The sequence below is a fragment of the Hippopotamus amphibius genome, chromosome 11, assembly GCF_030028045.1.
Source record: "Hippopotamus amphibius kiboko isolate mHipAmp2 chromosome 11, mHipAmp2.hap2, whole genome shotgun sequence".
Classification (NCBI taxonomy): Eukaryota; Metazoa; Chordata; class Mammalia; order Artiodactyla; family Hippopotamidae; genus Hippopotamus; species Hippopotamus amphibius.
In genome coordinates, this window is record NC_080196.1 from 100,949,845 (window position 1) to 101,021,933 (window position 72,089).

General features: G+C 40.4%; 1 protein-coding gene across 1 annotated transcript; it reads left to right on the forward strand.

Moving 5' to 3' along the window:
* The first annotated feature begins 11,245 nt into the window (after positions 1–11,245).
* CDH20 (cadherin 20) lies at positions 11,246–59,541 on the forward strand. The gene is made up of 11 exons (XM_057699107.1): positions 11,246–11,491; positions 19,902–20,196; positions 20,743–20,862; positions 23,337–23,504; positions 27,747–27,934; positions 35,336–35,589; positions 42,457–42,593; positions 44,805–44,926; positions 49,358–49,475; positions 54,354–54,605; positions 58,854–59,541. The coding sequence occupies exons 1-11, from the start codon at positions 11,246–11,248 to the stop codon at positions 59,357–59,359; spliced, it is 2,406 nt and encodes an 801-aa protein (XP_057555090.1). The 3' UTR covers positions 59,360–59,541.
* The last annotated feature ends 12,548 nt before the right edge of the window (positions 59,542–72,089 follow it).

The following is a 72,089-nucleotide window of genomic DNA, read 5'->3' on the forward strand; positions in this document are numbered from 1 at the left end:
TTAGTCTTTTTAGCAGGTGAGTGGCCTGATAAGATAAGATCCCTCTTGCTGATAAGGGAACAGATTAGAATAGGGATACCAGTTATGAGGCTGCTGTAGTGGTGAAGATACGAAATTTAAAACACTAGAACTATGGCAAGGACAGCAGGAATGGAGAAGAAAGATGGGTTTGAGAAAGACTTAGAAGGTGGAATTACTAGAATTTGACAGGTCTAAGTAACCAGATATGGAGGGTTGGGGACAGCAGGAATCTGACTTCTGGATTTCTACTTGGATAGCTGGAAGTGCCATTCATTCTCAGGTTAGAAAAAAAAGCAAGAGACCCAACAAAGAAAAAAGTTAGGAGTCAAATTGGGAGGAAATGATATCTACAGTGACCCACCAATCTCATGTTTGTTCAATGAGTTCTCATTTCCAAATGTTACTAGATTTTATTGTATTCATCATTGCTCTGTTTATATTCTAATACCTCTCCAAAGGAGCCATGTGTCAAAAGCCAAGCCACAATCTTTATCACCATCATTTTCACCTGTTCTGCTTTGGTCAAATCTCAGCACTTAGCGACCATGACTTTAGATATCCCTAAAATTATGAATGAATATTAAACACTTGATACAGAACTTAGTCCTATATAATAGTACTTGTCATTGCACTAAAGTTCAAAATGATCCACTGATAACAATTCTCCAGTCACTCAGTACTGCACAGTCACAACCATGCCTTCTCATCTGTTACACCTGAGTAAGACTTTATCAAACGTTTTGTATATACAGCTCACATAGAGCTCCCTTCTTTAGATGCACCCATCTCTGTACAATATATTCCATTTCTAAATGGAAATTAGGTCATTTGGACAGAATTTGTTCTATATATGTTTTTTAAACCGTAGAATAGCTATCCCTCCCCACCCCCAATCCCCTTCTAAATACAAAAACTTGCCTTTGCTATTCTGAGATTACAAAAGTCCTTCCCCATTGAACTCAATGGCTCTGAATGGCCTGATTGACAATCCAGGAATAGTAGGCTGTATTTCGTAAAGATGGCTATAATAATAGCTCCCACAGGCTACCATCCTGCAGGCTCTTCTGGAGCTTTGCCACTCCCCCATTAAGAGGTGGAGTCTAATTCCCTTCCCTTTGCATGTGTGGACTTGCTAGTGGCTCGTAACCAACAGAATGTGGCAGAAGTGAAGCTGAGAGGATTCTGAGGCTGGGTCACAAAAGGGGAAGTGGTTTCTGCTTTGAGAACAGGAGCAGCAGCACCCATGTGGGAGCCCTGACCGTGCACACAGTCCAACTGCCCTCATGAAGCCACCATGCTGTGAGGAAGCCCAAAGCAGTCCATGTGGAAATCGCACATGAAGTACTACATGAAACCACATGCAGAGACAGAGATGCCCCAGCAGCCTCCAGCAGCACCAGATGCCTGCCATCCCAGTTTAGCACATGACTGCAAATGCCTGAGAAATGCCACGCCAGAACCACCCAGCCAACACACATCCAAATTCCTGACCCACAGAAACCTCAAAAACTAATAAAATGCTGTTTTAAGCTGCACCATTTTGAGGTGATTTGTGTCATAGCAATAGCTAGCCAGAAATTAGGAATTAGGGCCAAAATAATCCAGTACAAGGTCAAATGATGGAAGATCAGAGGATCTGCGTGAGGCATTTGTGCCTCTTGATCTGGGTCTGAGCCTCTCTGGTGACCTTGATGCCAAAACTAGACTGGATTCTGATGAGCCTGAAAGGGCTGAGAAGATCCTTGAGTGTTGGTCACTTCTGCATGACCCCACTTTGCTTGGAAGCACCTAATTTTAGACCAGTTGGTCTTGGGCCATTTGGGGATCTTTTTTTATACATCACTTATTAACATGGTAGAACTCTGTAAAATAGAATACAAACTTGGGTATATATTCAGCAATCCTAACAGAGGCTGATGGGACTAGACTTTTGGGAGGCAGGGGGACTCTGAGTCCAGAGTCCAAATGAAGACTACCTCACACACTTGCTTGAAAGGTGATTCCAGTTACTGAGCTACAGAACACTACTGAAGAACAATGAGGGAATAAAAACAGCCCAAAAAAATGAGGACATTTAACCGTTTCTGCCCCATGATTGTATAACTATTATATAGAGACAGGTTGCTGCTGGAACCTACAGAACAAATAACCACTCTTATCATATGTGTATGGCTGGCCATTGTCTGTTGGGGAGACCCAAGATATAAGCGGTATCAATGTGGAGAAGAAAATATTGAATCTCAGGCTTAGGGACAATGCTTTCCACAATTACCTTCTCAAAAGTTCATTGAGGGACTTCCCTGGTGGCACACTGATTAAGACTGCGCTCCCAATGCAGGGGGCCCGGGTTTGATCCCCGGTCAGGGAACTAGATCCCATGTGCATGCCGCAACTAAGAGTTCACATGTCACAACTAAGGAGCCCACGTGCTGCAACTAAGACCCAGCACAACTAACTAACTAAATAAATAAATAAAATTTTTTTTTTAAAAAGTTCATTGAGATCTATAGACAATGGACAACATCAGCCCAGGATCAGCTAATTCTAACATAACTTGACTCACTGTATTAGTTCATTTGAGGTATTTCTAGAGTAGATTTCTTGCTTTCTGGTAGAACTGTGAAGTGGCTATATTTTGTTTCTCCAATTGAAGGGTGTGTGGCAACATGTGTTAAGAATTTGATAATAAATGGTGTTTTTCAGGGCAGCTTTGAAACCAATTCTTGATCTTCTTTCAAAGGCAGAGTTACATAATATGGGTATATCAATTTTTTAAATCACCTATTGTTGGAAATCAAGATTAGTCTAGTTTTTGCTATGATAAAAATACTATACTAAATACAAATGCATTAAATTCAAATAAAATATATATCATAATTCTTTCCTTAGGAACAATTGCATATTCATTTTAAAGACATGACACTCAAAATAATACTATACTATACTCTTTTAAAAAAGAGTATAGTATAGTATTGTGCTTTCTAGTTAATTAACCTAGAAAGCATAATACTATCAAGCTGTTAAATACTTTTTATAGCTTAAAAATACATTGGCACTCAGTTAATATTTATTAAGCACCTAGTATGTGCCAAATATTACCCTGGGTATCAAGGATACATGGATAAAAGACACCATCTGGGTCTTGAAGGAGTTTACAGTATGGAGAAGAGAGAGACAAGTAAATAATTACAATACTGAACAATGAAAAGCCAAGGCAGGAAATGCACAGGGTGCTTTGAGGAAAAGATAGACAAAATGGGAAACACATAGGAAGTAAAATAAATAAAAACAGAACTTAATCTATAGCATTAGGTCGTGATAATCTGTGATAATCCTTTAAAGATTATCATCCTCATATCTGAGACTCAGAAAGGTTATAGAGACACCCGCTGTGTCACACATCGAATGGCAGAGCTGGAAATAGTCTTACCAAGGTGTCCTGATTCCAATTATGCATCATTCCTTCAAAGAGAGATTTTGTTTTGGAGAGCATGTACTAGAAGACAAAAGTTTCTCTTTTCCTTTAACAGAATAAATAACAAACACCAATGAGATTTTTGCTTCATTCCGTCTTATTTTCCAGGAGTTTTTCTGACAAGTCAAAAAATCCCTAGCTAAGCTGAAGTTCAAGTCAGCTACAGGAAGCCATTTACAGCAGGCCCAGCTCCAGGTCAGCGAGCCTGGAGTCAGTGTGTGCGCTAGGGGAGTGGTGAGAATTGCTCCAAGAGAGAGGAAGGAACTCACATTCTTTATGCCCAAAGCAGCTTTGAAGTTTTGGACTCAAAAGAGAAGGAAAGTTCTTGCCTCTTTAAATAATCAGGCATAGAAGAATGAATTTTTTATCCCTGAGTCTAAAATCAAATTTATTACCCTGCCTCTAACTAGTGCCTCCTCTCAACTCCTGCCGTCACCTAAGCATGGAAGTCTCCTTGTCGTTGTTTTCCTGCACCCACCTTCTTTCACATCTAGTCGGTTTGTGAGTGTTGGAGACTCTGTGTCCTCGGGAGTTTAGACATCTGACCACCCTTCTCCGCCCCCATCCCTGGCTGAAGGTCTCCGTACCAGCTTTCCCTGGACTCTCAACTGAGTCCCTCACCCCACCACACTCCCCTCCAGCAACAGAGCTAAACAGAGATTTGAACAAGTACATCTGCATGCTTAAAAGCCTTTAATTGCTCACCATGGACAATTAAATATATTCCAAACACTCCAGTCCAGCAATATCCAAAGCTCCTAGCTACTGGGTTTTGCCTGTATTTCCTGTCTTATCTCTCATTACCCTCCTGAATTGACCTCATTCTCCAAGCAAATTAAATTATTATTCTCCCCAAGACAGGCCCTTTCCTTCCTGCATCCGCACCTCTGCACTTGCATTTTCTTTCACTTGGATGCCCTCCTTTCTACCCTGCATGGCCTTGTTCATATGCCACCTTAAACATTTTCCTCCCTGACAGAAATCATTTCTCCCTCTTTCTCCCTGGTGGAGCATTTTGTCTTTCCGGGTCTTGGGGCCCTGATCACAAACAGGTCCATGTTACAGTCAGTCATGTACAGCGCACATGCTGCGGAGTCACTCCTGAGGAAGAATTCCAGGTCATCCCATTACTCACCATGTGGCATCTGCCAGTGGCTGTGGTGTAAATATTCACACCATGGTTGATTCCAAGGAGTTGGGAAGAGAAGTACAAATCGGCTTTTGTGATAGCTGGAAGGTATCAGCTATACCCCCAGCACACCAGTATTCATTTGTTTCTTTGTAAAATGGGAAAAGAATGCCTTTCCATGAAATTCTTATAAAGATTAAATGACAAAGAAAATGTATGTTGCTTAACACAGCCTGGCACGGAGTAAACATTCCCTCCTCGTGCTTCCGCTGTGACTGCTCCCGTTAGCCCCGCGGCTGCTCCGACACTGTCATCACTACTGCTAGTAATGGTGTTATGCCTGCGCCTCCTCCTCCTACTATTTCTACGGCTCGGATTTAATGTCCCATTCCCAAACTCCTTGAAGTAGGGAAGCACCTACTATTTTTCAAGTGCAAGGCTTTACCAAACACCGTGCTAAGAGCTTCATATATATTTTCTCCCTTAACTCTGACAATCATCCCATGAGGGTCTATAATCATCTCCAGTTTCTAGATGGCCAACTGAGACTGAGTTTAAGTCACTTGCTCAAGATTGCACAGATAAGAGGTGGTAGGGCTAAAACTGAAACTCAGTTTTGCTTGGCTTCACAAACCATTCTTTGATTAAACGTATTTGATGCTCAAGTATTTATCAAATTAATAAATTTCTTCATTTTAGACAGCAAACTTACTCTCCCCCCACCCCCAAACTCTTCCTCCTATGGATTAATCTTTACCATGCAGGGAAGAACTGGAGTCAAAGTTCTGTATGGAGTCAAAGGTAAAAGAAAAAACACTGAATAGTGTTTGTAACTTCTTATCAAAGAAGAACTTTAGCCAAAGAACTGCGTTTAAAACACATGCTTTTTTTCCCATGAACAGGCACACATTTAATGCAATTGTAAGTGTCGCATAAGACTAGAAATTAGCGAGCATGTGCGACAACTCTGAAAAATCAAAATTGTTCATTCTTGTCTAACTGTACTCAAAGAAAGTGCCCATGGACTGAACTGTAGTTTCATTAGCTTGATTAAAAGTGAAAAGTGGAGGAAGGGTAACGTAGATCAAAAACTTCCTGACTCCTTTAGGATGAAAACATTTACTAGATACTAAGTATGTGTGAAAGGATCAGTAAGAATCTATTTGCCATTCTTGGAGGATATGGAAAGAAAGACAGGACACCTCAACTGGAAAAACTGATTATAATGAGAATGAAACACAAAGCACTGGGCATGAACTCTAGCAGAAGGATTTCTGAGGTGGAAATTCCTTTATTTATGACCCAAGCATGGGAATTTATAGCTGGAGGGTCAGTGTATATACAGGATAGACAAAGCAGGGTTTATTATGGGACTGATCAGGTTTTTCAAAGCTAGCTCTTAATTACATAATTCAAGCTTTCTACCATTTTTGGCTACCTCTCGCCCACATGTGGAGACACACACACACATACACACAAACACACTCACACACCCCTAGCCTTACATAAAACCCTATGTTGTTCCTAAACTCTTCAGTTAAGCCACCCTCTACCTCCCCCTCAGCTACATCAACCCCACAGTTCCATTTCTGAACATCTTGCAACAGCACTCCCTCTCCTAAACTAGTTTGGTTGTGGGCAGGAGGAGAGCAGGAAGAACTAAGTGGTGAGAAGAGGGCTGGTCACAGCTTGAGTGACCACCATAAGAGCTGAACCTTTAGGCTCAGAGCTTCCACAGTTTTGGGAAACATGGAGAAACAGGACTGCATAGAAAAATAAATAATCAAAATTAGAATAAGCAAGAGAGATGACCACCTTTTCTAAGAACACCCTATGGAAATTAAGTATTCTGTTCTTCTGTTTGATTTTTTTTTCTTTTCAGAAAAGGTAATACCACAATTCTTCAATTCTAGACACACCACCAATTTATTAACAGCTTCTCTGAGGGATGGGAGAGGAAATATGACCACATTAAATCCACACACTGATTTTAAGATATATCCCATCTCGGAAATGTTGACTTTGGAATTAGGGGCAGTGTCACAAGGCAGGTGAGGTAGGGAGTAGGGGAATGGAAGTAAGAGCACAGCCCAAATCCAAGAAATCTGGTACCTGGACAACCTCTTCCAGTTCTGTTGAGAGCTGGTCACCTCCATAGATGGGTAGCTTTGGTAGACTGGTGAGTTGATGGCCACAAAAGAGGACTGGCGCTTCTACTCACTAAATGACTCCCCAGTTGAAAAGTGAGATGGAACATCTGTAATAAATGAAGAAGACTTCAGGTCAGGGAACTCTCTCATCTTCCAGCATACAAAACAGTACTATACACCATTTCCGAAACAGAGCCCCACTGGTAGACTTTCATCAGTAGCACAGACACACACATAGAGATGCAGGAATGTTGAAAGTTTGTTTACAGAAACACTGAAAATATTTTCTTTATGGGATTCCACAATAGGAATCTTGTTTGTGAACTGTACATTGTCAAAGACACCATCATCATAAAAATTTTTTACTACAATTTATACCCGGGACCACCTGTTCTCTGTGGATTCTGTACTCCAAACTGAAGGATTTGACTCAATTAAAATGTGTTTGTTCATATTTCTCAGAGAGACCCTTGATTGGGAGGTGAGATAATGCTGTGACATTGAGCTGTGCTCTGATTTAATGTTGACATACCTCATGGTACACTGTCATATTTCACTATAACATCTAGGATCTTCACAAAGTTTTGTCTTTCATTTTAAGTACATTTTTGAGGCTCTTTTTATAAGTAAACGTGATGGGTTAAGAAGTTTAGCTGCCTAAAACCACAGCACCACGGCCTCCATTTACCTCTGTGAAGGTATGAGTCCACAACAGAAAATTAAAACACCCCCTGTTCACAGGGAGAGTCACTAGCAGAGGTGACTGACTTTCTGCTTCTGTAGAGATGTCATTTGAGCTTTACAGAGTAGTATTGAATACTTCCATTAACCATGAAAAGCTCAGGAAAACTTGAATAATGAAGAAAGAAATCAGAGGGAGACCATAAAAGCCTAGTTCATTTCAAGGAGAAAGCAGTTACCATCCTTTCCCCCTACATTTTAAATATCACAACAAATTTAAGTAACGAAATAAACAATTCACTGAGAGCACATTTTATGTACAACTTTAATTTCTTCCTACTGTGTTCATTACCAAGCTGTTTACTTTCTTCAGGCAGGATGGGGGGAAAAACTTTTAAAAGACTCATTTAACACAGAAGTCAATTTCCACTAATGCAGTCTTCGTGTGGCATATGTGGTCTTCCAAAGCAGACCTATATGTACATATATACATATATACGTCTCTTCCTTAATAAGAACAACAGCACTTAGCCTACCTTCAAACACATCATTGCTATTCTTATCCCATGGGAAAAAAACATGAATATGAGAACCATTTTATTTATAACTGCAGACTGGTTAGTATTTCTGATAGAACTGATTTTCCCCTCATCTGTATAAACAGCTCTAATTGTGAAAAGAATAATGTAACTATTGGATAACCCAGATTTTACTTTCTGAAAAGTTAGGCAGGGAGTATTTTTCATGCATTCTGCTCTGAGAAAGCAGGAATAAAGTGCTTTCCAATCAACTGTAGCTATCAAGTTATTTAACACAGAAAGAGTTTACAGGCACTGCAGGCTTTGAAGTTTCAGGTGTGTCAGGGGCAACATGAGAGGGAAACATGGACCACCAGAGCTTTCACTGCATCACCAGGGGCTCCACACGCCACTCCTGTATGTACCCCATGAAAGGGAAGAACGTGAGGGCTTTGCACTGGTGTGTAGGAGGCCAAAGTGGGCAGGAAAGAGAGATGAAAGCTGAGGCAACTGAACGGCCTACAAAATATTCATCACAAGGATTCCACAGAACACCTTCTTTTTTCTTGAGCTCTTCAGATCACACTTATAGGTAAAGATGGGTGGTTTTAATTGGCAAGAATGCATGTCTAGTTTGTAAGAGATGGGAGAATATAAGGGACAGTCTTAAAATTCCTCGAAATTTCCTCAAATCTCATTCTGTCCAGAAAATTCAGTGGAAGCAGGAGAGGGGTTTTGCTTAGAATCCAAAAGTAAGATGCTAAAAGTAGCCAGAGAAAATCATCAGTCATCAAAAATGATGCTTAGACAAAATGTCCACATATGAAACACAGATATTAAAGGAAATATATTAGAGTATATCTTTTGAGTTCTATCTTTGATAAGTGTGACCCAAAAAGAGAATTTTCTCTACTCTACAGTTTTCTTTTTTTTTTTTTTTCTACTCTACAGTTTTCAAATAGACAGTCCTTCATTAATTTTCCTCATACCAAAATAAAAAAGGCCAAGCCATGTTTGGTTATTACAGCATTGGCTGGGCCAGAATTTACTACCCAATAGTACTTATCACAGATGCAGAGATCTGTAAAATTACACACACACACACACACACACGTATACAGCTTAGGCCCTTTCAGAATTTTGGTCCATAAAGTGCCCATGAGATATGTTTCAGGCTCGGGTTCATCATTTTTACACATGACCCAGGTAATTTCTTCTTACATGGCTGTTCAAATGTCAGTTGACACCTTAGTCATTTACAAAACACTTTCACCTACATCAGGTGGGGGAACTACAATTCACTGCTTAACAGGTGAGGAACAAAAGTTCATAGACGCAAACAAGTCAGAGGTAATGAAGACAGAACCAGGAGCCAAAGTGCATGACCCTTAGTCTAGTGAACTCTGGAAAAATCACAACATATGGAATATTCCCACTGTGGTTACCAATCCCAGTATTCATTCTGGCAGTAGCTTTTTTTTTTTTTTTTTTAGTAATGCCCTTGAGTCCATCTTCTAGGTCCCTAAAACAGCATAGCTGTTTCTCACCAATCGTTTTTGTTAATTCACCTCCAGGGTTAAGTTTCCTTCTTCCATGATGTCTCCCCTTAGACAGGGATCAGAGAAACATGAGCTGGGTTTCTGTCCATCAGTCTAAAGAGAAAGGGAACAGGTAATACTTGGAGACCCCCCCCACCCTGCCCCGTAGCAAACCATTGTTCTTTATTAAAAAACATGTCACCCCAAATAAGGCGCAATTAGCTTGCTTTTACTTGACAATCTGCCTTTAGAGCTAGAACTAAGAGGCACAGCCTCCCATTCCATTACAGAAATTCTGTAGTCTCCCCCAGCTTTCTCCTTTATCAGCTTTCATTGAAGTGATTTCTTATACAGGATTGAAATGGCATATTGTATGAAATGATTATATCTTTTTAATTCCTTTGTTCACGTCAACACCATTTGAGAGGAAGCTAAAATGAGTTCTGATGATGACAGGTGGAAGGTCATACTGAGTTAGCAGCAATGCACTCATTTTAAACCACCTGTAGAAATGGAACATTGCTTAGCTGCATAGGTCTGAAATCCCCAAATAGACACATCTGTCCTCAGCAGTTCTTCACATTAACAGTGAAAATATTAAGCCCACAGAAGACATTCTAATTGTTTTGACAGAGTGGCTTGAGTGCTATGCCACCTCATTAAATCCAACCAAAGGAAAGGAAGAAAAGGTTGATGAGGTCATAGCCCAGGAGTGAGGTCACTAGCTAATGTGACCTCTTAGCAACAAAAGAAGTTTGACTGATGAAAAGGTGTCCCCGGGGCAGAAGTCGGCATCCCTTTGCCTAAATGAGTCTTACAGCGCAGGAAAAAAAAAAATTGTTGGCTAGACTCTCTTGGCGTGCCCAGGGTAGCATGTGACTAATAGCACTTTAAAGTCTATTGTGAATGATATAATGATTAACTGACCTTTCAAATCCTAGAAAGGTTACATTAGCAGCCCCTATCAGTGCCTCAGAGCCAAAGCAGTAGAGTGTGAAACTCGAATTCTACCATGAGCCCAGAGAATGATTAAAGTCAGAAGTGACCCATGGCTGCTTATAAATGAAGTCCAAGAGTCCTAATATTATCAATAAGATGGAGTAGGCAAAATATAATTGTGGGCAAAAAATAATAGTTAGATTTTGCTTTTGGTTTTCTAATGAACCAAGAATAGCAGTTGGGATAATGAAAATATTAGTTATTAGCTGTAAATTTTGGAAGTGAATACTATTTTTAAGAATGTTGGAGGCTGTCATCATAAATATTTCAAAGAGCACACTATTAATTCAAGCCAATCAATAATACAGCATACCCCTCTAGTTACCAATAAGAAATTTATTCACTAGTTTTATTTCTTTTTGAAATCTATATTTAAAGGTTTGGGATTGATTATGTCAAGATAAGCTGTCTTCTTTTTATCAAAATATTATTTATTACTCAAACACTTCTAAAGCAGTAACATGTTATGACTCTAATTTGTTGAGTAGAAAAAACGAATATTTACTGACATTTCTTGGAAACTTGCTATAAGCCCACAGGAAAGAACTTGACATCATCACACTGTGTTTTTCTTAACTTGACAGGAAGTCAACTTCAAGCAGATTAACTTGAATCAGGACCTCATTTGGGAAACATAAGTGTTCAATAAACTGCATTATTTTTTTATTTGGAAAATACTCAAGTTCAGTGGCTTTATCATCCTGAACTTTACTTCCTGAAAACCTGGCAATCCCATGTGGACTTCTGGTAGAATGAGCAATGCAAAGAGCTGGCTTGGACTTGGCATGTCCTTATATTTCTGGGGACTGATGGACCTTACGACCACTGTTCTCTCGGGCACACCAACACCACCAGGCAAATTAGAAGCGCTCCTGTCAGACAAGCCACAGTCACATTCTCGGACAAAGAGGAGCTGGGTTTGGAACCAGTTTTTTGTTCTGGAAGAATACACTGGAACTGACCCTTTGTATGTCGGCAAGGTAAGAACTGCCAAAGAAAAGATAAATTATCAGAGTATCGGCTATTGAAATTGAATACGAATATGAGTTGACTATGAAAGCTCACGTAGTCTGAGGTCTGAGAACAATTTTAACTAGAAGTGTGCTACTTGACAGCTAGTTGAAATCTAATTTTTGCTTTGTCAGATACCAGTCAGAAAGGAAAGACTTCTCTCCTTGTTCTTGCCTCTGTTGTGAGTGGGAAAGACCTGGAATCAGATTTTTGGAGGAAAAGCCTTGGACCCTGCAAGAACCATTCAAGTCCTCACAGGGGCAGCAGCAGCCTCAGGAATAGCAGGATGGGGAAGAAATAAACTGGGAAATGCAAAGGGGGGAGTAGAGGGGTTTTTGGTTTTTTTTCCCCAAAGCATTTCCACGGGTATTGCCTGAGGCCCAAATGTAATGGAAAAAAAAAAAAAAAGAACAAAACATTCATTTCAGAAGGTCCTAGCTTGTGCTCTAGGACAGTTGGAGACGATCAATGAGTATATTTTTAAACTTTATACTTGAATTCCCTTGATGTATATCTATCGTCATTTCCTTTTTAATCTGGGCTTTTTCCCGTGTTTACTTTCCTTGGATGTTAATCAGAGACCATTTTGCGAAAGCAACCAAGTGAGAGAAAACGGGAAACAAGGAACTAATTAGAAAATAAATAATTCATTCACATAACTTAAACACTTGTTTAAGCATAGAGGCTAAGAGTGTGGGTTTCAGAGTCAAACACATGTGGGTTCAGAACCCAGTTCTGCCAATTGCTTCCCGAGCGACTTTGGACAGGTCACTACCCCCCGTTAGCCTCTGTTTCCTCAAATGTCGAAGGAGGATAAGAGAACCACAACTGCTCAAGAGTTGTCTACAGAAACTCTTTCCTCACCTTCACGCACTACTCAACCCAGTTCTCTGACTCTTGACCCCACTCTGCACTCTGTTGTGTTTTCAGTGCACCTGAAGACCCCTCCACCATCAAACCCAATGGTTTCATTTTATGGAAATGCCCAACAGCAGCCTTGGACACTGCTGCCCAGTCCCTCCTTCTCGACTCACAGTCTTCTCTTAGCTTCATGACCTTCACAATCCCCTGTTTCCTCCTTCCTTCTCAGCCTCTTTGCTGGTCCTCTCCCTCTCCCTGACCCCAACCGTGGGTGGTCTTGTGAGCTTTGCCCTGGGTCTCTTCCCTAACCACATTCATTCCCTGGGTGGATTCATCTTCCTGATGGTTTTAAACCCCATCCGTAAACCAATGAATTCAAAACCTCCATCTCTGGCTCAGAACACTTGTCTGAGCTTCAGACTTACAAACCCTACCGCTCCACATTTATGACTCAAAGGCCTCCCACGTGCAGCATACTCTGAGAAGAATTCTCATTTTCCCTCCCAAACTGAGTCTGCCCTCAGTCTTCCCGGTGTCAGCATTGCCACCACCCCCTTCCTAAAACCGGACACCTGGTGGGTGATCTTTTCCCCCTTCTCTTGCCGCCCCCCATCCCCACCCCACATTCATTCTCTCCACCTGCAAATTTCGTTAGTCCTGTGCCAAAATATTGATGTTATGGAAAAAAAAGATGTTATGGAAAAACCCAGATGAACTTTTTGGCCAATCCAATAAATCCCAAAGCCTTCATTTCTCTCATCTCCTCTTCCACTGTTATCTTTCACCTGTGTAAATACCTAGACTCCCAACCAGTCTCCTTGTTTCCACCCACACTTCCTTCCAATCCACTCTCCATACATGACCTTTTTTTTTTTTTTTTTTTTTTTGGCACACAGGCTTAGTTGCTCCGTGGCATGTGGGATCTTCCTGGAGCAGGGATCGAACCTGTGTCCCCTGCATTGGCAGGCAGATTCTTAACCACTGCGCCACCTAGGAAGCCCCATACATGACCTTTTTAAATGTGGGTCAGACCATGTCACTCTGATAATACCCTTCAGTGTCTTCCCATTGTCCTTTGAATCATCCAGGTTCCTCCCCATTGCTTACAAGGCCTTTCCTCTCTGATCCAGCCTTACTCCCTGCTTCCCACCATATCACATGCTACTCTTTCTTGCCGTAGCTCTCATGTTCCAGGACATAGCCTTCTGTCAGTTCCTACAACTTGCCAAGCTTTCCCTTGTTCTCCCATCATGAGATGCTCTTCCCCTGGCTCCTCTCTGGGTTGGCTCCTCTTCTTCCTTTAGAGCTCATTCTGAATCTAGGTTTTCCCTGACCATTCTCTAAGTACACCCCTGCTAGACTCTCTCACCACCATTATTTTTTTCACAGCTCTAATCACAACCTATAATATCTAATTTATTTGTTTATATGTGTATTATCTGAAGCCCTAGATTGGACTATTAGCTCATTGAGGACAAGGATATTGCTCCCATTTTATCCACAAGGCCTAACACAGTACCTGTCACATAGACAGTGCTCAAAAAGAGATTTATGAAATGAGTGCCTCGTGATGTAGTAAAGATTAAGTAAGCTAACACATGTAAAGTACTTTAGCAGAGTACCAGGTCCAGAGTAAGATCTTAATAATCATTAGCCTGTAGTAGTCATAGCAGTTGTAGTGGTTGTAGTAGCAGTAGTATAGGGAGTTCAGTACGGGAATTAGGCAGCTCCGCAATGCTTACCTAATATACCTGCAAATCTCTTGGCCTCAAAACCTGTGAATTTTCTTTGACGTCTCCCTTTCCTTCTCCTCTTCTTTCATGTACAACCAGTCACCACATCCTGTCACTATCTCTTTGCCAGTTTCTCTCAGATTCATCTCATCCTCTCCAGGCTCTGTCATTACTGTGGTCCTTCTGTTCTTCATGATTAGATTAACTAAGCAGGCGCTGTAGGGAGAATCTTCTCAGTCCTCCCCTTAGGAGTCAGGACATTTATCTCCTTGAAGCACCCTTTCCATCATGTCACTCTTTTGATTAAGAAAGCACTGTAGCTCTCCAGTGATTATCAGAGCTCTTAGCATACAGTTCAAGGGCTTCCAGAAAATGAGTCCTCCTCCCTTAACCAACCCCCACCCCCCACCCAGGATTTCTCAAATCTTGCCCTGATCTCAGTCAAGCTGAATCTCCTTACTGGCCCCGACACAACATACCATTTCACTCCCTACCCCAGATGAGTGCCCGTGCTACTGTCATGCCTAGGACACACTATCACTTCCTCTCTGTTCAATCACATTCAGATTTCTCAGGGCCCCAGCATAAAAGCCTTTTCCATCATGAATACATCTTCTATCTATCCAGAGTTTCAAAGATTTCTAGTAACTTAATATTTGTAAACCACTTCTTCCAACTGGACACACATAGCTGCTGCTAAAATAAGGTTAAGAAGATACTTTTGTATTCAGTAATTGCTTTGTGTGTTTGTACAATTTAGAGCCTGACTCCCTTCTCCCAAAGGTATAAACTGATATCCCACCCCTGGTCTTCCTTACATTTCCCTAACACTGAGTACCCAGCACAGAACTGGACATACAAAACTGCAGAAAGACAAGGGCATCTGACATGTTTCTGGGCTACCACAGTGCTATGTGTCAGTCACGTTCTCATAAAGCAGATCATTTAATCATCATAACCATGCTATGAGGTAAGTATAATTCACCACTCTTAGATAATTACAGAAAGGAACAAGGCTCACAGAGGTTACGTTCCTTGCCCAAAGTTACACAGAAGGTAACAGGAAATCTGACACTGAAGCCATGGGCTTTCTTTCACGTTGCCCTGCATGTGGCCATGACTTTAGACCTAGCCCTGAGAGATACACAGAACACACAATGGTGTCGGTGAGACCAGGAACGTAACCAAGCCTATTTCCTGAAGGTGGGAGCACTTAGCTGTGCAGCACCCCCTAGTACTCATGACTGGTGCTCACCCTTTCCTAATTACGCCAACCCAGGACACAAGACATGCCACCCGCCCGCCCCCCCCCCCAATTTTGACAGTCATCCTGTCCAACCTACTCTCCAGCAATGGACGTTTTTACCCTGAAGTGGGTATGTCACCTCCACATGAAGAAGATAATTATGTATTCACTTACACTGGCACTTTTCCCCTTTCCTTTCTTTTGAAAGAGAATCCATCCACCTTTCATTCCCTCTCTCCCAGGGGCATTTCAGCCTGTCACTTTGAGCTCCAGAAGATGTCTGTTTAGAGAGCTGGCCTGACTGTTTGCTTATTTCAGAAAGGAGTATGGCAACAATTATCGGCTGTAATTGGTATGGCCTTATAAAATCCACACTGGGCTTTCCAGGGACAAGGCAGTGTCGAGTTAAAGCTAGATTATATTGACATATGCAAAGAGGGGGATGCAGGGAGCTTGTGCTTGTGCACGAATCTGTGGTCCCTAGTCATGCTGAGGTTAACAAGAACACAGGAGCTGTCTAACCACAAACTGTAAGCACTTCCTGCATTCCTGGAACTATACAAGGCACCATGAAAGATGGCAAAAGGAATGAAAGTCACCCTCGTGTTTAACATTTTTCATGATCTTCATGTACTTCCCATCATTCACTGCTCCTTTGGCTCAAGCTCTTACAGACTAAAGAATTGTTAGGATAAGTAGGCTATCCACCTGTCTTACTCTGTCTGGGATAACAAGACTGTTTTCCCAAGATGTACATAACTATGCACTGCCAACTCCATTCCAGAAGCGTCTTACCTTCCTCCAAAGAGCTGGTGCTCAGTCAGTGTTAGCTGAATTAAGTATGGATAAATATAAAACACATTTTTATTGCAGTGGCAATTTGCTGAGTAACTTAGAGAAAAGCTGTTAATATCTCTTCTTTGCAATTTTCACAACTAAATGTGTATTCTATGGCTGGTACAGCTAAGATTAAATGCACATTACTGTGCTGGTTATTAAGCCAGTGTCTCTCAGCTCTGTATTCACATTTCCATACTCCACTTTGTGATGCTGGGGCTGGGATTCTGCAAACCACAGTTTCTCCTTTACCAACGAGCTCCCACTGGGTTCTGAGAGTAGAATGTACTGGAGGGAGAACCAGAGGCAGGAGGAGGGAGAAGGGAGAAGGGACTTGCTCCTTTTACCTGCGGCAGTTGACTCTAGTTTCTGGATTCTCTCTACACTCCCAGCCCCAGCCTCATTACACCCCTGAGAAATACCAGCACCACTGAATGGCACCCCCTTCTCAGAAGTCTGAGTCTCAGTTTTGTGGGAGGTGGGCGCTCGGGGGCACCTCCTCTAAACTCCTGAAGCCCCAGCCCGAGGGGGCAGCACTCCCTTCTCAGGGGTCTCTGGCCCACCCTCCTCCAAACATCTAGATTCCAAGAGCCCCAACTTCTGCCCTCTGCTCCCCCAGCCAGAGGCACACTAGCTGTTTCCTGGAGTTACTATCTCTCCGATGCTACGTCAATGTTCCCTTTTTGCCTTTTCAATCCTTTATATTAAATCCTCTCTGCTAAAATAACTGGTGTGGGTTTTGTTCCCTGACTTGATCCTGAACTGATGCAATTTCAGCTGACGCTTGAACAACGTGGGGGTTAAGGGCGCCAACCCTCCGCACAGTAGAAAATGCACGTATAACTTTAGAGACAGCCCTCTGTCCACATCCATGGTTCCTCCATACAGTTCTCTGTATCTGTGGTTCTGCATCCACAGATCCACATGTGGTACTGTTTGCAGTATTCACTATTGAAAAAGATCCACATATAAGTGCACCCTTGAAGTTCAAATCCACGTAGTTCAAGGGTCAACTGTATATTCCCTAGAAATTAGTTCTGTGTAAGCAGATCCTGGCCCTTTTCATAGCTGGTCCTCTTCCTGTTCATAGGAGGCCCTCCTGCTTCTCTGTGGATGCCCTCCCTTCCCCCCTCTTCTCCCCTCTTTCTTGCCCACAAACACACACACAGAAGCTACCTGAAAGATGCTTGCTAGCTCTTTTAAGGCAAAGGTAACATGGTTTCACTAAAAGCTTTAACCCTAATACTACACCCTATACCACTCATTCAATAATTTTATTGAGCATTTGCTACACACTAAGATGAAAGCCACACAGTTCCTGACTTCAAGGAACTCGCAGTCTAAAGAGTTCCTCAAATTTTTCTCTCAATACAAACAAAAACAAAGATAACAGATCCGAGGTTCAGCCCAGACTCCATTGACATCAGCCACCCAAGTGGCTCCTGAGAAACCAGAACCACCTCTACAGCAGCAAAGATTTCCAGCCTACTCATTAAGTGCTCTCCATAGGCAGAGCACTTAAACTTGGCCTATGACAATCACAAGTATGCTTAACATTAAGGTTCACAGAGCAAACAGATGACAAATAGAACACCTCAAAACAATCCTGCGTATTTTTTTTAATGTCTGCTGCCATTCTTTCTTTTTCCCCTGGATAATCTGCTATGCCCTAAATTAACCTGTTTCATTCTAAGTGAAAGCCCTATGCCACATGCCTTAAAATTACGCATATTTATATGTATAGTTATATATGTATATACAAATATACGTAAAAACACACAAATATATAAGGATTTTTTTTTTCAAATCCTTAGACCCTTGTCCTCCTCCTCCCAATTCCATTCCTCTGCCTGGGAACACAGTTTCAGATAGAATGGATTTTCATTTCTTTGTGACCAGGTCCAAATAAAATGACTTTCTATTCTACACAATAAAAGTTAGGCACCTCTTTTTTTAACTGCATAAATAGAAGATTTGGATTGTGAAAAAAAATAATAATGCTGTATATGGAATGAGGAAATGTGAGAACTTTACATCCTAAATAGAATTCTTTAAGTAGAAAAAAATCCACAGCTATTTTTTTGGTCAATTTTGTTCTCTTATTTCCCTTCTCTAGATAAGACACAGCTGAATTCCTCCAGGCAGCAAACTCCCTGCCTGTGTGATTTGGCCGTTGAGTCAATTTGAGATCGGCTCAAAGCCAGCCACAACCTCCAAATCCAACCTTGTCTGAGGATGTTGTGAATACACTTTCAGGTGTCTTCTTGGTGTCCATACCATTTAATCCTCAGACTAACACTGTCCCGGAAAGGTTTCAGGCAGCCTTGTCCAGCTTTTACCATTGGGGTATGCATAATGAAAAGGCCAACAGGTTGTTTTTGCTGTCTCTGCTACACTCCTGGAGGTCTGAAGGGAGTACAGAAGAGCTGGGCACGTTAATACTCCTCTCTACTCACGTATATCATCATCATAATTGGCCCCATTTATAGCTTTCCTATTATGGGAAAGACACTGTGCTAGGTGCTTTACATACACTAATTTCTAATGATCCCAACAAACCAAAGTAAGAATTAACATTGTTCTCTACATTCATAATATGAAGAACTTGAGAGTTATAAGCATTAAATAATTTGTCAAGGGCACTCGATTTATAACTGATATAGTGTTCAGGCCAGTTATATTTGCCTCTCTGGTTGTCTGTTTTATAAACTGTATCTCATGGACTTCATCACTAAACGATGCAAAATGCCTACAACCCCAGCAACAGGGTTAGTGGTGGCTGACTAAGTGTAACTAATTTTTTGTTGCCCCCTTAGAGAAGGACTGTTGTAAAATACCACAAAATTCCATCTATTTACATTGTCTATAATCAGAGATGCAGGAGTTTATTTCTAGGCTTAATATGAAAATAGTGCCCCTGGACTTGTTTCGAGACTCGTTACAAGGTAATTTGGGAGAAAATATCACTGGATGGGCAGATAAAAAAGCATGTCCCCAACATAACCTTCCACATGTAGATTTGAGTGATTCTGTTACCAGGCCAGGAACTGGTCCCACCAAAAGGAGAGATACACTGATGCAAAGAATAATAACCAGCAGTAAAATTCCATTTTGATGCTTGAAACATAAGCAAGCACAGTCCTACTGAGTGAAACTACAGAATTCAGAGAATTTCAAGAGCCCCCAGAAGTTATTTAGTATTTCCAATAGAGTGGCCACACCCTATTGATTAGCTATTTCATCAGCTTCTCAGCCAACTGGAATTGTTATAAAGTTTTTGAAATTCCAAAACTTAATTTATATCCACCCTTTTAAATTTTTTAAATGTTTAGGCTGGTTCTTTTTTAAAAAAAAAACTAAATGGAATGGCTGGATTCCTCCTTATTAGAATTGCTCCTATGTACATATTGGGACCTACGCTTTCCAGAACTCCTGTTTTCTATACTTCTCAGGGAGAGGAACTTTAAAAATACTACTAAATTAAGGATACTGAATGTGATGTGGAGAAACTTTATTTATTTATCAACTTATATTTGCTCTTTGATATAATCATGATCAATGCATATTAGTTCTTTGTAGGCATTTTAAACATTTGAGTGAAAAAAAAGTCTTCCTGTTTGAAAGGAAATCATAAATTTAGACCATACCAAAAATCTATTTATTTCTGACACCTGTTCATATTTCAGTACTCTTTTTCCTCAGCTTCATTCGGACATGGACCGGGGGGATGGTTCCATCAAATACATCCTCTCGGGAGAAGGCGCAGGCGTCGTGTTTACCATTGACGACACCACCGGAGACATTCATGCCATTCAGAGGCTCGACCGAGAGGAGAGGGCCCAGTACACTTTAAGGGCTCAAGCCCTGGACAGGAGGACGGGCAGGCCAATGGAGCCAGAGTCAGAGTTCATCATCAAAATCCAAGACATCAATGACAATGAGCCCAAGTTCCTGGATGGACCGTATGTCGCCACTGTGCCAGAAATGTCACCAGTGGGTAAGGTGGAGATTCACTGATTCTCACAAACAGCAGTTCCTCTATAGAAGATCTTCCTGTCTAAACACGGAGGAGAGAATGTGCAGAACAGTTCACAAAGCATAAAATTATACCAAGCTACTTAGACACTGAAATCAGCCATAGTACAAAATAGTAGTAATACTAAGCCTAGTATTATTATTCACTTCTGGTTCTTAAAAAGCAAAACAAAATATAGATGATAGGTAGATAGATAGATAGACAGACAGTTAGACAGACAATATTTGATTCATAAGGAAGAAGCATTTCGGTATTATCAAAAAAGGAATGAAAGGCCCAAAGCCTGTGTTGTCCTTATGAGTTATTAAGAATTTAAAACACAAATAACTCCCATCCCCACTAAAGAGGTACTTCTGTACTATGCAGTTATGGCAGCGTGACCTAGAAAGAGGCCCTCCCAAGGAAGCAGATACAACATTTGCAAATGCTTTAAAATTGCCCATTCAGGATTGCATTCAGCCTTTAGCAGTTCAACCTGAACAGGTGTCCACCATCTCTCTCCCTCAGGGACTTCTGTTATCCAGGTGACAGCCACAGATGCTGATGACCCAACCTATGGCAACAGTGCCCGGGTAGTGTACAGCATCCTCCAGGGCCAGCCGTATTTTTCTGTGGACTCCAAAACAGGTATGTGATGTAACAGTTGAGTCAGAGGTATTTGTTTTATTCTCTAATGATCTGTAACTGCTATTTATGACAGACACAACTCTCCTTTTCAAGAACTCTCCAGCGAATGTATTAACTAGAGAAGATTGTTACAAACTTTGGGATTAAGAGAGCAAACTAGCACTGCCCTGGTAGGTAAGAGCAGCGTAATGTGTAGACAGCATATAGGGTCTGACTGGAGAGGCCCAAAGAACTGCCTACACACAAGTACCCCCTCACTAGCCTTCAAAACATCCTGTGGTTGTATTTATTTCCAGGGAGTAAGGTCTTTTATAACTCCAAGAAGATCTAAAAGGATTGGCATATTAACCTGGGCTCGCTATAGAACTAGCATAATTGATTCTGAAACTAGGAAGAGCTTTAGGGGAACCATCCAATCCACCACCATTCATTGAACAGATAAGGAAATTGGGAATGGAGACCTAACAAAGTATTTCCAATTGTAGAGATGTCCCCTGACATGTGGTCTGATGTTCTTCCCACCCAGCGTCCCCCACACCGGGCCCCATACTAAGCAGAGAGCCAGGCCAGAATGAATGGGGATGGATTTGATGAGGGGAGAGAGAGCACACAGCGTGGGATGTGGCCCCCCACAAAGGAGATGCTAAGTGGGACGCTCAGGGAGGACAGCATAGAGAACTGGGCGGGTAAGGAGCAATGTGCTAGAAGAGGACACATCAACAATCAACAAATCAGTTTGGCTTTGGGTGTTGTTTTGTTTTGTTTTGTTTTGTTTCCGTTTTACCCAAGAGCTTTGACTATAGAATTTTATCTATAAAGGATTCCCTTTAATACTTTCGAGTTGGGCAGAGCAATTATTATATGATTATTATGTCGTACTTGTGCCAGACTTCCTCCCTTTTAACATACATTCATATTTTACCAAATATTACCAAATTTGAGCCTCCTAATAATCTTGTGAACGCGCGAAATATATGGAAGCGTTGCTATTCCCATTTTACGTAAGGAAAATTGAGGGCCTAAGAATAATTAACAAAAAACTTGAGTAAAGAAACTTACAGCCACAGAGGTAAAGTCAATGCCAAACACTCAAAGCCATCTCTCTATAGGAAACAGAAAAAACACATTTCTATTAGCAACCTGATATCATTTTTTTCCAGAAGTCCTCAGGGGGACCAGGCATTCAGAAAATTATATCATAAAAGTAGAAAGCGAGGAAGTATAACTTAGTAGGAGGAAAGAAAAAATGTTGCAGTTAGGGACTTCCATAAAACAGTAACTTTAACCATTCTACAGATGGAGGGAGAGAGAGTGAGGGGGTGCCCACAGGGAGGAAAAACACAGACAGGAAGAGGGTAATGTGTCCTTTACATCCTAAAAGGAACCTTACATTATTTTGACAGCTCCCAGGGGGCATCTACAGTGTTAAGGTCAAAAATACATAAAAAGATAGTTATTGCCATGCCCATAGGGCATTTTAAAAAAAGAAAATGCTGCATATTTCATTTTAGAATGTTGTTACTATAATGCAATATATACATTATAGGAATAAAATGGGGACAGGTTTGTGGTTCCCAATTCCTTCCCTTAGCATGCAAAACGTCTGTTTAGCCAAGGGTCACATTGTAAACTTGCAGTAAACAAGCCTTTAATCTTTGCCTAGAGAGTACAGAAGTCAACTTTTCTAAGTGGAAGGGTTAAAAGGAAGATAAAAATATTACCGCACATCGTTGGCAGGGTCAAAACAACACATTTCACAGGATTTTGACTTAGACCCCTCTTCCTAAATGAAACCATAACATCCTACCGCAGTGCTGCTACACACTGTCTGGGGAAGTTCATCCTGTATGTGTGTTAGAAATAAACAACTCACAGAGCATCTTTCATGTCTTAGCTCACGGAATGCAGTGAAGCAGAGGTAAACAGAACCTAACAAAACAGAATGAACACATAACAAGAGGAAAAGCAAACCTGAATTCCAACCCTGCTTACTGGTACAGGGAAGGCAGGTTGCCTAAGGAAGAGTCATTCACACTACAAGGACTCTAGGGGCTGAAGAAAGAAAGAGCCAAAGGAGAATTATCTAAAATCACAGATTTGCAGACATGTGAGGCTTTGTTTTCCGGACCCGAAGCCCCAGTTATGTTTGGTGAGACAGAGCAGCCTGAAATTGTCTCAGACTGCCAGTCCCCAAGTCTGTTAGAGAACCATTGCTGCCACCTCCTGTTCGTTCTCAGTAATGTTGCCAAAGGAAATTGGCCCACGAAGCTCTTCCGGCTGGAAGAGTATCTATTCATCCTTTGTTTAAGCACAGCATTTTTTTGAAGTTGGATTCTGACCTCAAATTTAATAAAATTGGTGACTTGCATCTTAACTCTAGCCTTTAACAATGCACAGGGAGAAGCCTAGAACCCAACCTTTAAAACGGAACTTGTGGTTTTGTTTTTAAAAACAAAGTCGTTTCTATCCTGCAGGTGTAATTAGGACAGCGCTCATGAACATGGACCGAGAAGCCAAAGAATACTATGAAGTGATTATCCAAGCCAAGGACATGGGAGGGCAGCTTGGCGGATTAGCTGGGACCACAACAGTCAACATCACCCTCTCGGATGTCAATGATAACCCACCCCGCTTTCCCCAGAGTGAGTACCTAACCAGTGAGAGTACAGATGCAGAGGGATGCAGTTGTGACAGAGGTGAAAGAGAAAGGCCAGTCTGAGTCCCTCTCTGAGTCTGATTATTCATGGATTCCTTTCTGACATTTATCATGCAATTCTCACATAACCATTTTCCAAATTCCCACAGCATTGAACTATGCTTTAGTTTTTTCTTGACTGCCATGCCCTGACCACGCTTCATAACATTAAATATTAAGCAGTAAGATTTTGTTGGGTAGGGTTGAACTTTAGAGAGCCACAAACCACTGTAATATATAATAAATATCTAAGATTTTTTCAACTCTCCCCAACAAGAATCAATTTTTGCCCCCTAGGGGGCGATATTGCCCCTGTTGACAATGGATGCAGGGAAACTAAGCCAAAGCTGGAGATAACCCATCTGACCACCTTAAACCAATCAATTCACAAGCAAGTACCAAGCGCCTGCTTTGTAAGGGCCCTGAGAGCATGAGGGGCACAAAATGCCTTAAACCCAGCCCCTGCCGCTGTGAGGCTTGAAGTCCACTTGGGGAGTACACACTCGATATTCATCAAAAGTTAACCAGGAAGCACCATTTGCTCTGCCATTTGGTTAGTGTAGAATGAAGCCTTCACAGGAAACCAAGATGACTAAAGGCTTAATCAAAGGATGAGTTCAACAGGGTACTGAAGAATATAAAGGATTCAAATACGAAGATAGGAAAACATTCCAGAACAGGGAAGCTATTCATTCATTCAAAAAATATTCGCTTCAGGCAACATTCCAGATATGGGATATAAAGCCCTAGAAATAAAGCCGCAAATGTAATTTTATGTTCAAAGATTCCTAAAATAAAGACATGCTCTTTAGTGTTTCAAATATGTTATATTTCTAATGGAAGTCACTGCAAAGTTTTTGAGCAAGTGAGGGACATAAAGGAAGGCTAATTTGATAGCCAAGTACAGCATTGGTTGCTAGCGGCGGAGACGAGAAGCAGGAGAGTCTGTTAGGAGGCTTTAGAGTGGTCCAGATTTGAACTGATAAGGATATAAGGAAATAGCAGAAGGACTGAAATGGGACAAATAAGAAAACATGGATTTCTGTCCCTTGATTTCTTGGCTAAGGGAAGGTGAAGCCAAAGATGACAATGCTGTTCTAAGTCTAGGTGATGGGAGAAGAACTGTACTACTGATAGAAATAGAGGATGCATAACGGAACTAGTGGCAGGGAAGAAGGAAAATTCCAATTTGAATATGAAGTGACAACAGGACAATCAGACTGAATGTCCTTAAGGAAGGTGGAATATAGAGCTGTGACTGTGGAATGGAGCCCAGGAATGGGGATGTGAGTTTGAGAAGCAGATGACTAAAAGGGAGCAGTGTTGGAGAAGTGAGAGCAACAGACACAATTCCAGTTGAAAGGCAACCAGAAAAATCAGGTTAAACAACAACTTAACTAAAAACAAAGCGTCAAACAAGTTCATCAGCTGAATAGCTACATTTTGAGCCAGTCAAACCAAGTAAACCATATATTTTATCCATGTAAATAGAGGAAGAAAACTCAAATATTGACATACAACTGGCATCCATAAAGTTCCCATGAGATTTCGTGAAACTAAAAGACAGGACATAAGTATTTCACAAGTGGTACAAACAAGTAGGTTGCTAAATTGATTGGTTCTACAGTTCAGAATAGTAGTGCATCATGAAAGTTTATGAAATGCCATAAGGATTGGCTTCTCCATTGCTTTGCTGACCCTGTGGGTTCCATCTTTATTATTTCATGAATGGCTCACACTGTGGACACTGTACACTACAGATTATTGAACATCCTTGAACTATCCTATTTGGCTTTGTAATTTGACACTAGACAGTATCTCTGAGGAAGGCAGAAAGGAAAAAAGAGGGAAGTTATTACCCAGCTCGAGTAAGTATGTAGATTTGGACATATTGCCGGAAAGTTATATGGTACTGACCAGGGCTCTTGGCCTCCTTAATCAAAGAAATTGATCAGAGGCCAAACAAGAAACACAGGCAAGGCTTTATTGGGGCTCCTGCTGCAGCAGGAGGTAGTGAGAACAAACACTTTCCCTTGCTTGCTCACTCCGAGAGGGGCAGGGGTGCACTTGTCCTTATATGCGGTGAGGGTAGGGGTGTGTCCAGGGGTTGGGCTGAGGAGTGGCTTAGGTGGTCTGCCCACCCCTTAGGTGGTGTTTTGTGCAGTGGGCATGAGAAGTACCCTGCTTTTGCTCTGGGCCCTTCAAAAGTGGCAGTTGAGTTTTTTGTATTTTTGTCCACAATTTGCCCCAGCTGCACATGAATGCAGTTAGTTATTTTTAGTCCCTTATAGTTTCTGTGTATTTTGTTGCTCAGGGAGAGGTTTGTCCAGCTGCGAGCATTGCAGCGCGTGAGCATTGCTGCACTGCAGCAAAGGGTCCCAGGTCCCAGGTGGTCTCAATATCACCCCAAACACAGCAGCGTCACAACAGCATAACACAGTACAATGATAACTGGGGTTTTAGTCCTGCCCCACAAGTCAGCATCTTAACACCGTTCTAAAGCATACATTTTGAGTTGTCTTTTTTTTTTTTTAATAATGAAGAATCTGGAATAGAGTAGAACCATGGATTAGGCTGCATGGAAGACAAGACGGAAATGTATAAAAGTAATCTCTGTGTCTCCAAACATTGTTCACACATTATCTCTGCTTCAAAATAGTCATTATTTTTGGACTTTTAAAAAATTTTCTTTATCTCACCATTATTTCTCCTTCTATTTGCTAAAACTAAGTTTAAGTGATCTCATTATTCTATAACCTACCTTGGATAAACTCTTCAGCACTATTAATCTTCTGATTCTTCATTCTAGAAGTCCCACGTTCCTTCTTTTTCACAAATATTATCCTAACTGATTAGGTGTGGTTAACACAATGACACATCTACTTTTTTATATTGAACAAACTCAGTCACCTTTAATTGAACCAAATATACTAGAATATCAAAACCGCAGACTATTTATTTCTAATGTAATGCATTGTGTGTGGAAATTGTATGTATATGTTTGTTTCAACACAGAACACATAGCTCTCCTGGAGAAAAGTACTTGTTTTTCCCAAACATGTTCCGCAATAGCAAAGTCTAATCCATCAACAACTTTGGAAGTGAATGTAAAGAGATCATGAAATCTAAGTGCCTGCACTTTAGTACAAACATTAGCAATTTCCTGGCTCACACTGACAAAGAACAGTCATCATTTCTCCTCCTGTGCAGGGGAGGGTGCTGTGAACTGGCTGGATGCTGTCAGTGTCCCCAAATCTTTGTGAGACTCAAGCTTTCACATCCCAGACTTCCCAGGTTCACATCCCCACAACTTGCAATGCATATTAGAAGCAGAGAAATCATATACATATTGAAAATGTGATCATTTGATTTAATGTTTAGACATTCACATTATGATTGACAAAATAATGAAGAATGTCAAAAAGTTTAGCCCCAGAGAAGGTAAGTTAATGAAAGTACTACTCCATGGAGATGAAAATGAACTGAATTAGTGAATTCAGGATATCAAGTTGAAAAGGAGACATTACTGGCTCTGAGCTTCTTACACATGTGAGAACTCTGGGGGCATTCTATCCTGGAAAAGAGAACAAGAAGCATCAGAGATCTGTCCATGAAGAAGCTGCTCAAGGACAGACTTAAGGATGAAGCTGGTGGAGCTTGTTCTCCACGGTGGTCCACCTTTGCAGTTCACTGGTCACCATTAAATTTAAGCAGGTGGTCGTAGAGACAGGCACTCAGAAGGAAAACGTGGGCATTTGAAACATGAACAGAATTAATGCACACTTTGTGACTACAATTTTTTTTCTATTTTTCTCAGAAGTAATCAACACTTGGGGAAATAGTTCATTAGGAAGGAAAGATTGGAAAGCAAGGTATTGATACTTCCTACCACTCTGAATGTAGATTCACTGAGATGAGAAGTATTTTTGCTTTTGTCTGTCCTACTGCTAGGACTACAATCAAGGTATTTTGGGCCCTCCCTATCAAACATCCAGTACAGGCTATGACCTAATAACAACTGTTCAGCTTCTTTGGATCTCAGTTTTTTCATCTGTAAAACTCAAGTTTTAACTTTTGGACCATGAAAAAGATGTTTTGCGCAGCATGGCGGACATGATGTGATACTGAGGAGGTGTTTTTTTTGTCGTGACAGATTACAAAAAATTCACGTTCTGACTCTTCTTCACAGAACATTATCAGATGAGTGTGTTGGAATCAGCTCCAGTTAGCTCTACTGTGGGGAGAGTATTTGCCAAGGACTTGGACGAAGGAATCAACGCAGAGATGAAGTACACTATTGTGGATGGAGATGGTGCAGATGCATTTGATATCAACACAGATCGCAATTTTCAAGTTGGCATCATAACTGTGAAGAAGGTAATCCAACTCCTTTTTCCAAATCATTTCAATGGAGGCTTTGAATGTGTATGAAATATTAGTAAGCACTGTTATATTATTGATATGTATTGCTTCAAATCCTCTGATAAACACTTTCCTATCATTAAGAAAAAAACCTCTCTTTTTGTTTACATGTAAACACTGCCCGTGTCATCATTTTACAGAAAGAGTGCCAAGTCAGGATAAAAGTATATTATAAATATGTCACTTCCCCTAGCTTACTACTTAGCTGCTTTAAAAAAACTGTTGTAGCTTAATTCCCTAATGTTGTTAATGACTTAACCAATATCTGCATTCGAAAAACCTCATTTTTACCACTGTATACCATAAATAACAGTAAAGCAAGCTATACTATTATTATTAATCAATAAATAACATGCAGGGATATTTAAATTGCCACTTGAGGACCCACAGATGCTAATTAGACTTGGAAAGTCTTTATCAAACATAGCTGCTGAGTGATGTTACCACTCGAAACTCCTTTGCTTCAAAATAAGTTAATAAGTTTTCTGAATGTGGGCTATCGATTCTGTGGCATAAAGCACATATGGATATACTCAGTTGAAAGATAAAACCTGAAAAAACTGAAGTTTTAACATCTTAATAAATATATCTGATAAAATACATTAATTCAAAAAGTATTGATTTAATCTTCCTTCTGCTCTATTTCAAATACATTTTAAAACCCAAGATATCTTAAATTATTTCTTCAACAAACATTTGTTGAGTGCCTACCGATGTGCCAGCCACTGTTCTAGGCATTTAATGTAGAGAGTAAGTAAAACAACTGAAAACCTCTGCCCTCTTGAAGTGTACATTCTAGCAAGGAGAAGAAGACAATCAAAATAGCAAGTAAGTCAGTAAAGTAGTATATTAGAAAGTGATGAGTGCTACATGGGAGGGGGTGTAAAACAGAACAAACTGAGATCAGAAGAGCCAACATGACTTCATATTTAATTGCATCCTTGGAATTGGCCTCACAGATAGGTGATATTTATGCAAAGACTTAAAGTGGGCAGAGTCACAGCGCAGAGTTGGGCAGGTTGACAATGCACAACCCTAGGAGGAGCCCTATAAATGACTTTCAGTAAGAACCATAAGTGGCAGCCGCGTAGCAAGGCAATGGACATGGAAATACTGAGGAAAGCGTTCCAGGCAAAGGAACAGCCAGTGCAAAGACCCTGAGGTGAGACTCTACCTGGCTTGTTTTAAGAACAGCAAGGGGAGATTTTAAGAACAGCAAGGGGAGGTTTTAAGGCTGGAGAGGGAGATGAGTAGGAGATAAGGTCCGAAAAGTAACAAGGGGGCCAGATTGTGTTAGGACCTTGTAGGCAGATGTAATGACTTTGAGTTTTAATCTGACTAAAGTGGAGAACTAGAGGATTTTAACAGATGTGTGACATCACTGAGAAGTGGTAAGAATCTGAATATATTTTGAAAGTAGAACCAACATGATTTCCTAACAGATTGGATGAGGATATGAAAGAAAAAGAGGACTCAGTTGAGCAACAAAAAGAATAGAGCTGGCAGTAAGTGAGATGGGGAAATATTGGAATTCAGTTCCAGGCATATTGCATTTACAATGTCTATTAGACACCCAAATGGAGATGTAGAGCAGTTGTTGGTTATAGGAGCCTGGAATTTGGAGAAGAGTTCTGGGCTGGAGATATAAATTTGAGAGTCATAAATGGTACTTAAAGCAAATAAAAAAGAATAATATTCCAAGGGATTGAGCACAGATGGAGAAGGCCCTGTGGCACCCCAACATGATGAGGTCAGCAAAGACAAGCAAGGAAACTGAGGAGGAGAGACCAGCGAGGCAGAAGGAAAATCAGGAGAGTGTGGTGTCCTGGAAGGCATATAGAAACTGCTTCCAAGAGAAGAGAGTGACTGCCCATGATAAGTGCTGCTAAAAGTCATATAAAACATTGAAAATTAATCACAGACTTTAGAAACATAGAGGTCACTGATGACCTTGACAAAAGCAACAAAGTCATAACTTAGAATGTGGCACAAGTTAATATGTTTAATAATAACTTTATTCTATGCTGTTCCACAGAGTTGAATTAACACTGCTTTAGAAGGAAAGAAGGGAAGAGTTTATATTTGTTCTAGAAATTCAATTCATATCTTTTGAGAATAACACATTATAAAAGGTGACTAGAAATAATAATACCAAGTTGGTGTATGACATAAGACTTAGAACACCCCCCCATTATGTGGCATGCCTCAAGTTAAAAATTAATAATATACTGTTTACCATGACTGGTAACTATAAACAAGGTAAAAGCTCAAAGTCTTGGATAATTATTGTCTCTTCAAAGCAAAAATTATCTTTAAAAAATTAAACAATCAGAAAAAGAGCTTTTGAGGTTCTCAATATATTTAAAATTTTATTTTATATCTTAATATATGATAATTCTAAACAACAGAATAATATTAACTTATGTCAAATTATTAGACTATATCTTAGACCTTACTGTAACCCATTAATTTAAAAAATATTGACTATTACAATTTTGTATATGATGAGATTGGCCAGGGTGGTATGGCTGAAGACTGTATCTGAAAGCAACCTCAAAATGTCGTTTCTCCCACTCCCTTACCTGGAAAAAAGATTAAACCTCATAAGACAGAACACTGCCTTTCACTGTCATTGCTAAAACTATATCCATGTTTAATCAAAACATATATCAATTTTGCCAAGGTCATCTGGATTTCTCTTCTGAACTTACGAGGTGCCAGAAAATGGAATTAAGAAAGAGGTCAATAAGTTGAGTAGACAGACAAGTCAAATATAATAAATACTTCAGAGGCTATTGACTGCTCAGTCTATACCTTTGGAACAACATTCACTCAGATGCTTGATCCACACCCATCTTCCTATTTTGTCATTAATAATGTCATGTAAAATTGAAACAAAAGTTCTGCTTTTGATTTATCTCCCTCAGGCCTATTATTTGTCTAAAAAAGCACATACTTTTTCAAAAAGAGAAATTAAGTTGAATTGATAGAATTGGGTCTTCATAAAACCACACTGATTACTACCCAGTACCTTGGGTCTTTTTGGCTTTTAAGTAATCAATCAATTGATTTTCGGTCTCTTAATTTAAATGCTTCAAAGATAACTTCAAATATATAATTTTCAGAAGGTTCTTTATTCTGTGTTAGCATGATCTTATGTCTTCAGCTTGTCTTCCATTTTCCAACATACAATAAACAATTGTTTTAAATCCACTCTCCTCTTAGGCCACAAAGCAAAAAACTTTTGTATTTCATCAAACCTAAGGTTCCATGAGTTCTCATCACTGTTTTATGCATCACGAAAAAAACCAAAACAAACAAACAAAAAAACCCCTCCTGCTAATTTGAATGATACACTTTCTTATCCTTAGTTTGTAGTTACTGGAAAAGCTCACAGACATATCTGTTTCACTAGGATCAGATTTATTCCCTGCTGTTGTTTCCATGCCATTTTGCCTACACAACAACTTTTGTTTCAATGTCGAATCATAATACAACCTTTTTGAAGACATTTTAGAAGGCAGTATAGTTCAACACGTATATTACCAACAAGTGCAGAACTCAATCGAAGTACAACATGAGCGACTTTGACCAGGTTTGGCCCGCACAAACGGTGACAACGATATCTTACCTCCTGTCAAGCCTACAGCAATTATAAGGTGCCATCAATTGGAGAAGCAACCCGATTTCCAAAATGTCAAAATATGAAAAAAATGTATATCTTTAAATCACTGAAATATGACAACATTAAATCTGTATATATCATCATTCAACTAGTACACGTTAATACAATGAAAAACTTTTGCTAAAACTATTTAATGTAACAACATTTTTGGGTTTTAGGCCCTCCCTAGGCACTGGGGAATAAAAACCTGACTAAATCATAGTCTATGCCCTTTAGTATCATGAAGTCAACCAACACAGAAAGAAATATTTATAATACAAAATAAGAACAGCCATAATGCAAGTAAGACAAAACGCTATGGGATAAGAAGAGGGAATGATTAATTCTGCTTAGGGGAACTGTATTACTATCTTGTGACATAATTTTCATTACTCAATTTTCAAGGATATAATGACTTCATTTTTAGGTGCTCCAACTCTAGGAAATGTCTTGAATTTAACTTGGGTTCTCAGACATTACTCTTTGATTTACTATTTAAATACATAAAAACAAGTACAAAATCTTCTCAAGAGAGAAATGTCAAGCTCATATATCAATTACAGGCAATTTAAAGTTTAGGGTATTTAAGGCAATGTTTTCTTTAAATTTTAAATAATAAAATTATTTAAGGGAAACAATTATCAATATAAAAATCACTAAGTAATTTATTTAAAAAGAAATTTTAACAATAATTAAAAACTCATTCTAGTCTTTTAACAGGCAGTACTAGAAAAACTGGATGTCCGTATACAGAAAAAAAAAAAAAAAAAAAAGAACCTTGATTCATACCTCCAAAAATAAACTCAAAATAGATGATTTACCTAAATGTGAAAAACTAAAACTATACAATTTCTAGAAGAAAACATAGAAAATCTTTGTGACCCTGATTAGGTGATTTCTCAGATATGACACCAAGATCCCAATCTACAAAATAAAAAGTGATAAATGAGATTTTATCAAAATTAAGAGTTTCTTCTCTTCACTGATAAAAGAGTGAAAAAATAAATCACAGACTGGGAGAATATATTTGCAAACCACCTGTCTGATAAAGGACTTTAATAAAAAATATACAAAGAACTCTTCAAGAAGATATAAAGAAGCTCAACATCATTAGGCATCAGGGAAATGCAAATCAAAACCACAATGTGATACTGTTTCACACCCACTAGGATGCTAAAATCAGAAAAACTGACAAAACCAAATAATGACAAGGATGTGAACAACCAGAACTCTCATATAGGGACTTCCCTGGAGGTCCAGTGGTTAAGAGTCCATGTTTCCATTGCAGGGGGCACTGGTCTGAGCCCTGGTCAGGGAACTAAGATCCCATGTGCCCTGCAGTGTGGCCAAAAAAGAAAGCAAAACAAAACAAACAAACAAAAAAATTGAACTCTCATACATTTCTGGTGGGAAGGCAAAATGGTACAATCACTTTGAAAATTGGTTTGCAAATTTCTTATAAAGTTAGAAATATACTTACCATCTAATCCTACAATCCCACTCAACATATTTACCCAAGTGAAATCCAAACCTATGTTCCCACAAAAACCTGTATACAAATGTTCCTAGTGGAGTTGTTCATAACTGTCAGAAATTGGAAACAACTCAAATGCACCTCCAGTGAAGGATGGATAAACTGTGGTACATCCATACAATGGAATACTACTTGGCAATAAAAGGGAAAAACTCCACATTCACAATATGGATAAATCTCAAATGCATTTGTTAAGTAAAAGAAACTAGACTCAAAAGACTACATACTGAATGACTGCATTTATATGACATTCTTGTAATAGGGACACAAAATAGATCAGTGGGTGCCAGGGGGTGGGATCTGACCACAAAGAAGTACTGGTCAGGGGTAATGGGATGATGGGACTGTTCTATATCCTATTTATCAGAGGAGACACACACGTGACTATACATTTGTCAAAACCTGCAAAACTTTACCAGAAAAAAGATGAATTTGAATGTGTTACACCTTAATTTTCACAAAATTCATACCAAATTAGAAAAATGACTTAAAATTAAAGGAATGACATATTTTGCCTAACCCAAACCTAACATAAACAACCAGTGTCCACTTTGGGTTACTTCTACATAAGGAAAGAATTCTAAAAGAATATAATGTAATTTACCAGGAAAGACAGATGTCTAGGCTAAAAAGAGAAATACAAATAAAATAAATTGGTAAACTTATTCCTTCAAATTTATTGAAACCTGAGTGGCAGATTTCCCTGTTTATGAAAACCCTGACTTTTGACTAAGAACTATGGCGGTCACAGGCTGGTGGAAATGGCTACTTGGTTCAGATAGGAACGGTGGACTCCATGAAACAAAGAGTACAACATAGGGTGCTAAGTAAATACAGAACAAGTGGTAAACCAACGAGAGCAACAAAACAAACAAAAACCTTTTTGTTAGAATTTGAAAATATAAATAACCAATTTAGTTAAAGCAATTCCTATGCTGTTCGTTTCTCAAAAGCAAACCCATTGCTTAAACACACATGCCTTTTTCTAAGAAATGTGCTGACATTCAGCATATTTTATGAAAAAAGGGGCAAATGAATGAAATGTTTAGCTAGAAAAACAAGTCATCACCAAATTGACATGTAACTTTTAAGCTTTCATAACTGCTTTACTATCCTTTGTAATTATTTTATAGAATTGTTCCCATGATTTTTTTATTATTAATGATATTTTGAGGTGTTGCTTAAAACTTTTATACATTTTTGTCAGTTAAGAAAATAAACAAATTATTCTTAAGAGACAGCAGTGGCACAACAGTGTAAAGCAATTATATTCCAATAAAGAGCTTTAAAAAAGAGAGAGAGAGACAGCATTCAAGTCCACTTTCTGCCCTGAAGTGCTATTTATTTTGATACAAAACATTCTGAAGATAAAGAGATAGACCCAAAAAAGAAAACACCAAAAAAGTTATATTTTATGACATGGGATTTTATTAGACAAAGTTACACTTTTGTGGACGAGCCCTGAATGAGGAATTTAAAACTCCAGCAGCATTTCTACCCTGACACAGCATAACCACATCAGCTTAGGCCAGTCGTCTAGATCCCTTAGTCTCAATTTAACTGTGAAATGAGGCACCGGATTAGGTTTTTGAAAGAGATTGCCTGTGATAAACTAAATACACAAATATTGATCTGACACAGTGCTCTGAGGACCTTTGTGAGGTGTTTATTTATAATTTCTTGGAAAAAAATCACTATTGCCTTTGTACTCAAGAATTTTTTTAAGGAAGAAAACAGAAAAGCCTAGGCCTCAGTTGTATGGTCATACTGAAACAGAACTCAAACACTCTCTCAATTATCATGACACCTTTTCAAATGAACAAGCATTTCTAAAGATGACCATGCTGATTAAAGAGTAGACAAGTTAAAGTCAGCCTTGTCCAGGGTACAGTGGCTTTCTTCATCAGCAAACTGGCTTCCTTCACTATCTCTGAAGCATCTAGCATCCTCCTTACTTTCTTTCTTCATAGTGTTGAAACTGACATTAAGACCAAGAAACATGGAACAAAAGAAAAATTTCCCTTATTTTTCCTCTTGCCTCTTCTCCACTATTTTAATATATTTGGGAATCTACCCACCAGCCATCAGTATCATCCATCCTTTAGAACCTTGACATATATTCTCCTAACTAATCAATTTTCTTGTCATTCCTTTTCAGCCCCTGAGTTTTGAAAGCAAGAAAAGCTACACCTTAAAAGTGGAGGGTGCCAATCCTCACCTAGAGATGCGTTTTCTGAACCTAGGCCCGTTTCAGGACACAACCACAGTGCACATCAGTGTGGAGGATGTGGATGAGCCCCCTGTGTTTGAACCTGGCTTTTATTTTGTGGAGGTACCTGAAGATGTGGCGATTGGAACAACCATACAGATCATTTCTGCCAAGGACCCAGATGTGACCAACAACTCAATCAGGTTTTTCCACACATTTCACCTTTTCCTTATATCCTGGACTCTTCCCTTACATCTAATTTTCAAGCACTTTTTCTCTTTGCTTCTTCCATATCTGGAGACTCTCCTATTTCTTTAAATTCTTCTTTCTTAAATAACATGGATTTTTCATGTTATCTAGAAGTACCATCATGTCTACAACTCACTGTCAACTGGTTGAGCAACACACATACACACACCTCTCAGTTCTCAGCTGTGGCCTTATTGATACTTGCGGTGGATAATTCTTTGTTGAGGGGGCGGTCCTATGCATTGTACAGTGTTTGGCAGCATCTCTGGTCTCTACGTACTAAATTCTAGTAGAACCCCCTGAGTTGTAACAATCTAAAAAGTCCCCAGATATTGCCAAATAGACACAAAGATGTCAAAACATTAAAAATTACTGAATCTTAGTGGTGAACATAAAGGCAATTATTGTACAAAGATGAGTCAAAAATTATCCTCACTCTGGCTGTAGAATTTATTTCAATTAACTTTTAGAGAAGACAAATACATCATTTTCAACATAATCTCCTTGCTTTTCAATACATTTTGTCCATCTGTCAGCAAGCTTTCATAATCCCTCATTTAAAAATGTTTTAGGCTGAGCTGCAAGCCACGAATGCACCGCTATCTTCACTTTTTCATCAGAAGCAAATCTTCATCCTCGTAGGGCTTCTTTCGGGGGACCAAAAAGGTGAAAATCCAATGCAACAAGATCAGGACTATAGCGAGGATGCTTTAACACCTCAAAACGAAGTTTCTGCAGAGTGTCGACAGTGTGGGCAGAAGTGTGCAGACGTGCACATCCTCAGACCACAAAGAACTGAATCACCGCACGCTGCTCTTCTTTTGTGCAAATCACAAGTGGGGCGTCCATTTTTGCTCACACCACAGTTACAAATGAACTGATGTAAAACGTTCACACCTGCACAGCAGTGACTGGAAAGAGAGCAGCCTTGAACGGAAAGTACTGATAAGACAGTGTGGCCAACAGAAGTTTTAATATAACTGGAGTGTTGATAATTCTGGCTCACTCTAGTATAGTCTTTTAATTTTTATGAACCTTTGACTTTTTTACTTTAAAAATGTAAAAACATATATAAACACATATTTCCATATACTACAGAAAGCACAGACATAGAAACTACTTCTGTTGTCAATAGCTTTGATGCCATGTAGGCTGGCTTTCTATTGCAAACCCACATAACAGCCTCTCCAAAGTGTGTTTTGAATATCAAGATTCCAACCTAGATGCTTCCCCCTCAAGAGGAGGCGGAGAGCTGCTCTTATAGCCATGGCCACTTCCCATTGGCTCTGGAACCAAAGTGCAAACAGCTGGTGGACAGGTTGACACTTCAACCTTCCAGAGCAACTGCCAAGCCTCTGAAGCCTAACACAATAGATCAGGATTCCAAGCCTGTTTGAGGCCATCTGTCACATTAATTGTTGAAAGCCACACAAATGGATCTAGGGCTTTGGTGCAGACAGCACATTTTAAACACAACCCAATTTATCAAAGACCTTTTCTGTCAGCTGGTTACTTCCCTCACTGGATGCCACTTTAATATAGATGGTTCTCTCCTGGGATTAATTATACTGGGGGAAATCTGCTTCTTCTAAACAGTTAGCAAACATTTTATTTCCAGCCATTAAAATGGCTAAAATTATTTTGTTTGAATTCTGGTATTTGATTTTTAGAAAGCAACTAATTTTATGAGCTATAACAACTTTATAGACGTGATATTTCAACCTTAAGCTTTTTAAACATAATAGAAGTTAGTGAAATCATATTATCCCCAAAACAGCAACATAAATGAAACCAATTCTTCTATTTATAATATTAACATTATATTTATATCAGAAGCCAAGAATATATAGCTATCTTCTGATTAGTCTATTCATATCAGAGATAATACTGCAGGGAAAACTTTGTAGAGAATAAAACTATACGGAGTCTGAAATAAAACAAGCACAATTTGAAAAAATCAGATCCCATTTCTAAAAGAGTCAATCAGAATATCCAGTGGATACTTCCACATCTTCTTCCCAGATTCTGGCTCTGGACTCCTACATGGTAAGCACTAAAAATATGGTTTTGTCAGGAGTCACACTACTAAATGACAAGCAAAAGAGGCTGAAAGTAGTCAGGAATTCTCATACACACACGCGCGCGCACACACACACACTGCCTAGAGTGAGCATGAGTTATTCAGGACAAAAGTCATCATCTCAACACATTTAGGAAGGGAAGAGAAACACCAGCAGGCCTAGATGCACTGCAGGCATGGAGCAAAATGAGGTACACAAGATGAGGGAATCCCGTCTGGCTAACAGGAAACGCTGCTTCGGATGATGAGCCATTAAAAACCATCGGCTGGCTGGCATAGCATGGCAGTTAGCAACAGGGAGGTCTATAGTGGGGCGCCTGTCTAGTCCAATAGATCCTGGTCAAGAGGAATCCAAGAGTGAACAGGCGAGAAGCATAGAGCAGGGTCCACCGGGCTTATTCTCGGGCAGGACTCTAGGTCTTGAGAGAAACTGGCAAGAACAAGGCAACAGCCACAGGCCTGGAGGTAACAAGACAAGCATTCAGGCACAGGGATAAAGCAGAATTCCACTTACCCGAACTAGAGATAATCGTCCCTCCGCATTTCTGTCAGAAAGAAGGAATGGAATTCATATTGCTCGATACAGAGGCTCTGACCCTTTGTACTGTCCCACAGGAACAAAGAATGGTCCCTGGACCCAAGCAGAACATTGGGGGTCCCGGATTCTCAGAGAGAAAAGCAACTAGAAGTCAAATCTCTGGCTATCACTTATTAACCCCATTTGGAAATTACTTTCCTATGTTATCCTTCCCCAAATTGCTTATTTTCTCCTTTATTTCTATAGAAGTTATTTTCTTTTAAAATAATTTGAATATGTTATATGCTGCTTGGCTATCTAATTTGTCTTCTGCATTTTAATTACAAATAAATGAGGTTCATATTCCTAAAAATAAAATACATATTAAATCACCCAAAAATCAACATATTGCCCAAAGTTAAAAATGCTACGGATAAAAGGTCACTGAACTTTTTAAAAAGATGATCAGGACCTTTATCATCTCATTTCTAGAAAGTTTATGGTGTGTTCAGGCATATAAGGGGATCATCATTTACTAGTAAAGCCCAAAACTAAGTCCCCAGATTTAGTTATATATACATGAAACATACAATGTTTGGATCTCCTAAATTTTTAATAAATGCTCAAGGAATTTCTAGCAAGCAAGAAACTGAACCATTTGGCAACTGAAATAGGTTTCTGCTGGTAGGGAAAGAGCCTGCCCCCCTGTGCCTTCCTGGAGTGTGTGTGTGGATTTAGCCTGCCCATGACACTCTGTACCTCCAAATCACTCCTAAATTCAGAGAATGTCCTCAGCCAAGAAAACAAGCGGGGAGTTCAACGAACATCAGCAATTGTTCGCTGAAGGCAATTTTGTATGTGTATGTTATGCCTATTCTGCCCACAGTAGGTGAGAATATTATGGTTAGAGAAAGGAAAACCACCTACATAATTCACTAGTATGTCCCAATTTCCTCATTTTCCATCTGTATCTACACCTTTAAATTTGTTCTCTTGACTCCCGAAAATTGGCCCAGTGTCCCATTCAGGGTAATGAATGCTATTGTTGCCTCAATTCAGGCCCCGCTTGGGAAATGGGAGAGGAATTCCACCTGATGAGGGAGGCTTCTCTGAGGCAGGCTCGCAGTGTTTCCTCTCAGTGTGTCAGCAGGCAGCACTGTCATGGGTTCTGTCAGTTCATTTTTTCCATCACTCCATCTCCCGTACCATCTGTGACATTCGCTATGGCAGGCTTGAATGCAGAAAGCTGGTTCCTCACAGGCTGCCTCTCCCCTCAGCATTATGCCTACAGCTTGGAGAGCTGCCATCAGGGTTATGGCTCTGTGGGCTGAATAGCTGGCTTTTCTCCTGTTTGGAGAGCTGAAAGAAAAGACTGTCAGGAGCCAACCCGTATTTTTCTTCTAAGATAAATTCAAAACTTAAAGTAGCCAGTAAACTTTAAAACTAAATCACTAATCACACCTCAAAAAAAAAATACCCCAGTTAGTTTTAAATGAACTTTATAGGCATGTGTTTATTCTTTATTAAGTAGTCAACTGTTTATCTTCAAAAAGAGATAAGGCTTTGTTTCTTTAGGTAATCTCATACATTCCATATACCTAGATTTGATTCCAGTCATACAACCTTGGGCAAATGTCTTAAACTTTCCATGCTTCAGTTTTCTCACCTGCAAAATGGGGATGATAACAGTTCCTACCTCACAGCGTTATTGTGGGGATTACATGAGTCAATATAGGTAAGATGTTTAGAGCAGCGTCTGGCTACAGTAATAGGGTCAGAAGCAGAGACGAGCATGACTTTACTTATTTAAATTTCCCCACACTTGGAGAGTGAGAACTGAAATGTTTTCAACTTGGTCACCTTTCCCTTTAATTCCTAATTCTCTGAATAGTCATCCTGAATCTCTGCAGGAAAAAATACATATTTGAAACAAAATACTTTACCAAATAATACATATACAGGTATATATGAGCATGAGTCAAAAATTATCCACACTCCGGTTATATTAAAACTTCTATAAATTCTACAGCCAGAATGTGGATCACTTTCGACTCACCCTCGTACTATATATATATATATATATATATATATATATATGTATGTATACATGTATGTATATATGTATTTGCATATGTTGAAATAAAAGTTTTAACATCAATATTTACCTTTACTGGAAGTAATAGTGTGGCATACATATATTCTATTTCATTTTCCTTCTACACTAGGCATAACCCACCTTACTGATTTCAGTTTGAAAAACAAAGCACTAAAGTGCTTGCTCCCATCAAAAGGGCAGTACTTCCCAGTTTTGACAACTTTAAGATACAGACGGCAATTGCTGACAATTTTTTCTTTTTTTTTTTTCTGGCTATATGGCATTCATGGCTTGTGGGATCTTCATTTCCTGACGAGGGATTGAACCCGGGCCCTCAGCAGTGAAAGCCCACAATGCTGATCACTGGCCTCCTAGGGAATTCTGCGGGCAACTTTTTTTTAAATTAATTTTTATTGGATTATAGTTGATTTATAATGTTGTGTTAGTTTCTGCCATACAGCAAATTGAATCAGTTATACATTTACATATATCCATTCTTTTTTAGATTCTATTCCCATATAGGTCATTACAAAGTATCGAGTAGAGCTCCCTGTGTTATACAGTAGGTTCTTATTAATTATCTGTTTTATACATAGTAGTGTGTATATGTCAATCCCAATCACCCAATTTATCCCTCCCCCCCTTGCTAACCATAGTTTGTTTTCTACATCTGTGACTCTACTTCTGTTTTGTAAATAGGTTCGTTTGTACCCACTGGCAACTTTAAATGGAATTTTGAACCCAATATATTACAACAGCTTATACATATAATATATAAAAATATAAACATTTATGTATAATTTACAATATATAATATATATCATATATATAATAGTTTACATATAAACATATGTATGTTTCAAATCTTACTATTAGCTGCAAATTATTAGCTGTGTAACTGTATGAAAGTGACAACTTCTATAAGTCTTAGTTTTTTGTTAGCTGAGATAATATCTACATCCTAGAGATGATGCAGAATTTAAAAAGAATCTATAAAAATGCCTGGTATTCAATAAATGGCAGCGATCATTAACTACTGGCCATTACCAAGGGCTATATAAGATTCTCAAGGATGGTTCACAATCATGGCTACATATCAAAATCCCTTATGAAGGTTTTTAAACATACAGATGCCTGAGCCTCCCTCCACACTTAGTGAATCTCATAAGATGGGAACCAGGTGAGACAACTTAGGTGAGGTAACACACAGGGTCAGACTGCCAAATCAAGTTCTACAGTATCAAGGTAATTAAGGACTCAAAGGATATAAACAACAGCAAAACATGAGCTAAGCATTCTTTCCTTAAAGAGGTCTGAAACTGTCACATGAAGGTACCTGTAAATATCCTTCTTTTTCCTGTATAAGGATGCTTGTTGGTGCACACAATATGCAAGGTGTAAGCTAAGGATGAAGTGCGGTGCCTAAACATTTTGGTCATGGAACATCTGCTTTTTATACCCCATTAATTACACAGCTCTCGTGACATTTTCCAGCAAGCTGTGCCCAATAAATTCATAAATTCCAGGCTTATTTCCACCTTGCTAAAAAACATTCCATAGATAAGGACATCCCATCTAGCAAATAGTATTACTGTGCTTGCCAGCAGGTCAAACATTAGTATGTTTACAAAGGACCTGATTCCAGTATTTCCTTCTCAATAGGTGGTACTACTTACAGGAACTGGAACAACATAACTATATCTTTTCCAGTTCCAATTTAGCATCTTTGGACTTACTTGAATAAAATTTGTTTTGAACAAAGATATGTAGGGGTTGACATTCAGAGTGTCCCAAAAGTCTTAGGGCAGTTTTAAGCTTTAAACAACTGAAACTGATCTTCAAAAAGCGAAAAAAATACCCTAAGTCTTTGGCACCCTGTTTTATTTCATTTTATGAATGAGGAAATTAAAGCAGTTATATTGAATAACTTGTTGCTGTTGTTTTGTGTTTGGGGTTTTCTTTTTGGTGGGGGGGTGTTTGTGGACATGATAAAACATCAGTGCAGTCTTCCAAGTGCCCATAACTCAAAACTAGTCCTGTTTCACACGGTATGCACTCAGTTCTCTCATGTAATATGCCATAATACGCTTATCCAAATAAAACAATGTGTTTAATCTCTATTTTTGCAGATACTCCATAGACAGAAGCAGTGACCCTGGAAGATTCTTCTATGTTGACATTACAACAGGTGCCCTAATGACTGCGAGACCCCTTGACCGGGAAGAGTTTTCTTGGCATAATATCACTGTCCTTGCTATGGAAATGAGTGAGTAACACAAAAAAACTGGTCCCCATATAGTGACAAAACATAAGCATTGTAGAAAGTGGAAATTTCCAGAGCTTGTTGGAACAAAAATTATATTCTTTATGAAAAGAAATGGAAATCCTAGTTTATGCAAGTGAATGAACGTATTTAGTTCAAATACTTATTGAGGACCTTTTCTATACCTAGTCCTGTGCTAGAGAAAAAAACACACCAACAAAACATGCAAAAGCAGCACAAAAAATAGCATCCTTAATCCAAAAAGCTAGACTTCTATGGGAGGAAAGGGACAATTGCTGAGAAATCTAAGAGGCTTTCAATCTTTAATAAGATTAGGAATGCACAAATAGTATAAAATATTATTATTGGATGAAAGGAAGTATTTATCACCCTTATTACACACATACATATACACATAGATGCACTGAAGAATTTGAGACATCTTACAAAAAGACAGATTTATTACCATAAACTTAAAGTTGAAAACTAATAAAAATTAAATTAACATATTTATTATAATCTCAACACAGATTATATACTACTACATTCCATTTTTTTTTCATAACACCTAGTGATGAGAAAGGTTAAGGGAAATGGCAAATCCTAACATACTGGCAGAAGTATGTACAGCCATTCATGAGGGCAATTTGGTAACTAATCTTTTGCATTGGGATTCCCCAATATATTCATAATCTTTTTCTCAAGAATTCTACTTCTAATAATTATCTTAAGGAAAAAATCATAAATATTAACAAAGATTTATGTACCCAAATGTCCACCACATTGTTATTTTAAAATAGGAGATAATTACCTAAATGTCTAACAATAGGAGTGTGGCTAACTATAGTGCAGCCACACAGTAAAATGAAAATATCATGTTGCTATTAATACCCATGCTTTCAAAGTATATTTCAATGACACAGGATGATCTTGCCCTAAAAAGTTAAAAGTTCTAAATTCGACTTTCTTATCTGCTTTGTGTGTGTGTGTGTGTGTTGGAGAGTTGGAACACATGTAATATTATACACAACATATAATGGATATCTCTGGTGGGAGGACTATGGATCACATTTATTCGTATGTTTTTCTGAATTTTTCATTATTCCTTGTACAAACAAGGACCACCAAAGTTATAATGAAAAAAATTTAAATATGGCAGCACTTTTGGTAACCAAGCAATAGAAATATTTAGGGGAAAAACACAGTATAGCTATTCTTGAGAGAGAATAAAAGAAAAAAATGAACTAAAAGAACAGGGCATTCTGTGGTTTCATAAAATTATTTACTAAGCATAATTTCTGTGTCTTAAAATTTCTATTTTGTCTTCTTGGGATGGTAGCCAAGAAGAAAAAGAAAACAGAAAAAGACAGGAGGGACACTAGTGAGGGCTGTGAAATTTATCTTTGTGTGGCAATGCCAAGCAAACAACAGACCAAAAGGACAGATTTCCCCATGAGTGACTATGAGTAACTTTTCCTGCCCCAGACAAAGATATGGATTTGGTGTGTGTTTGATCCTATAATATCTCCTTAGTCCATAAGCAGAAATAACTGTGCAGTGTTATCTCTAACCCTATGAATAACTTGAAACCTTCTGGAACAATAATTCAAAGAACTGGTTACAGGTTTTCCCCACTATCCAAAAGTACAGTGTTTTTACAAAACCTTTTGTAAGCCAAAATGGTGTAAAGTGAAGAAGCAATTATATACATTAGGACACATCATTCTAACAGATGCACAAAATAAAAAGCACAAATGCTCCCAGACACAGTTCAAAGATATGGCAGCTTGATGCTGAGATGTTGGGTATAGTTCCAGAGGAAAGAGCTTGTTGGTGCCATTCTCCCTGCTCAGGGTGCCACCTGCCTTCAATTCTAGAACCCGAATTATGAGCAAAGTGAGAAATTCAAAACCTCTCTTTAAGATTTATTTTGTGATACGTGCTCCCCCCACGCAAGTCTCATCCCTCCCCTCAACCTCCTGATAATCACTCACACTCTCCAACACAAACCTCGTCCTGCACATGCTTAAGTTGAGGCCACACTCTTAACAGGCAACCCCTGCATCCTGGTGTTGCTATTTCCAGGTGCTTTATCCATTCCTTTAAAAACTAGAATGAAGAGGTAAATACCTATTCCAACAAAGAGCTGCTTTCTTACATTTCCAAACCCTCCTCACCTTTGGTTTTTGTCTGTTTTGTGTGTGCTCTCTTTAGACAATCCTTCCCAGGTTGGAAGTGTTCCTGTCACAATCAAAGTCTTGGATGTGAACGACAATGCTCCAGAGTTCCCCAGATTCTATGAAACTTCTGTCTGTGAGAATGCCAAAGCGGGGCAGGTAAGACAGCCTGCGAGGTGTGCAGCTTGGTTAATCCCCCACATGCTGAAACGACTGTTACAGATAACCAGACTGGCCATCAAAGAAATTTAGACTCCAGAAACTAACAGTATACAAAACAAAGTCCCAACTTCTGTATATCATGTTGCAACAGTTTATTTGTTAAGACAACTATTTGGAGCCTCCATTACGTTATGATCTAAACAAGGGTGTGAATCAAGGTGGCTTACCCACCTGTGAATCAAGGTAGTTATCCAACTTGTAACTGAACTGTATAGAACCAACTGTAATAACACGTGTTCTGAGTGCTGGAAATGAGGGGCCATGAAGATCAGGAGAAAAAAAGGAGAGTCTTTTTCTCATTTTAGCACTAATCCTTGAAAATATCTGCAGTAGGAAAAGTTTATTTTTTATATCTTCCTCCCTCCCTCCTTTTCTTCTGGCAGCAAGTATCTTGTTTAGGGACTGCCTGCCCTATGCTCAGAACACTGTTACCTGGTATTACCTACTCTCTCTCCTCCCTCAATTAAAACACCCTTTTCTTAGTACCACTCATGACACGTTAAGTTTTGAGAGGAAAGGCATCTGAAGGAACAAATTTCTACTTGTTTGAAACAGCTTTAGCTTCATAATCTTCAGATGTATTTGCATATTTTTTAAAGTCTGCTTTTAAACCTAAATGAACATTGGGTTGACTAACTTCCAAGAGGTGTAACTGAAAAACATCCAAGCTGTGCTTGGAATGCCCACATTATTAATGTAGGTGTCAGGCTGCTGCCCACCCCATACCCATCCCTCCATACCTCAGATCACAGGCCATCTCCCATCTCTCACGATTTCCTCTCTACCAATGACCCAGCAGATTCCCTAACAGTACTCCCTAATTTCTTTCCCCCAAGCATATTCTGTGGTCCTGTGGACTCTGATTGAGGGAGGTGGGTGCAAATGGCAAGGACTCCTGCTTTGGTAATTCAGGCTTTCTGACTGTAACACAGCTTCTGCTTCCACTTCTCTCACTCTCCTGCAACATCCCCGCTGCACAGAGAGACTGTGTCTATACAACCAAAACTTTTATTAGCTTCCTGAACTCACCAAAGATTGACTCAACACATCTTTACCATTCTACTTAAAGAAAAAATGACTCCCTTGTTCCAGGAGAAAAAACGTGTCCTGAAGTCATTCTCATCTAAATTATCTCATCCATCAATTCTTGAAACCCACTGCATTGATCTATAGCACACCTAAACTTTTTTCAACAAGTCTAAGATAATTCTACTTCCATATCTATTGAATTTCTAGTCTAGAAAGACCTGAAATATTATGCAGCTAATAAAAGTTACAATGAAGGCTTTCTAGCATAAGAAATGATCTGTGTTATTATAAGTAAAGAAAGGAGGTATAGAAACTACATGTATACACTTGAAGTTATGTAAAATTATATCTGTGTGTGAACAAAAATTGGGAGGCAGGATGCAAAAACAGCAGTATTTACTATGCTAAGGTAGTTGAGATTTGAGTGAGGGAATTTGGGCCTTTATTTTAATAATCTTTACATTGTAACATGACAATTTACATATATACTGTAGAAACACAATACATACTTTTTGTTTTATATTATATAAAAGTATTACTATAATATGACAATATTTTATATTATGTCAAGAAGCTAATTTTTAATCTGTAATATAAAGAGTAACAGTAGCACAATAAATTAAACTCCCTCATCCCCCAAAGTGAAACATTTCCTTTCTTAAAGGGCTCCAGAATAGGCAGGTTAATAGCATGTTACCATCTCTCTTGTTTTTGCAGCACAGAAGCACATCTCTCATTTCTACATCTCTATACCTCTTCTAATGGTCTATTATACAGTCCTTTGAAGCACAGTTTATCTGTGACTTCAAGTTCAGATCATGAGCCACAAGTCTATCATAGTCTGTCATATTTGTCATCTTTAGCCCAAGACTTTGATTTTGGCTCTGAGACATGTTTTGAAGATTTTCAAAAGCACGCAGCTCAGTAGGTACATCTGGTTTATGAAGAATCAGGTCTCCTTATGTTAGATTTGTTGGACACTGTCCTCAGCTTTGTATCTGCCAAGTTGGGATGTGTGCTTTCAAGGAAAGAAGCCCAGAAAGAAATCAGACAAGGTCTCTGGTGCAGGCTGAGGGCAGCATGAAACTTGCTGAGCAGAATCTTGAATGGCAAGTGGGGCTGAGGATGAAATCAGATCCACCAGGAGAGCGGAAGCCAGGAGAGCAGGCCCTGCATGCTCCCAACCTGGGCCCAGCAAGGCAGTGTCTCTGCTCACCCATCCTTTAAAACTCTGTAACCAACCAGTCATAAGCCTCAGGTCCCCACCTCACCGATATACATATATACAACTTCACAGGTCAGATGTTCTGAAACAATTTTCTGTTTGCCAAGTTATACATAATCACCTATTTATAACATTCATCAAGAAGCATACTTTCACATGTCTGACATCATGGGCAAGATGCAATGTACAGGATTTGTCGGGATGGAGCAGCACTGACCCCAGGCTGGACTCTGGGGCAGATTTATTTTCAGCGTTCTCCTGATCCCTCTCCTTTATTGCAACTCCATCCCCCCGACCTTTAGATTCAACAGAGCCCAGCTGCCAGCTGGGTTCACCAGGAGGCATAACCTGAGATGGAATTCTGGTCTAAGATGTTTCCTAAGAAATACTCTTGGGGACGCCGCCTGTGGAAGGGAAGAACTTCTGCAGGACAGGGCAAAAGGAGAAGCCCAGCTGCAGTGCAGACCCACCAACAGCCTTGGATGACTCCAGACTTCTAGGACTAGGGTTTTCCTGAGTTGAGATGGGATGGCCAGGCCTTTACACCACCACACAGCCACTGGATGTGGGCTGTCCTGGAAGGATGTGGTGCTGTGGGTAGTGGCTCTCAGCAACTGTGGCAATCTCCAAAGAGACTGACAGGGGAAGGCACTGAGTCCTTCACTGAAGGGGTTTCTGAGCAACACCATGTTTACCAGCGGGCCCCTTGCTGGAAGCTTCCCCCTCTCTGTTATTTAATCCTCAGCCTAGTGTGAGGGTAGCATTACCTCCCTTAATTTACAGATGAAGAAAGAAAGACTAAGTAAGCCCACCTCAGCCCTCCAGCTGACCCTGACCCCCATTTTCTACCGTGTTAATAGCCAGCTTTTGACAGCAGGAGTGTCGTGTCTACAGGGTCAGGTCCAAGGGGGTTCGGGGAGTCTGCACCATTGGTTGATGGGAGAGCAAACACACAGGAAGGAGACCACCCCTTCAACACCTTTTCTACATGCCCCCAGTCTGCCTGCCAGTGTTTCAACTGTGTATTTCACACTGCTTTCTTTAGGAAGTTTTCCATCCTGGTCTTCGTAATCTTCATGGCAACTTACTACTTTGAAAAGAAAGTGAAAAAGGCAAAATTGTGGCCAAAGAGCTGAAGAGGAAGCCACCCCACTTCGTGCTCTCCTCAGCCCCAAGCTCTGCTTCTGACTCCAGCCTGTTCTATACACTCCACCCTGGGGCCTTGTGCTCTACACTTTGTCTAGCTCCCCTTCCGGCCAACACCAAGTGACTGCCCTGTGACCCATCCCCTCACATCTGTTTTCCGTTAACCTGACACAATCAATGTAGTGTCTGCTTACTTCCCACTAAGCAGTAGTCCTTTTTTTTTAATTAGAAAAAATTGGGGGGGCTGCATTCGGTCTTCATTGCGGTGTGCGCGCTGGCTTTCTCTAGTTGCAGCAAGTGGGGGCTACTCTTCTCATCGCGGTGGCTTCTCTTGTTGCAGAGCACGGCCTCTAGGCGGACAGGCTTCAGTAGTTGTGGCTCTCGGGCTCTAGAGCACAGGCTCAGCAGTTCTGGCTTAGCTGCTCCGCAGTATGTGGGATTCTCTCGGACCAGGGATAGAACCCGTGCTCCCTGCATTGGCAGGCGGATACTTAACCACTGTGCCACCAAGGAAGTTCCAGTATTGGTCATTTTTAAATAGAGGCCTCTCAAAGACAGCAATTTGACCATGAAATATTGACCCAAATGTGAGGCTAAGAAGGTGAGGTAAGAGCACAAAAAAACTGGGAAACAAGCAGGACCTTGTGGCATCCCAGAGTTCTTTCACTCAAAGTCTTCTGCTTCGACTTCCTAAAAAGGGCTAGACTTGGGGTGAAAATAGTGTGTTATGTCGATGTCTAACATCTGAGGCATTAGGTGACATCTACCCTGTGCCTGTTAACATACTCAGGCCCAAAAATAAACCAAAATTCAATTCTGCATCATGTGATGGCACAGAGACTGTCCAGGAAGTTTCTGGATGTCCTCATCAGGTAAAGCAACCTGCTACTCGATTTCGGGGTTTGGGATTTCATCTGCCCTTGAAGGTTTTCTCTTGACTCTGACTCGCCTGATTTCACGTCCCTCAGCTGATCCAGACAGTGAGCGCAGTGGACCAAGATGACCCACGCAACGGCCAGCACTTCTACTACAGCTTGGCTCCTGAGGCTGCCAACAACCCCAACTTCACCATAAGGGACAACCAAGGTAATCAGTTGGCTGCTGATACTTTTCTACAGCGTAGGCTGGACACGCTGGGTCACTATACCATGCAAGCAGTGTCAGAGGGTCACCTGCTCTTTAATAGCACGGATGACATTAATGCTACTTTGCATGGTCTTTTAAAGTTCTGTTTCAGAACTTCAAAGACAAAGAACATTCTCTGCTGATTCGGAAACTTTCACTCAATCAGTTCACAAACGTCTGAGCACTGGCTCTGGGCCAGATAGACACTGTGCGAGGCACTCAGACAAAAGGCCTCCTGTACCCCCACAGAGAGCAGCCATGTTTGTATGTTCTTTAACTGCAGGAAGAATCTGAGAAAGGTGATAGAAAGAAGACTAGATAAAAAGAAGAATCTGAGGGAACACTTCTAAGCAAGGATCAAAGGGGAGAAATAATGAAAAGCTCCCAGAACAAAAGGGAGACAATGGCTAAGTAAGAGAGAGAGCATAGGACAAATACAGGGACACAGTGAGTAGTTCTGGCACCAAAACCACTTTACTCCTTTCTAATGACTCAGGAACAACAGTCAGGTGGGGTGCCCTATTCCAGAAAGTGCCTCCCACTACACCTTTGCTGGAATGGAATTCTACACCCCTCTACTCCAAAAAGCATTCAGATCAGCTAAGGAGTTTACAGACGTAGCACATTCTTCATTGGGCACAGATGGGAAAAGGAGAGGATTTTATACTCTGGCCAGAAGATCTTCAGAGAAAGATCAGAGCAAGTGAAAAAATAATTTAAATCTGTCAAGTGAACCCCTTCTGTTGCTAACTCTTCTACCAACTAGCTGTCTGACCTTGGGGAGGGAGGGCATCACTTCTCTGGGTTGCAGTGGCCTCATTTTTATTCCAATTCTAAAATGCTGTCACTTTAAAACAATCTAAACAAAGGGTAACAAAAAGTCATGATTTTGGCATCTCTAGTCAGTCTCAAACATCAACTGTTTGGGACTTGGAGTATTATTGCCACCCCACACAATATTCCGCTATTAAAACTAGAGAATATCAAACATGTTTTCTTCTAAATGGAAAGCATTCTTCCAAGTCATTCTTTTAACCTTCTACATAAAATCATCAAATCACTATGATAGTTCTGAAAGGAAGAGTAATATAAAAACACAGGCTTCCTAGGTGGCACAGTGGTTAAGAATCTGCCTGCCAATGCAGGGGACACGGGTTCGATCCCTGCTCCAGGAAGATCCCACATGCAACGGAGCAACTAAGCCCGTGCACCACAACTATTGAGCCTGTGTGCTGCAACTACTGAAGCCCACACACCTAGAGCCCATGCTCGCAACAAGAGAAGCCACGGCAATGAGGAGCCCTCGCACCACAAGGAAGAGTAGCCCCCACTCACCGCAACTAGAGAAAGCCCGTGTGCAGCAATAAAGACCCAACACAGCCAATAAATAATAAATTTAAATAAATAAATCTTTAAATTATAAAAACCCAACTACTACAATTAAACATCCTGATTTTTTTTTTCCACTGGGTCAAATTTTGAATTATTCACTTACCTGCTTCATTTGGAAACCCTTCCTGCAAAAAGTTGTTTCAGCCCCTTCAGGATAGATGGGTTTTTTTGTTTGCTTGTTTGTTTTGTTTGTATTGTTTTTGACCACGCTGCTCAGCATGCAGGATCTCAGTTCCCAGACCAGGGATCGAACCTAGGATTCCTGCAGTGGAAGCTGAGTCCTAACCACTGGACTGCCAGAGAATGCCCCAGGGCAGGTTTTATAATAGAAACCCCAGGGAAAAGAATAATACATTACTGGACTTCCTAGGTGGCGCAGTGGTAAAGAATCTGCCTGCCAATGCAGGGGACACGGGTTCGAGCCCTGCCCTGGGAAGATTCCACATGCCATGGAGCAACTAAGCCCGTGCGCCTAAAAAAAAAAAAAAAAGAATACATTATATTGTTTCTTCAAATTTTCAGCTGTCACTCTATTCCTTCACTCTGATATTTGTCAGAATTAATACAGAAACAAAATGCAGCAAAATGCTACAAATTTCTTAACAATGACTTTGAGCGCCAATTCATGGAGCCAATGCCTTAAAAAGACAAGCCCCTGGAACACAATGACTATGACGAGAAATGACTCATCTCTTGGAAGGTTTTCCAAAATGGAAGTAGGCACACCTTCAATACAAAGAATGAACTCAATCTCCTTATGACAGTTCATCCCTTGAGTATCTTTTACCGAGGCTCATTTAAAAACTGACTAACATTTGATATGGCGGATTTACTAACAAGCCCTCCAACTCCCGTGCCCAAAACATGATATTCATTTATGAACAACAGTTTACCTCAAGTAAAGTTTTCTTACTGTGAAAAGGATTGTGCATATACTTCACAGTTTCACACGCAATCTTCCCATACTTTGCTTTACTTGATATTTATAATAATCCTACAAGGTTTTAAGGAAGTTACTAATGCCTCTGGTTCTCATTGTCTCACTTGATAGATAAGGAAAGAGAGTAAGTGGCCCAGCATTAGAGAGTCAGTAAGCATTAACTGGGACTGGAAGTTGGGACCTCCTGTTTTAGCCACACACACACACACACACACACACACACACACACACACACACAGAATTTTGTGTCACCTTGGAAACAAATACTATTTTCAAGTGGGTTATTCAGGCCCCAGTTATAACATTCAACAAAATTTGGCAAGTGGCTACTATGTGCCAGCTCCTTTCTAGGACTAGTCTCAGCAATGTGATGCTCTGATCTTTTTTTTTTCAGTCTTAAATAATTCTGAGATCAAGAAATATATGATGTGTAGTAGGCATGATGTAATACTTACATGAAATTCAGCTCTCCTCTGGCTGTCTAGAAGTCTGATGAACCACCCTTGATTAAAATGAAAAATAAAAAAGATTTCTGTTTGAGAAAAACTTGATTTCTGGAAAAAAAAACTGAAACTGTGAAGCAAAATTAATAGTACTTAGCAATTAAATCTAGAAAACAGGGAAAAAAGGTGGATTGTGTGCTAGGTGGAAATATGAATATAATCTTCAGGTTGGCAGCCAACTGCTATCTTTCTCCACTGAGAAGGAAATAAGAGGGAAAAGGCCTGTACCAAAGTAGGAAGAAATTTTAATTAGCTGAATAATTTTCAACACTAATGTTACAAAACTAAGTAAGTGGTTACATAGCACAATGGAAGGGCTATGTATTTGGAGTCAGAAACCAGAGTTCAAGTCCTAGCTCTGCTACTAAATAAGTGACTTTGAACCTATTACATGATCTCTCTAGGCCTTAACTCTCTCACTGTGAAAGGGTGAGATTATCACTATCTCACCAAATGGTGGTAAAGATTAAATGAGATACTGCATGGAAAGTCTAAATACCCTGCACACAAGCACTTAAGAAACAACTGCTCATGAAAAAACAGGGGGAGGAGGAGGTGGAGAAGTTAATTAAGGAATAATGTATCAGTCAGAATAGGCTAGGTTAGGCTGCAAGAACAAACGACACCAAAATCTCAGTGGCTTAATGCAACTAAAGTTAATTTCTTGCTCACATAAAGCCGACTGTGGGTCTGGTGACCAAGGACAGCTGTCCACGTGTAGGCTGCCCAGGCTGCCTGGCTCTTCATCTCAAATGTTCTTGCATATACTACACCAAGGCAAGAGAGCACAAGAATCACATGCCAGCTATTACATGCTGCTGCCCAAAACTATTACTAACACGAATCACTTCTGCTCATTTTCCTTATCTAAAGCAAATCATATAGACATTCAAGAGGGTGGAAAAGTATATTATGTCCAGAAATATTGATATTGATATTAATAACGTTTACTTTGGTTAAGATCTCAGAATTTTCTGTGACATTCTAGCCTCTTCCCTGTGAAATGTGAAACACATCCAGAGGACCTTTCATACTGATGATGTTAGCTTTAAGAGTCACGGCTCATACGTCCTACCATCTCTCTCAAACTTTTCCTCTGCTCAAAAAGAGAGCAGCTTTGCAAAAAAACATATCTGATTTATAAGTCAAACCCAAACTTGAGAACACAGACTAAAAAATAAAAGATCCCAAAGAATTACATTAGGCAAATATAAATACACACACACACAAACACACACACACACACAGGCTCTGTGGAAACATACCAAACAATTTTGCTAATCCCCTTTAAAACTAGGGGAAAAAAAATCTAGTATTGAATTTTCACCAAATTCATATTAATTGCTGAAACGTAGACCACCAAGTAGCGGGAAATAACAGGGGACGTCATATGATGAGGGGATTTCAAATAAGCTTCTGCTAAATGAGCAGGTTCATCAGAAAGCACAGGAGTTGGTGACTGCATTTCAAAAGCATAAAAGAAAATAGCAGAAGACGTGAATTCCAGCCAAAGTGGCAAAAATAAGCAATCTGCCACAGCCACGTGGGCTCCTCAGCATTCTTCTCCTGGAGGCACAAAGCAGCACCAGGGCCTTGGAAAGCTGCTGAGCGAGAACAAACAGGGACCACACGTCGCCAGTGATTGTTCATTTCTGTCAAGCTTTCCCAGGGACATTTCAGTTAGATCTGAAATCTGACAGTTCGCCCTGGGCACTTTATGTCACAAAGGGTAAGACAGACTCTCAAAAAAGGTTTCTCTCCTAGGCCTCAGGGTTTTGCCTAGAAGCAAGCAAAAATCTTGGTTTCTGAATCCAATTGCTGATCTCGACAAACCTGACGTGGCTGTAGCTGACCGCCTCCAGGGAATGCTGTCCCTTCTCTCTCCTTCCCCACCCAGTTCCTGGCCCCTTGCTTTCCTCAATCCAAGAAATTAATTCTCTTGTCGGTTCTTCCATTTTCCTCTCCCCTCTCCTTTTTCGATCCTGGAACCCCTGTCTTCTTCAGATAACACTGCCCGGGTTCTAACTAGGAGGTCTGGCTTCCGGCAGCAGGAGCAGAGTGTCTTTTACCTGCCCATCCTGATATCGGACAATGGGCAGCCGGTGCTGAGCAGCACAGGCACGCTGACCATCCAGGTGTGCAGCTGTGACGACGACGGTCACGTCCTGTCCTGCAGCCCTGAGGCCTACATGCTCCCCGTCAGTCTGAGCCGCGGCGCCCTCATCGCCATCCTGGCTTGCATCTTTGTCCTCTTAGGTGAGTAAGCGGCTCCTTTCCATTCTGTGGGGTTCTGCAAGTGCTTACTTAGATATCATTCCGTTATCATCCTGACACAGCTTTCCAGAACTGGTTTTCCACACCGTGCTTATTTAAAGGTGGTAAAGTAAGGCTGGGAAAAAGTAAAGAAATTGAAGACAGCCCCTTCCTTCAAGAACTCACGGCCTCTCTGGCCAGATCAAAGCACATATATATATATACATATATACATACACACACACACACATATATATCAAGCATCTACTATAAGCCAGGTTGCCATTCTAGGTGCCAGAATTAATAAGACAGAAAAGTCCCAGCCTTCACAGAGCCTACTTTAAAACAAAGCAAGTTTATTTTGACATCACAGAACCTATATAATAATTTTAGACAGGATATGATGATCACCTCTTCTAACCCCCTCATTTCAGATAAGTAGCAGCTAAATCACAAAGTAGTGACAGGCCCACCCAAGGCCAAATCTCAGAGGCAAAGCCAGGACTGAAATGCACGCAGGCCCCTGTACTGCACAGCCCTGTATCTGAGCAGTACAGCCCTTCTCCCAAATGTTCATCCCCAGATTCTGAAGGTGGTTACTGTTACAGAGAAGGGAAGAAGGACAGGGAGTCCTGAGAGGACAGGAGACAGGGGTAGGTGCCATTTTAAGCAGGGTGGTCAGGGAAGACCTCACTGATAAGATGGCCTTTGAGCAGAGATCTGAAAGAAGTGACAGAGGGAACCACATGGATATCTGGGAGGATAAGTTGTTTGGGGGTGTTAGCAGCCCTCCCAGGTACTGTCGCCTCTAACCAGGGCCAGTCTGCCTCTGCTGGTGAAATAAAGCTGCAACAACAGGCCAGTGGGAGAGCACTACTGGGGGAGGGGATCCTTTCTTCTTCATCTAAAGCCACACTGCAAAGTACCCCTTAGCTCCCCTGTACTAAGGCCATTCATGCTATTAGTCTCAAACGCCACACTCATAACAAACAACAAAACATCTAAACCAATTCCTGCAACCAAGAAAATATCTGTCCATATCTCCCAACTCTTCTGATTCAATTAATTTATACGATACATATTTTGCTTAAAGAAAAGCAGACTTAGTAGACAGTAATATTATTCAATACGGAAGAAATCCTAGCATTCTATAACGGAAAAGAGTAAAGCATTTGGGGATTTAAATTAGAATTTAGGCCCTGTTTACCTCCACACCAAGAGACTGAGCCAGACCAAAGAAACGAGGTCTGACCGTAAAATGTTAGTGCTTAACTGAATTTCAAGTAGGTCTGTGGAATACGCTTCTCAAAAAAAAGCTTTAAAACACAACGTGTGGTTCAATTTTTTTGTTTTAGTTCAGTGCTATGTGAAGGGAAAAAGAGTACAAAGAAGTAACCTTTCTAAGTCCTTGGATCCCTGGATCAGAGAGAATTGTTATGGCTTCTGGTCCCTTTCTGTACTGACAAATAAAACCCTCCTGCGATTCCCTGAGTGTCCATAAGGTGGCATTGGGAGTCCTTGAGTGCATAACAGGACAACCTGCAAAAGGCCTTCGCAGAAAATTGCTCCTAGGAGAAATTTCCAATCTGGCTGTCCTTACTTCTATCTTTGGAAAATGTCTACATTTACCATAGTTTACAAACAGTAAAAGGAGCCACCATTACAGAGAGACTGATTTAAAGAGACTGACACGAAGAGGCTCTCAAGGTAGAAGTGGTGTGCAAGGGGCAATTTATTTTGTGCCTCCCAAACCCATTATGTCTTGTCTTTGGAATTGCACAGAATAAACAAATAGTTTTCAGGACCTAAACTGAGCAAAGCTGCCATAAAATCCTCATAGTTTCAGGCACTTTCATTTTTAAGAGTGTACATCCCATATTAAATATAATTCATAGAACTAAGACTGAACTGCAGTTGATTTGTCAAAAAAATACTATATTTTGTGCATAATTAGATACACACATTAATTTTGACTATGAATTTTTTTCATGTTTCAAATATATATCTAGTTCCTAGAATATCTCATAGGCCCTATGCACTAAAGATCCTAAAGAATAAACATCCCTAGAACTGATTCTCTTTTGTCAGGGAAGCCTTTCAGCTGAATAGGACCATTTTTCCCAAAATTTGATTTTCAGGGGATCATATAATACTTGTTATTTAAATAAGATTACCTAAAAATAAGATATGCAGCACTCTTTATTTTTTAAGAGTTCTATAAACTTCCTAATTCTATATCATCAGAATTCTTTCCAGTACAAACTCAAAGACTTTTCTAATTTTGCTTCCCAGCATTTTCTGAAATACCACACCTATCACTCCAATGTCACCTGTGGAAGGTTTTCCCAGTCCCGCAGGAAGAATTAACTGGCCATGTTTCTGTAATTCTCTGCAAATCTCTTGTAACTCTATGACAGTCCTTGTCACTACCTGCTTCATATTAATCATTAATGTCTATTAGCACCTTAGATTGCATGCCTGTAAAAAACAGAAATCATGTCATAGTCAACTCTGTTTCTCCTTTGCTTCAGATAATGTCTGAAAAATATCTGAGTTTAGTAACTGTTTACTGAATGCCCCAAACACAGCAAGTTCACTTAGAATCCCATTTCTCCACCCTGCATCCATCCAAATCACACCCCAACCTCCAATGCCCAGTTCAAGCCCCCACTTCCTTGAAGTCCTATTAGTCCATTTCTCTGAAATTCTATAGTCCTGTAGTCTACGAGTTATATTTTTACACAGAGATAATATATGAGTATAGAATTATTTCCTGTGTGTGCATTTTGTCACCTGAGCTATTCAGGAAAATATCATGTATTAACATCATTAGCTGCAATTCACAAAAAGCACATTCCACATTCAAGTTTAAAAAACTATTACTGTGATTTTTTTTAAGTTAGTCCATAATCTTACTGGGCATAGGACTGTACTCCATTCCCCTCTTTGGATAAATTGGGGTCTTATTTTGCAGTGTTGTCAAGCTGTCACTGTTCACCAGCTGTAACAAAGCACGCTACAAAAAAAGAAAATCAATACCACTTCTACAGCCAAAACCTCAACACACTTCCTGGAAAGCATTTTCAGTCACAGAGATAAACAGTTCAATGGGATTATCTCTATCTCTCCTTTAAACCCCGGTGAACACATCCCGGGAAAGAAAAAAAAAAATTTTGTTGGGATAAAATTTCATCCAAACCTTCAAGCGCACATCTAACAGTGTGGTGCTTCTTTGATAAGGTGATGAATTATATAAAATGTCACTGCTAATTCCCTCTCTTCCATGAACATCCTTAGATCTAGAAAGCCACAACCATCTCTCTAATGCAAGGCTTTTCTGATGAATCTGAGTTAACTGGACAATGGTGGTCGTTTATGCTCTCTTATTTTTAGGAGAAAACATAAAAAGACTTAAGACTTTGGCTCATACTTAACAAATGTGTCTACCTGCAAATGCATTAACATATGATTACAACTGACCCTAGAACAATTGGTGGGGTGGGATTATGGGCACAGACCTGCCCTGCAGTCGTATACAACTTATAGTAGGCTCTCAGTATTCACGGTTCAATATCCGCAGCAACCAACCTCAACAGTACTGTAGTACAAGGGTGAGTCAAAAATTATCCGCATTCCGGTTATACTAAAACTTCTGTTAAAACTACAGCCAGCGTGCGGATAATTTTTGACTCACCCCCATATGTATTTACTTTTAAAAATCCACGTCTAAATGGACCCCAGAAGTTCAAAACCATATTGTTCAAGGATCAATTGTATATTTACAGAGTAGGATCCTACTGACATGCTAATGTAAAAAAGCAGGATTCCACCTACAGAATAAAGGTTTCACCTTATAATAAGAGAAATACACGTGTCCTTACATAGTCAGAAAACATGATCTGATCCTTGGCATATATGCCACGGGAGGCCATAGACAGGGCTTTGTCCTTTGTTAATGAGACGTCACACTGGGTGGTTGGGTGTCCACACCCACACACATTTCAAAGCGACACGGGGATGCAGAGACTTTGTACGCAATGTCCACTTGAACCATCTGGAATCATATCACGTAGGGTTCAGCTGCCCACAGACTCTCCAACCCACACGGCAGAAAGAGTGAGAACGGGGTAGACCCTGTAATGTAACACACCCAGACAACCCTCCCCTTACCTGTGCTACCCGAGAGCTCTGGTCACGGCCCACACAGCCGGGGCTCTTCCGTCAGCACCCCGTCCTCTGTGTTCCCGGCAGTGCTGGTACTGCTCATCCTGTCCATGCGGAGGCACCGGAAGCAGCCGTACATCATCGATGACGAGGAGAACATCCACGAGAACATCGTCCGCTACGACGACGAGGGCGGCGGCGAGGAGGACACCGAGGCCTTCGACATCGCGGCCATGTGGAACCCTCGGGAGGCGCAGGCGGGCGGCGCCCCCAAGACGCGGCAGGACATGCTGCCGGAGATCGAGAGCCTCTCCCGCTACGTGCCTCAGACGTGCGCCGTCAACAGCACCGTCCACAGCTACGTGCTGGCCAAGCTCTACGAGGCCGACATGGACCTGTGGGCCCCGCCCTTCGACTCCCTGCAGACGTACATGTTCGAGGGAGACGGCTCGGTCGCCGGGTCGCTGAGCTCCCTGCAGTCGGCCACTTCAGACTCGGAGCAGAGTTTCGACTTCCTAACGGACTGGGGGCCTCGCTTCCGGAAGCTGGCAGAGCTCTACGGGGCTTCGGAGGGGCCAGCGCCCCTGTGGTGACGGAAGCCGGGAGGCGAGCGCGGCCAAACCTGGCCGCTCTGGGCGGAGGCTTCGCGGACGAGGCGCAGCCAACCACAAGAGCAATACTGTGCTGGAGAGTGAGGATGGGGGTGAGCGGGCGAGCGGAGCTCTCTCTGGATCAGCTTTACTTGGTTAGATTAAGTTAGGTACTCAAAAGGAAACACAGGAAGAGGGGGGCAGAATCTCCAATGACCTCTTTTTCTTTTTAATTTTTCTGACACTGTGTTAGAAGGTTAAATCCAAGGTTAAGTATGGCGGTCTTGGCTTTTCTCTGCCATTTACCGAGGCCTTTGTCACTTTGCCACCTCAGACAGTCTGTGCTTTTCAGGGCAAAAGTGGCAGCTGAAAGCAGATAGAAAGTTCTACTCTTCTGTCTGGTTTTTGTTTTTGTTTTTTTAAAGTCATGTTTTATTCTCCATTTAAGAGTTTTGCTGACTCATCACACCACACAAACCAACCCACACAAAAGAACAGTGAAAAATTAGTCCTCGATGAAATTAACCTACTTGTTCTGGGATGGATGTAATTTCTTTTAATCCTTTTAAGACAAGGTTAAGGCTTAATTGGCCTTGCATGGGGGTTGGGTGGGGGGTGGGAGAAGGAAGAGGCATTGACTTTGAGCTCAAGTTTCATGGCTGAACCAAGGGTTGTTGGCATTACAACAAATGCACCTCCATCAAGTTAGAGTGCTCTTGTTCTCTCAGCTCTTTAACTGTGCCCCTGCAAAATTGTTCAGAAGGAAACCAGAAAATCTGCCTCTTTTGCACTGTAGATGTCTCTTCCATGTGCCAAATGTGAAGATTAGATGCTACAGATGAAAGCCAAATAAAAAGTATCTGATAAAAGCATGGGTTAGAGGGCTTTCCTAATCTGTGTGAGGTCAATTCAAGGGATGTTTACATACTGTAGATAACCTACTTGAACACAAATCAGTATTATAGAGAATAAATGGATGTAAGAAAATCACATGTATAAGTTTTGTATATTTGTTAATAATTTTGGTAATAAATATGATGTACTGCATCTCAGTACCTTAGCACTTCTTTTAATAAAAGTTAAATAGAAGGGAAAGTCTTTTGCACATTTGTTTAATTGCTGAGCAGGTAAGAGATGGCTTTGTGATCCCGACCTAGTCTCAGGTTCTTGAGGCTGGGGCTCATTCATAAAACAAAGGCAACAGCACAGAAATATGATGCTATGCATTCTATTCTGGTCACTGATCAGATGCACATCTGGTTTAAACTGTGAAGCTGTTAAGGTTTTCATGAATATTCTTTGTTTCCCCATCTCCTAAAAGAACAAAGGATGGTTTGATAACATCAACAATACAAGAGTGAGTTTAGCCAGTACTTTTTCCTTTTGTGAGAGGGTATTGTATGTAGACACCAATGAAGCAGGCCACTGTGCTACTTCCATCTCTGTTCTGTTGGCAAATCAAATATGTACCAAAAAATACCTACAAGTATGTACATCTTGTCAGTACTGGATGAGCTCCCCGGGGTGGGGGTGGGGGGGGGAGCATGTTTTATTCATGTTTCCTTTCCCCACAGTAGCTAACAGTGGTGCTTAATAGGTGCTTAATGGGTACATGTGGAAGGAATCTCTTTCTTTGACATCCCATTATTAAAGGATATTTTACATAATTATCTTCACCATTGGAAACAAATTGTGAACAAAAAACAGTTTTCTGGGTGTCTTGGTTGTACATTCTCAAGTTTTAATGTGTGTCAGAATCACTTGGAACAGAATCGCTTGTTGGGCCTTTACCCACAGAGTTTCTAATTCAGTTGATCTGGGGCAATTTGCATTTCTAACAAGTTCCCCGGATGATGCTTGTGTTGCTGGTCCAGGGACCACACTTTGAGAACCTCCGGTATATGTCACTCTTTCTCAAATATATAAAGATTAGGTTGTCACTTGCACTGGGGCCCACCCCATCAGTAGAATGATATTGTGAATCTCTTTTCCAGTAAAAAAGGACAGGTTGGCAGAAAAATGTGAGAAGGCTAATGAGTGTCTGGGAACCAGCAGGATGTGCTTCATACTTTACTATGTGGTACACTAACAGCCAGGCAAGTTCTCATCTTCAACCTTCAGCATACTAACCCTTTCCTCCCTGAAAGGCAACTCTCACAATCCTCTTTGAAGGTAAAGTGTGATGTAAAAATAAATTTAGCAAAGAAAAAGGAAAAGCATGAACTTGAGTCCAAACTAGGCTTTGCAACATACCAATCATGTGAATGTGGGCAAATTAACCCCTATAACATTCTTTTTTTCTGTTACTAGCCCTGAGGATAATTTTTTTACTATCTCACTCTGTGTTGCATGTTTTAAAAACTGGGAACAGCTGTTATCCTAACCACAGGGGGTTATCATGCCCCACATCCTGCAAATGTGGTCCCCATGATACTGGGCATGAAGTGATTAAGCAAAATCTCCTGGAGCTTCTGGTCCCTGGGAGAATGTTTAATGGTGTGATACAGGAAGTGTGAGAGATGCACAGAATAGGAGATCCATTTCAGCTCACACTCTAAGCTAACAGAGATTCTTCCCTGCAAATGAGTTTTAGAATTCCCTTTCCCCTGCCACAGTTTACCACAAATGCTGGTTCCTCTGAAAATAAAACATCACCACCAGACAATGCAGAGTGTGATCAGGTTAAGCAGGAGAGCTATAAAATTATGCAGCCATTTCTTTGTTAACAGGTAAAGCAGCCCTTAATTTACATGTTAGAGGGAAAAGGAGCATCTGTGGAAATCAATTGATAAGACTCTGTCTGGAACTGTGTTCTGAACAAGAACACAAGCAAAAATAAAGATTAGCAGTGAATTTTCTGAATCAAAAAAGCAGAATATCCCAGCATGGCAGATAGCAAAGACAAAGAAGGGAGTGGTTTACACAAGAAAGACTCTATAAATCCTGAAAAAATTCAGACAAGCCAAAATCTGAATAGGCACATTGACTAAGCATTGTTACTAGTTTGCTAGTGATCCAGAACTAAACCTTGATGTCAGAATTCCCAGTTTTCCCTTTCTAGTGCTTGAACTACATGAGCATAGATACACTTTACAGATAGTCCTTTCTGCAGATGAACTCATTCTCAAATCCATTTGTCATCTTCATAATAGAATTAAAGAACTTTCAAGATATTTTTATGTGTAAATACCTGGGTTTGGGAGGCTTCTTGACCCTAAGGGTCAATGTTCTGGTACAGGAAGTGCACAAAATTAGATCAAGAAATCTTTTTTAAATGATCTATTAATGAGACATATCTGTCTCTTATGACTCATGTTGTGCAAAAATTGTGAATACTAGTTTATAGTACGTGTGATTAACTACAACATCAACCAAAACCACAATTTTTCTTAAATCTTTCCTCCTGGGACAGGAAGCTGGCAAATCCTACCCCATGTGTTTGTCCATACTCTTGGTTTGTAAGGATTGCTCGATGACATGATGAGGCTGTTTCTCCCACTCCAGTATTTTAGCTGCTGTGGCCACCTTCCTGGTACCCATGATGCCAAGGGCTACTTTCCATCCAGAAAACCTTAGACCACTTCTCTGAGAGGACCCACCTTCAAAAGCTGGTAAAGCTACCTATGAGTCTTCTCTAATTTTTCAGGAGGGTTGGATACTAGCTTTTCTTTTATTATTTCCACTTCTTCCCCTTCCTCATATCAACCATTATTGCATAAAAAGACACTAAACTTAGTGATATAAAATGACAGTCATTTTATTGAGCTCACAGATTGTGTGGGTCAGTTGGGGATTCAGGAAGGCCACATTAATGACATTTCTTTTCTTCTCTACTATGTTGGGACCTTAGCTGGGGTGACTCAAGGACTAGGACTCAACTCATCCAAAAGCTTGCTCACCTATATGTCTGGTGGTTGGTGTGACTGTCAATTAGGAACTCAGATGGAGCTGTCAGCAAGACCTCCTCACAGCTGCTTGGGCTTTCTCACATCATGGGGGCTAAGTTCCAAGAGTGAACGTCACAAGGAAACAAGGCAGAAGCTGAACCACCTTTTATGATTTCAGAAGTCACATAGCATCACTTCCACAGTAATCACAAGCCTCTCCATATTGAAGCAGAGGGATTCCACCTCTCAATGGAAAGAGCATCAGAGCTACCTTTTAAGAAAAACTATGTGCCCATTGCTGGAAAATACAATCATCCATATTGTCTTTCCCTTTTTTCTACTCTGCCTCCTTCTCCTATTCCAGGAATCACTTTGGCTTCCATTCACTATTTCTTTTCTCTCTTCCATTCCCCTTCCTCTCTGTAGAATACATTCTTGTTTTATAGATATATTATTCTCCAAAATTCAGTTTTATCCCTACCATGCAGTACTTTCAGAAATAAATGAATATTTCATGAAAATACTTAGCAAAATATCTGATATATAAAAGGCATACAATGTATTTTATTGAATTATAATTAATATACAATAAACTGCAGGTAAAGCATATTATTTAATAAGTTTTGACATATGTATACACCTATGAAGCCATCACCCCAATCAAGATTGTAAATCTATCTGTTACCCTCAGGAATTTTCTCATAGCCTACTGTAATACCTCTCTCCCATCCCTGCCAACCACCCCTCCCCAACTGCAAGCACCCACTGATGTGCTTTCTATCACTATAGATTTGTTTACATTTTCTAGAGTTTTATGTAAATGTAATCATACAGAGTGTATTCTTTTTGCATGTGTGGAGGATGGGGGGAGGGGCTCTGGCTTCTTTCACTCAGCATTATTATTTTGAGATTTTTTTCATACCACCATGTGCATCAATAGTTCATTGCTTTTCATTGATAAGCAGTATTCCATTGTGTAGATAAACCACAATTTGTTTATTCATTCATGTATGAGTCTGCTCATGCTGCCAAAGTAAAATACCATAAATTAGCCAGCTTAAGTAACAGAAATTTATTTTCTCTTAGTTCTGAAAGCTGGAAGTCCATGATCAGGGTGTCAGCATGATCAGATTCCAATGAGAACACTTCCTGGTTTTCAAATGGCCACCTTCTCATTGTATCCTCACATGGTGGCAGAAGCAAGCAACTTTCTGGTGTCTCTTCTTATAAGGACACTAATCATATCAGATAAGGGCCCCAGCCATGTAACGTCATTTAACTTTAACCACTTCCTTACTCCCAATACAGTCACATTAGAGGTTAGGGCTTCAACATATGAATTTGGGGCATGGAGGGGGACACATGATTCAGTCCATAAGAATTCATATGTTGATGGACATGTTGATTGCTTGCAGCTTTTGGCTGTTACAAGTTAAGCTGCTGAGAACATTTGCGTGGGAGCCTTTTTATGGACTTATATTTTATTCTCCCTTGGGTAATTGCTTAGGAGTGGAATGGCTGGAATCATATGGTAGGTATGTGTTTTTGGTTCTGATTTTGATTTTTTTGAAACTGCCAAACTATTTTCCAAAGTCTTTTTACCATTTTACATGCCCACCAGCAGTACATGAAGGTTCCATTCACTCCTCATCTTCACCAGCACTTGGTATGGTCAGTTTTGTTTTTTGTTTTTTGGATTTTTTCATTTTAGTCATTGTAATAGGAATGTTGTAATATCTCACTGTGGTTTTAGTTTGTAATACCCGAATGACTAATAATGTTGAGCATCTTTTCACTTGCTTATTTGCTATCCTCGTATCTTTTCTGGTGAAGTACCCAGAGGTGTTTGCCCATTTTTAATTGTTAATTGTTCCCTTAATGTTGAAATTTGAAATTTCTTTTTATTTTCTGGATATGAGGCTTTATCAGGTACATACTGTGCAGAGATTTTTCTCCCAGTTTGTGGTTTGTCTTTTTATTCCCCTAACAATGTCTTTTGAAGGGCAGGAGTTTCTTTATTTTGATGAAATCCAATTCATCAATTTGTTTTCTTATAGATTGTGCCTTTGGTGTCATTTCTAAAAAAAAATCTTTGCCTATCCAAGGTCACAAATATTTTCTTCCATGTTTTTTTTCTAGAACTTTTGTGGTTTTAGGTTCCACGTTAGGTCTATAATTCATTCAGGATTTATCTTTGTAGATTGTTAGGTATGAATTGAAGGTCTTTTTTTCTTTTCTCTTTGGGCATATGGATATCCAATAGTTCTAGCACCATTTACTGAGAAAGGCTATCCATTTTTTACTGCCATTGCCTTTGTTGTGAGTTGAATTGTGTCTGCCACAAAGATATGTTCAGGTCGTAACCCCCAGTACCTGTGAATGTGACCTTATTTGGAAATAGGGGCTTTTATTTACAGATGTAATCAAATAGCGATGAGGTCATACTTGATTAGGGTGAATCCTAATCCAAGGATTGGCGTCTTTATAAGAAGAGAAAAATTTGGACACAGAAGCAGAGACACAGAGAGGAGAACACCATGTGACGATGGAGGCAGACAATGGAAGACATGCATCTACAAGCCAAGGAGCATTAAGGATTGTCAGCAAGCACTAAAGGTCAGGAGAGAGGCCTGGGAAGAATTCTCCCTCCAGAAGGAACCAGCTCTGCCCACACCTTGATTTCAGACTTCCAGCCTCCAGCACTGTCAGAGAATAAATTTCTGTTGTTTTAAACCACCCAATTTGTGATAGTTTATTCCAGCTGCCCTAGGAAACCTACATTTTCAAGATCTATTTTAACATAAAAAATAACTCAGTATGAACATGAACATGTAAATGTCCCTGTCACTTTGGCTGGATCTACAACACATCCACACACTAGGTTACTTATTAATTAATTAACTAATTAGTGTGTTCACTTTGCAAGATCTTTTTTAATTTCAACTCAGCCTTTGTGCATGGTTTGAGTGTGTGGAGAGGGCTCCGAAGATCCCTGCTGTCTGGCAGGTCGCAGGCAGCAGCAGGCCTCTCCAGCTGACTTGGCAGCCTGCGAGCAGCTCTCAGCATTCCAGGCAGGGGGGAGGGAAGACTGAATCACCAGATGGCTGAGAAGAGACACTTCCATTCATATGACCTCACTGATGTGGGCGGTGCAGAGAGGTTATGGAGAAAGGAGAGAGGCAGGAGCTGCTGAAAATGGCACTAAGTGCTCATTGGTCCTCAGGCAGCACAGCAAAAGGACAGTGTTCAGAAGTGCCCCACACTTGCCTGCAGTATAGAGCATATGTACTGTGCCAGTGAATCCCCCCTTGGCATGACTCTGCAGGTGAAGAGCTGCACGGCAAAGTGAAAAAATTAAACTTCAAAGAGCAGGCTGCGTAGTTTCCTTCTGTCTCTTGTACTTGACATTCCGCTGCTGCCCCAGGAAACTGATGCAATCCTCTGTGTTTCCCTGCCAGGCCCATATGCAGTGAAACTCACTCATCCTAATTGCTAGTCTTCACTAGCCAACTGGGGGACACTAACTGTCTGGCCCGGTGTTTACCTCCAACACTGGCCTCATTAACCTCAAATTTTTACATTTGCCAGTGACTTCTTGGGACTTTGGGTATTGGACTGTATGATGGTTGGTGTGAGATGAGATTCTTAGATGCAAGTCATTACATGAGGATGAATATTAATTACATCCAAGGGGGGACTCAGGGCCTCATCAGCATGCTCCAGGCTGACATCACTGCTGCTGAGCCACAGCAAAGGGAAGGAGAAGGAAACCACCAACTATTGAGCACATACTGCATGCAGGCACAGTGCTAGGTGCTTTCACACTAATTATCACATTGACAACATGAGCAACGCACATACCTAGAATCACAAAAAGACACAGAGCCGCCTGTGAAACACTCACCTTGGATGTTGGCACCGTTGTCTCCTCTGTGAGCTGTAACATGTTGTGAGTGCTGCACACATCCTTTGTCATTGACTGCTGATATCCCATCTACTTTTTTTTAATACATTTATTTATTTATTTATTTATTTATTTATTTATTTATTTATTGGCTGTGTTGGGTCTTCATTGCTGTGTGTGGACTTTCTCTGCTTGCAGTGAGCAGGGACTACTATTCGTTGTGGTGCATGGACTTCTCTTTGCAGTGGCTTCTCTTGTTGCGGAGTATGGTCTCTAGGTGCACAGGCTTCAGTAGTTGCAGCACACGGGCTCAGTAGTTGCGGCAAATGGGCCCTAGAGCACAGGCTCAGTAGTTGTGGTGCACAGGCTTAGTTGCTCTGCGGCATGTGAGATCTTCCCGGACCAGGCATCAAACCCATGTCCCCTTCATTGTCAGGCAGATTTTTAACCACTGCACCACCAGGGAAGTCCCTGCCTGTCTACTCTTAAACCCTGGAGAACTGAAGGCTGGCCTTCACAGTGGGCAGTGAAACCAGGTGAGGACAGCTGACAAGAGTCATCTGAGAAATAGTAAGTGATCATGCTTTTGAAATTTAGTCCTATGCTCTTTCCTGAAAGCATGTTATTTCACTATATATGTAAAGATCAAAAAATAAAAAATAGATGTCATTGGAGAGGACTTCATTATCAGGGACCTTACATAACCCAGGTTAATCTCCTCTCAAAAGAGCAGAAGGCTATTTCCGGAGGACACTGGCCCACTGCCATATTTACAGTGTGTCCCTTACCTACAAACTGGGTACAAATTCTCTGTAAACTCCAAGCCACTTACCACATCTAGATTCCCACATGGATCTAAGCATATGCTATGTACACCTCAGGCACAATGGGCAAACAGATTATTTACAGGACTTGGCAGAGATGTCTTGATCGGGGTTTTTAGTCACAGTCTCTGTGACAGCACCCACTGTGGCAGTGAGCAGGTAAAGTGAATAATAATATATCCAACTTGGAAGGTCAATTCCCGCTCATATTTCTAATTATTAAGTACATCATTATCGAGAGCCTCTCCGTAGCTTCGTTTCCTACTGTGAAGGTAGGCTGTTCATTATTCAAAGTTGTTCTTTTGTTGCCGATGTAGAACAGCACAAGTGGAAATTGCTTTATTGCAATCGTTTCATTTCAAAGGGAAAAAAAAAAGGCAGTTTTTTGACTTCTTGATACAGAAGGCTAGACGTATTTTTCCTCTTTCCGTTTCAGTGCCTTCCTTACTGTTTGAGCTCATCAGTAAATCCTGAGGCTCCATTAAAATACACCTCAATTAGGGATCATCCTTTAGCATCATCCTAACTGATTCGTTTCCTTCCTGACAAAACACCTTCCTCTGAAGGAAAAGGAAATGATGGAACCCTTCCATTTTATCTCAAAGAGAAAAAGCAAAAAGATATTTGAAGCTGCAGAAATAGGAACTTAAAGCTTAAACAGAAGTCTCTTCTATAGGGTCCCACTAGCCAAAAATAGACTAGATTAAAAAATGCCAACACAGGAGAAACGTGATCATCTAAATGAGGTTCATGTTCATTGTATTACTTGGCCATCCTTAGTCAAGTTTTCTAATAAAGACTAAATAGATAAACTAGATAAATAGCAAGCTTAAGTAGATAGATTATTTTTATAACCTCCACATTAACTAGCACACTTGGGAGCCTAAATTATTGAATACTGATCATAAGACTATTCAAGGGATGGCCATACACGCTTTATCTTTCTGTTCTAAGTCTTTGCTTATAAAAGGCATTGCTACACATGGCCGTGTTCTAAAACTTTGCTCAGCATTGTATTCAGTTGTTTGGCCAGAGCTCCATCCTGTCAGGGAGCATGAATGCTTGATCCATGTGAGAATCTGGATGTGGTAAGTGGCTTGGAGTTTACAGAGAATTTGTACCCAGTTTGTAGGTTAGGGACACACTGTAAATATGGCAGTGTGCCAGTGTCCTCCAGAAATAGCCTCCTGCTCCTTTGGGAGGAGATTAACCTGGGTTATGTAAGGTCCCTGATCATGAAGTCCTCTCCCAAACTGAAAAGAAGGGTGATATCAATGGGTAATAACTCTGGAGCTGAAGAAATCTGCATCTCAACATGGTAGACATTGGGACAGGTCACAAATATTCCCATTACCCTCCTCCCAGGTACACAGTGGGCCTGACCTTCTCCATCAGGTCGTGATCCTATCCGGCCATGTGACTGCGCTGAGCTAAGGAAACATGAGCGGGAGTCTTAACAGCCAACACAGGAACCGCTGGTTCCCTGCCTCCTGCTGCAGTGATCTTTGAAGTCTGTGCAGAGATGGAGCCTCCATCTGCCTAGGTCTGAGTGACCATATTAAGTAGTGTCCTCCTCCTGGCCTGTAACCTGAGATGAGATGAGAGCTGTCACACGACAGACACACCAACTTTCGTAATATTAAGTCACTGAGATTTTGGAGTTACCTATTACCGCAATATAACTTTGCCTATCCAGACTATACGACAATGACAAAAACACTTAACTTCCCTTCAGAAGAGGAACAAATCAACCGGTGTGACTGGTACGCGTGATGACTACTGATGCCTCATCCAAAATACACGTGCCCCAGTTGTTATTTTCCACGAGTAAGAGTGGACGTCGTTGACCAATTCATCTTGTTCTGATTCTCCTCAAAATTAACAGCACAATTTTCAAGATTAAAGAATAAAACAGCAGCAGTGGCGGTGGGGGGGTCAGGGAGGATGAATTGGGAGATTGGGATTGCCATATGTACATTACTAATAAGAAAAAAAAATCCAATTGTACACTTTAAATATATGCAGTTTATTGTATGTCAATTGTATCTCAATAAAAGTTCTTAAAGAAAAACAAACAAAAGAATAAAACAGCACTGTGCCCAGAGATGAACAGGCACAGAGGGAACATAGCGTTGTGACAATGGCCACAGAGACTGGAGTCATGCAGCTACAGGCCACGGAACGCCAAGGGGAACCCCTGGAAGCTGGGAGACAATCAGGAGCAGATAGCGCCTGCTGCCACCTTGACTCGCGACTTCCGGCCTCCAGAACTATGAGAGATTCAAGTCCCGATGTTTTATGCCACCCAGTTTTTGCTACTTTGTGACGGCAACACTAGGAAATAAATACAGTGACTTTTAACTATACTCTCTACCACTCCTCAGCCTCCCTGGCATTTTACAATGAGTCTTTGTACAATGGACCGGAACATTCCTGCATTTTAAACTTCTCTGCTCTCCAGACTTCTTCCTGATTTGAGCCAAAGGGTATGGGGTCTATATCTTGTTTAGCCAAATAAACCTCATCAAGATCAGAAGTAATGTCTTGTTCATATTCTCTTTTTTGGTTGCTATTATATTCATTCGTTTGATTTTTTAGATCCCACATATAAGTGAAAACATACAGTATTTGTCTTTCTCTGTCTGACTTGCTTCACTAAGCATAATACCCTCCAGGCCCATCCATGTTGTTTCAAATGGCAAAATTTCATCCTTTTTCAATGGCTGAGTAATATACCATTGTATATATATCACATCTTTATTCATTAGTTGATGGACACTTATGTTGCTTCCAGGCCTTGGCTATGGTAAATGATACTACTATGAACATTGGGGTGAGAGTATCTTTTCAAATCAGTGTTTTTGTTTTCCTCAGACATATACCCAGGAGTGGAATTGCTGGATCATATTACAGATTTATTTTTAATTTTTTGAGGAAGCTCCGTACTGTTCTCCATAGTGGCTGCACCAGTTTACATTCTCACCAACAGGGCGTGAGGGTTTCCTTTTCTCCACATCCTTGCCAACATTCATTATTTGTTGTCTTTTTTATGATAACCATTGTGACAGATGTGAGGTGATTTCTCATTGTGGGTTTGATGTGCACTTCCCTGATGATCAGCCATGTTGAGCATCTTTTCATGTGTCTGTTGACCATGTGTATGTCTTCTTTGGAAAAATGTCCATTCAGGTCTTCTGCCCATTTTTAAATCAGGTTGTCTGTGTTTTTGATATTGAGTTGTGTGAGCTGTTTATATATGTTGGATATTAACCCTTATCAGACATATCATTTGCAAACAACTTCTCCTATTCAGTACGTTGTCTTTCTGATTTGTTGCTGGTTTCCTTCACTGTGCAAAACCTTTTGTTTAATTGGTCCCATTTGTTTATTTTTGTTTTTGTTCTTGTTTATTTTCTAATCCCTCCTCTGACACTTCTCAGCACCTAACACAGCTCCTGGCCCACAGCACGGCCTCTACAATATTTGTTTTAAAAAGTATAGAACAAACATTGGATATTACTCCTTTTCTTTCTGCACCTCTCATCTCATACTAAACAGTGATTTAGGACAACTGAATCACTAAGTCCATGAGTGTTGGCTCCCTTAAACTGGGTCACTTTGGTAGCCAATCGGTCCATCCATACATTGGTGCCAACTATGCCATGGTCCATTAATGTCATTCCCATCAATGATTACATCAGAGCAACCAAAGGAACAGCCAACAACCAGAGCCAGACATGGGGTATTTGAAGTAAGGGATCATCATTAATCAATGAGGACAAAACAAGAAACCTAAGACTTAAGAGGCAAAAATAAAAGTTAATCTGCAGAGGTGACACTCCTTGTGCATATGGCCGTGTCATCAATGACTGTGTACACATACCACATCCCTCAACAGGATTTCTGTTTATTCACTCTTAATGACTTGGCTTCCAGGTAAGGTATCTCCTGGCTTCCACATAGACTCAACTTTCTTTCCAAGCATACGGCAAAGCCAATTTGCTCATTTTGGCTGGGAAAAAGTCCTAATTACCTAAGTTAAGCTAGCACATTTCAATCTCGTGAAGACTAAGTGTCACTGTATTAAAATCCAACCAGAGTGGGAGAGAGGCTCAAGA

Coding starts and splice junctions, on each gene's coding strand:
- CDH20 (XM_057699107.1), top strand. CDS start 11,246: ATGTGGACTTCTGGTAGAATGAGCAATGCAAAGAGCTGGCTTGGACTT. Junction 20,197..20,742: donor GCCAGAAATGTCACCAGTGG/GTAAGGTGGAGA, acceptor TCTCTCCCTCAG/GGACTTCTGTTATCCAGGTG. Junction 49,476..54,353: donor CACCATAAGGGACAACCAAG/GTAATCAGTTGG, acceptor TGTCTTCTTCAG/ATAACACTGCCCGGGTTCTA.